A 52,191-nucleotide genomic window follows, 5' to 3' on the forward strand; every position below is an offset into this window, starting at 1 on the left:
ATCCTGTGTTGTGGTTCTTGTTGTCTTTGCAACCAACAAGTGGTCTTGGAGGCCTCAATTACGTTGCGGAAAATTTCTTCTACAACAGTTTGTAGATATTTGTGTATGTATAGGTATGTATATATTTGTGTATATATGTGTATATATATGTATATGTGTGTATATATGTGTGTGTATATATGTGTGTGTATATATGTGTGTGTATATATGTGTGTGTATATATGTATGTGTGTATATATGTATATATGTATGTGTGTATATATATGTGTATATATATGTGTATATATAAATAGATATTGTAAGTGCATATGTGAGAAAGAATAATGTAACATAGTATTCATGTCTGAAATAAATTAAGAAGACTGAATCAATATGTCAAGCTAGGCCAACATACATCTGCAAGCTTAAAATAATGAGAGCACTTTGTTTATTCAGTTTCTTGAACAACTGATGGGAGGAATTATGAATTGTGATTTATATTGAAGTGAAATTATATATTCAATTGTTACACTATAACAAACCAAATTATTTGTGCAATTTACTTTTTGTGCTTTACATTATGTTGTTTATATTCGGTGTCATCTATTTATTCTCTACATTATTATTATCATCTTCTTTTATCTCTGGTATTATACGGGAGCCAGAAGTTCACTGCTGTGTTTTTGTGCAATGACGATAAAGGACGTGAACTATCGATACTGCGCATGCGTAGATTGGCTGCCATATTGGAAAAATCTACGGCGTCGGTCACAAGACATTTTATGTGGATGGTCGATTAAGATTTGATTATTCGGGATTACCACTCAATTTATGTGTGATCGCTGGTTCCACTGTACATAAATAAGGAGTGGAACAAATCCGATTTTCCGGGTGTTTCCATTACAATGACGGATTCGCCGCACTGAGTGTGCTAAAGAAGAAATAATTTGGGAACTCGTCTCACTCTAGGAGTCGACCCTTCCAGCCGTCCCTTCTGCGCATGTCACATGACTGCTACAGAATGAAGGAAGACATCATCACACCGAGTCAAGACAAGTGTGACTATACCAGCTGTTACTGGTAAACACCACCTTGTTCACTTGGAACCAAGTGTTGTGTTTGTCATCTTCACATATGTTTAGCTCTAAATATAGACTGCATGGACGTATTCATGTACACTGAATCCGAAATATACCTCGGAGACTGTTACGTACTTTTAAAAAGATACTCGTTTCGCTAGACCTCTCACGTGCATCACTAAGTCTAATGGAGGAACGAGGCCATCAGCTACGTGTTGCCACACGGACCAATATTACATTGCTCTGCCAGTCTTTACACCACAGACACTCGGCAACGACATAATATTTGCAGAAAATGATGAACAAATGTTATTTCTTTTAAATGATATTGGATAATTGCTCACGGCACACCTGACACTGAGACTATGCGTTCATGTGGGACGTTCACGCACATACACAGATACGTATTTAGCTTGGGCCGCGCGGTGGACGATTGGTTGGCATGTCGGCCAGGGGATGGGAAGACCTGGGTTGGAATCTCCGCTTGGGCATCTCTGTGTGGAGTTTACATGTTTCCCCGTGCATGCGTGGCTTTTCTCCGCTTTCCTCCCACATTCCAAAAACATGCACGTTCGCGTGAATTGATGGATGGTATTTAGTTAGACGATGCGTTCATGTGCGATGTTCACGTACATTTGGTAAGAAATGTATTGCTGAGGTATATTTTAAAAATAGACCAATGTTGAGCCTGTTCTTGTATATTGTGTTTGCAGTGAAGAAAATGTTTGGAAACTTTGTGAGTTGATCGGGAAGGAAGGAAGTGCACCTCTAGAGGAAATCTTTGTGGTTTTCATCTCAAATGACAACAGAACGGTGAGAGTACACTACATATCAGGCCAGGCAACTTTCGGTTCAAACGGTTTATGGGGGGTTGGGACAGCGGTGATTTCTTCCTTTTTGCATGTTTGTCACACTTCAATGTTTCAGATCATCATCCAAATGTAGTTAGTAGTCCCCCACAACACAAATCAACACTTGATGCACTGAGTAAATGAAACTTTTATGCTGAAGGGAGGAACCAACGCAAAGCTCCATGTCCCTGCTAAATAAGTTGTTCGGCCCCCCTTAGCAGCAACAAGTGCAATCAAGCCTTGGTGATAACTTGCAATGAGTCTCATTGTTGTAATTCAGCCACATTGGAGGTTTTTCCAGCATGAAGGCATTTTGAAGGCCATGCCACAGCATCTCAGTAGGATTTAGGTCAGGACAAAGTCTTCATCTGCTTTGGTGGACTTGCTGCTGTGTTTTGGATCATGGTCCTGCTGCACAAGCAGAGTTGCTTTCAGCTTGAGGTCACCAACAGATGGCCCCACAATTCTCCTTCAGCACAATTCATGCTTCCATTGATCACAGCAGACCATCACACTACCACCACCGTCTTTGACACTTCTTTTTCTCAAATTCCAGATGGAAAGTTCAACCACAGAGTATTTCCCCAAAGGTCTTGGGGATCATCAAGATGTTTTAATGTTCTTTTTCTTCAGTGCTTTTTGCCCAGTTTCTTTCTTATGATGGAGTCATGAACACTGACCTTTACTGAGACCAGTGAGACCTGCACTTCTTTGGATGTTGTTGTGGGGTCTTTGTGACCTCTCGGATGAGTCGTGGCTGGGCTCGGAGTCATTTTGGTTGGCCGACCGCTCCCGAGAGGTTCACCACTCTTCCATCTTTTGGCTGTCACTGGTGCTGGGTGATGTATCCATATTTACTGTAAGCATGATATCCCTAACCATATTGTTTATCGGTATAGACTGGATTTGAGCTGTATCTCCCTCGTGCCATCATGCAGGAGGGAGAAGGGGCGGAGCAGAAGCCCGGAGGCATCAAGGCGTAAGCAGTAACTCAGTAATATGGAGGTACTTCCAATGCTGACCATTAAACATAATTTTCATCACCTTAAAACTCCAATATGAGGAAAAGGGAATGGCCCACTTTATATTAGCCGCTATTGTTATACAAGATCCTTTTTAATGTGCATCTTGCATGAAGCTTTAAAATGTAAAAACAACAGTAAGTATTTATTTGAATAAAGCAACTTGACATGCATATTTGGCTTTGATTTTGTCTAAACTCACTTTATGGAATAATATTGTACATCTATATTCAACCTGAATATATTGAGATATGAGTTTTTGGTCCATATCACCCAGCTTGAGCTCTCCCTGTGGTTGGCTGGAGTCCCAACGCGTTAGAGATGGGTTTAGAACCTTTTCCACGCTGATAGATGTCGGTTCCTCTCAGTTGTGGTTTGCACAGCTTTGCATCAAGGGTTGAGTTGTGTTGTCCTTGACCAACACGCCCATTTGTTGAGGTGAAACGGTGAAGGGTGACAAATGTGCCAAAAGAAGACACCGGGAAGGGGCAGAGTGTTGTTGAAGAGGAATGAGATGAGCAATAAGATGATGGCCATCCATCAGATTCCACTGTGGAAGCAGAAGTGCGCACGTGGAGACCAGCCTGTGGTTTGGGTAGGTGCCAACCTTCATGTGGTGATGTGGTCTCCAGGCCGGGTAGAAAGTGTCATGTCTATGTCATGTAGGATTACCACGTGCTTCTGCTTCACATCTGCGGCGGGTCTGGTTCTGTGGTGTACGATCTGGACTCGGCAATGCCCTTTCCCTGCAGCCTGGAGCTGTACGCCGAGCACGCCCTACGCACGGACCACGGCATTCAGGCCGCGTACCGCAGGTAGCCCCCACACCGCGGGTAGCCCCCGCAGCACGTGATCTTGTCACTATCGCTGTTGTTGCACAGGAAGTTGCGTGTGGTCCCCGCCAACTGCTTCCTGTTGAACTTCGCCTCGGATCGGTCACACATGAAGAATGACGACGGGTCCTGGAAGATGCCGCCTCCACCATACCCCGCCATCTGTACTGCAGGTCAGAGTTGATGAGTGGGAAAGGCCTGGTAGGCGAGTGATCCGTGTGCTGCTCCCCACAGACTCCCTCATGAACCTGGATGACTTCATCAGCATGGATCCCAGCGTGGGATGGGGGAAGGTTTTTACGTTGGACCACTTCCTGCAGCACTACGTCCAGGACTCTTCTTCTCCTTAGTTCACATTTGTCCACAAAATTTCCTGTGCTTTTTGGGCTTTTCTGTGGAAGGGCCGCGGTATTTTCTGACCCTGGTCACTGATGTGGCAGCAGATCCACACCCCAGTAGCACGTCTCCAGGGGCTACAAGTCATCCTCCAGTCCAGACACGCATACTCTATGATTGACAGGAACATGATTTCACAGACACACCAGTCACAGGTATGACTAGAATAAGATGACAATAAAAGTAGAATGGAATTACAGCATAAGCCTAGTATTTAATCCAATAGGATCAAGCACCCCGATGGGGGGTTAACACAGGGTGCCAAACGTGCTGTCCTCATTGCGTCCACTGGGTGGCGCAATAGCAATATTCATACTGGCCGCAGCAAGCAGGTCAGGATGAGCTCTTGATGATTTGATGCTGTTTAGTACAGCTTTTTCTTCTATTGGGTTCCCCTTGGAGATATAAAGTATCTACCCCCTCCTGTCTGTCAAAAGGAACAACCAGGGCGGGGGTTAAAGCTAGAAACTGAATAAAGTTTAATGAATAATAACATGACATGATAAAATGTGATCATCGCAAAGATTTATATTAAACCTACCTTAAGTTTTGCTAATAATTCATGGGGAAAAAGGCTGAAGTCAGGCTTAATAAAAAAGAGAAATATTTAGATTTTAGTCAAAATAAAAATCAATTAAACCAATCAATATGTTCAAAATAATATTTTTCAAGTGTTGCTGGAGAGGACGTTACAGATGTTGCTCAACTGGCCGTAGTCAATGAGCGCCCCCAAAGACTTGGTGCCCATGGCAGCTAAGACTTGCACTCCACTGGTCAGTTAAGGCTTGGCAACGTTATTTAGCTTAGTGGGCATCACCACAATAGAACAGCAAGTCCTATTATATGAAGGTATGTTCCAACATATTGGACTACATACTACTGGTATTACTACACATACTACTGGTATTACTACACATACCATAAGTGGTGTCAAAACATTCAGCTCTTTCCCAACGCTTGTCAAGATACACCACATGAAGTCGCTCCCCACTTCTCTCACTTCTGCTGCAGCAGGACTGCTTCGTCATGTCGTGTGAAGGAGCATCTGGCGTCACCATGGTTACTACAGCAGAAACTGGGCTGCATTTACAATGTAGAAATGTAGCTTGTAGGGGCTTCACGGCTGGCGAGTGGTTAGCGCGCAGGCCACACAGCTCGATTCCATCTCTGTGTAGAGTTTGCATGTTCTCCCTGTTCTCACCGGGAAGGTGACATTCTCAAGGTAGTCCGGTTTCCTCCCCCATCCCAAAAACATGTTAGCTTCATTGGCCACTCCAAATTGTCCATAGGTATGAATGTGGGTGGGAATGGTTGTTTGTCTATATGTGCCCTGGGATTGGCTGGCCACCAGTCCAGGGTGTACCCCGCCTCTCGGCTCTAGCATGCCTGCGACCCTCATGACGAGGTTATGGCGCTATTTGAACAGAACAATACCTTCACTGCTGACAAAATATTTGATGTGGGAAACAGCCACTTACCATCAATCAAACCCGAAATGTAGTTCAACTAGTAAGGGCGTTCAACAGTAGTGAGTATTGGAGCAAAGTCAGCAACACGTGTTTTGTTGACACAAATATGATCATCACCCAGCTAGCAGCCAAGGCTAAACCAACTCGTATCCACTCACTATTCCCTCCCTTTTGTTTCACATTTTCCAACTGAAATAGCATGAATATGATATCATGTTAACAATTGAATGGGTTTTATTTTTTTTTAGGAACTACTGTATATTGTATAATTAAGCTGAAGGCTGAAGTCCAGCCACCCATCCCTTTTTCATCCACAGCCAATTCCAGGGCACATATAGACAAACAACCATTCCCACCCACATTCATACCTATGGACAATTTGGAGTGACCAATGAAGCGAACATGTTTTTGGAATGTGGGTGGAAACCGGAGTACTCGGAGAAAAGCCACGCATGCACGGGGAGAACATGCAAACTCCACACAGACATGGCCAGTGGAGATTCCAACCCAGGTCTTCCCATCGTGTCGGAAAGCAAGTCTGTGGTATCGCGCATCACTTAGTGTCAGCAGAAGGGTTTTATTGCAGCTCACGTGGATGACGCCAAGTTGTCATGTGACGTCACTTTGAAGGAGGCGGGGCCTTGCTGTTGTGACAACTAGAATACAATAGAAATGTAGCGGGTTGTAGCTAAAAAAAGGCGACGTTCTCTGTGTTGCACGCCGCTTTTGAGACTTCCTCTGCGGACAAATCTGGCGGCCAACTGGGCCTTCATGCCTTTACTGAAGAGTTTGAGCGCGGCCAGGCTGCTTGCTTCGCCACATTAGCATGCAGCGGCTAGTCGGCCACTCGATGAGTCGATCTGCGCTTGCTTTTTGTACAAGTAGCCGCTTAGCATGTGAAATTGCACTCGTCTCAGGTTTGCTAGCGTGCAATTGGTATATTGTATATACAACACACATTCCGACTTGATTCCGTATAAGTGAGAGGAAAGCAGTTGCCGTCATGGATGGTCCTGGTTCATTGTGCTAAGTAGCTAACTGTAGCGTCTTTGTTAGCTTTAGCTTAGCATTCATCTCCATTGTCCAGTGCTTTGTGCTTTGCTAAGCTAACTGTCAGGTAGATTTGTGACCTTGGACTCATCGTTACCGTCATCTTCGTCATGGTCTGTTCAGGTGTCTACCTGCTCCTCTTTTCAGGTGAGTCTTCTGTCCGACATAGCATGACTTTTCTGAGCAGCACTAAAAGTCGGCACACATTTTCGACTAAGGACAGACCGGCTGTCCATTTGTGTCTTTTTTTACCGTCCTATCCTTGTGAGGAAACGTCCCTGCGATGTGAAAGTGTATTCTATGTATTTTGTACGTCACACTAGACGTGACACATCACATTGTGAGAATGCTGTGTTGCTGGTCCACCCCGTGCACCCCCGGGGTTCGAACCTGCGTCCATGGCATGAGAGCTCGCTAGGCATCGACTTAAAGGCGCAACCTATCAACTATGTCCGACACCACTCTTCAGGCGTCAGGGGGGTGATGTTTACATTGGCGCACACAGCTACATCAACACTGGCTTTGCTGGCTCATTCATAACGAGGCAGTATGGGGAATTCTACTTGAAAACAAACAGACATCCCAACATCTCATCCGTGTAGGAGAATCTAATGCTGCTAATGCCAACACAGCAAATATAGTTTCCATGGCAACGAGAGAACCGCAAGTATAGCTGCTAAAATGATTGTGTCATTTGCTTCAAGCTCAACCAGTACTTTCGTGTGTGTGTCTGCAGGATGCGTTGCTGCCTCCCAGAGGAACGAAAACCTTTTCATGTCTGGGATCTCCAATGGTGAGGTGATGAGTTGATGGGTACGTTCATGTGTCAATCAAAGCTCAATCTATATCACCCTCAGCATGCGGCGACTCGTCTGAGCTGTTACGTGCATCCAGCGGCATCATCACGAGCCCCGGTTGGCCCTTCCAGTACCCAACGCGCCTCAACTGTAGCTGGAACATCCGAGGCCGACCTGGAGACACCGTCACCATCAGGTACAATGTGGCCACGGCTCACATGTCACGAGTGGACTGACAAATTCCTCACTTGTAGCTTCCAGGATTTCGACCTGCAGGGTTCACACCGTTGCTCGTCAGACTGGATGTCAATCAGCAGCTACAAGAACCTGGATGGACTGCGAGTGTGTGGCTCGTCCCTGCCACCTCCTTACATCTCATCCCAGGACCACGTCTGGATTCACTTCCACTCTGACGACACTCTGACAGGAAAAGGTTTCCGACTGTCCTATGTCACAGGTGAGTGTGAAGAGGTGCTGCACAATGAACAGACATGGTCCTGTGTGACTGTGCCGTGTCTTTGTAGGGAAGCCTGATGTTTCCAGCTGTGATGTGGACCAGTTTCACTGCTCCAATGGGAAGTGCATCCCCGACTGGTGGCGTTGTAACTCCATGGACGAGTGTGGGGACAATTCCGATGAAGACCTGTGTGTAGACTCACCGTTTTCATTTCAACCCTGCGGCCTGAACCAGTTCCCCTGCTTGTCCCGCTACACCCGAATCTACACATGTCTGCCCCACAGCCTCCGCTGTGACGGCAGCATCGACTGCCAGGTCACTTAGTTCTATTTCCCTTAGCTTACTTTGGCTTCTTTGGCTTAACTGTTCACCCCCCCCCCTTTCTCAGGATCTGGGAGATGAAATTGACTGTGACGTACCAACATGCGGAGACTGGTTGAGGAACTTTTACGGCTCCTTCAGCTCTCCAAATTATCCTGACTTCTACCCTCCAGGGAGTAACTGCACATGGCTGATTGACACTGGCGACCACAGGAAGGTGTGGATTGGCTGAAAGCAAAGATTGCGTCTGCAGTGGAAATGCTGAAACAGCCGTTTGCTCCCGCAGGTCATTCTGCGCTTCACAGACTTCAAACTGGACGGAACAGGGTACGGTGACTATGTCAAGGTGTATGACGGCCTCAAGGAGAACCCTCGCCGCCTTCTCAGGGTGCTGACAGCCTTCGACTCCAGATCACCCGTGGTGGTGGTGTCGTCATCTGGCCAGCTGCGAGTCCATTTCTACGCCGACAAGATCAATGCCGCCAGAGGCTTCAATGTCACCTACCAGGTTCTTCTACACCAGATCTTATTGTGTTGTTCAAGGCCACATTGGGTTCTATTCTTCTGTGTTCTGTTCCTCAGGTGGATGGCTTCTGCCTGCCCTGGGAGGTTCCTTGTGGGGGGAACTGGGGCTGCTACACCGAGCAGCAACGCTGTGACGGCTACTGGCACTGTCCTAACGGCCGGGACGAATTGAACTGTTCCACATGTCAGGAGGACGAGTTCCCCTGTTCCAGAAACGGAGCCTGTTATCCTCGATCAGACCGTTGTAACTACCAGAACCGCTGCCCCAACGGTTCCGATGAGAAGAATTGCTTCTTCTGCCAACCCGGGAACTTCCACTGCAAGGTATTATACAAAAACAGCTAAGCGTGTGACCAGTGTGTGAATCTTGACCTTTGTCCAGAATAACCGATGTGTGTTCGAGTCCTGGGTGTGCGACGCCCAGGACGACTGCGGTGACGGCAGTGACGAAGAAAGTTGTCCCGTCGTCGTTCCCACCAGAGTGATCACAGCTGCAGTAATCGGCAGCCTCGTCTGCGGCCTCCTGCTAGTCATCGCCCTCGGGTGCACGTGTAAACTCTACTCGCTGCGCATGTTTGAACGCAGGTGAGCGTGCACAAGCCTACAACGTCCAATGCTTAGATTCCACTTTTCAGCTGATGACTGATTGCTCGCTCACAGGTCTTTCGAGACCCAGCTGTCCAGAGTTGAGGCGGAGCTGCTGAGGAGGGAAGCCCCGCCCTCATATGGCCAACTAATAGCTCAGGGTTTGATCCCGCCTGTGGAGGATTTCCCAGTGTGCTCTGGGAGCCAGGTAAAGATTTAATATGTCCACATGACCAAATAAGATGGTCGAATAACACTTCGGTCGGAAAGAACGATCATCTTCACCCTGTCATCCCTCAGGCGTCCGTTCTGGAAAACCTGCGTCTGGCAGTCCGGTCTCAGCTCGGCTTCACCACTTTGCGCCTCCCCTCTGCCGGTCGTCATAGCAACCTGTGGCGCAGCCTCTTCAATTTCTCCCACTCGCGACAGTCGGCATCTTTGGCCCTGGTCTCTGCTGACCTGGAGGACAGTGCTGGAACTGGAAGTTCCGGATCAGACCTGCTTTCCCCAGACTCTGATGACACTGACACCGAGAGTGAGAGAGGTAGGGAGCGTGCCGTTGGTGCGGTGGGTGGTCCTGTTGCCCCGCTTCCCCAGAAGACCCCGCCCTCTAGTTCAGTATCTATGATGCCCTCCACGGCCCCCATAAACCTACCAGCTGCCCCCAGCCAACTCCAAAACAATCCCAGGGAGGCTCAACCCCCTGCCAGCCCAGTCACCATGGTAACGGACAATCCAGGCATATGTCACAATGACTCCTTGTCGTTCCGATCCCCGGCCACTTCCACCCTGCAGCGTCTGGCCCAGAGCCTGCACCGACTCACCAGGAACCTGATGAGAACCGGTCAGAACCAGACTTGGACCGGTCGCAGTCCACTGCACCAAACGGACACAGGGAGGGCCAGGACTGAGTCCACGGAGCAGCGAGGCAGCGGGGAGGAAGAGGAGGACGTGGAGCTTCTGATCCCAGATTCGGACTCCTCGTCGTTCAGTGACGTTCGACAACCGCTGTTGGAGCCACCTCCCTCCTCCAACACAAGTTATGCACTACGACAACCCCGTGGGAACTGCACACAAGCAGGGTGGGATGGCCCATGCGAACACTGCGGAAAGGTTCACACCGCCCGGATCCCTGATGCATGTCTGGAGGTGGGGGGCAAGATGGAGAGCAGCGATGATGAGCTCCTGCAGCTGTGCTAACAGGCTCCAGGCTAAGATGCTGGCTAACATGCGAGCGGTACCGCTGTAGCTGCTAACTGATTAGCATGTTAGCTTGTGTTCTGTCTGGACCGGGAATTTTGTGTGCTGCAGCAGATGAGAAACCTATTTAAGCAATTTCTTTTTAAACTTGCTAAGTCCAATGCAACTTAAAGCCCTCAGAAAATGACTTAGCTCTTTCATGTTGACTGTGTCACATTTTCACCCCCCCTGGATCGAGACCATAGTGAGAATCTTTGAACCCTGTTTGGTGTTTAGTCACTCGCACTGCATTCTCCCAGGTCAGAAACTAAGAGTGTCCCGTCCCTGTCCCCTGGCTTTAGAAGTGATCCAGCACCAGGGTGATCCTTGGGATCCCTACAGCAAGAACCAAAAGTGCTCATTTTGCAAATTCTACATTTCCGTTCGACATGTGCTCACCATTGTGGTCTCTGATTCTAAAGGGAAAAAGTCCTATATATTCAGCCCAATGAGTTCACAAATGTTTGTGGACTTGTTGGCGTGATCTTGGTCGTGGCAGCAAGACGCAGAGAAGGACTGTTCAGTCCTGGATGTCATCTTCATCTTCCTGAAGCCATGGAAGGACCTGCCAGTATTTTTGTGTTGCCGTCTTTTGGTACTTGAGCTATTTATTCTTATTTCTCCTCATTGTTGTGTTCTCTGACCTGCATGCTTGTTTGCGCTTTTTCTTTTTGTTTGGACATTTCAAATGGAAAGATTAAAGTTTCAAACGTAAGTTCATTGGCTTCATTTATTTTGGAATATGACAAAAGCACTGGGAAGGATCTGAAGGCTCATGGATTCAGTTTTTAGACTTTTTATTTGGGTTTACAGTCACTAGAGTGGGGTTGTGATAAAAGCCACAGACCTTATATTTTCATTTGTCAACTGAATGTGCCTTTTTACCCTCCGCAGTTTGTCCACATACAGAAGCAGAACCTCCCGTTGGAAGCATGGATTGGTGTCCTGATGGATCAAGTTCTTCCTGAGTTCTTGCTCTGCCCATTTTGGCGAGGGATGCTTTTGGTGACTCGCTAGCACTGTAATGTCTGGTATAAAAGGACTGGTCCAGAAACAGCCATCACAGATGCTTCCTTTTGAGTACCAGAACATCAGGGGAGGATCGTAGGCGGTACTTTTCCAGATGTTCCTACTGTGCCCCGCCCTCTGTGTCTTTGTTGGTCAGAGGAGCCAAAGCAGGGTCCACCAGTGAGGTGGCAGGAAACAGTTTAAACCAGCCAATCACCATGTTGGAGAGGTCCAGGTCATCCAGTAGAACCTGAGCGGCGCCCATGAAGGATTTATGGTCCATCCTTCCATAGTCACCCCAAACGATGATCTGCGAGTTTGAGGAGTTAGTATGAACTAGTTAGTTAGTTGTATGAATACAACAGTTAGTATGAACGTTCGTGAGCACACTCATCCCAATCTTACCTGTAAAACTTTGCCCTCTGGATTTTCTTCAAATTGCAGCTGCTGTTGATAAAGCGGTTCCAGTGTCTTTCTGGCCAGGCGAGTTCTTCGCTTCAGCAAACATTTGCCGTTATCCATCAGGTAGACCTTCACGTATGCAGCTGCATCACAGCAGTCTGTGTCAGCTAATCACATCTTGACTTGGCTGTGCTGTCTGTTCTTCAGAGCTTTACTGGCATTTCTTTACATCCTGGCTTCCCAAAGTGGGCGACACCAATTGGAATAGGGGGTATGTGAATATGGATAAAAAAACCATTAGCTCCAAACACACAATTACGAGTGTATCTGAAGGCCTCACGGCGTGAGAAGAACAAAGCAGAAAGGAGACGGTGTATGCTCAGTGGTGAAAAGCCGTCCCTGGGGGTGAAGACTTTATGGTCGCTGGTATGTATTTTCCTACTTGGATCCTGCTTTTGCTGGTAAACACTCCCCTTCAATTTGGCACCAAATGACGATGCAGACTTTAAACCATAACTGTGGTCTGGGGTCATGGGGTCATGGCTTCAGGTCACTTGTTTGAAGGAGTACGCCACTGTAAAAAGTCTGGGAACCACTGATCTAGATCTTTGCTGTTTACTTTACTTACTCAAGATCAGTGATTACACAGTTGTGCACCCCTGCAGACATCCAGCTGCAAGTCATGTAGCCCCTACTCATGCTCAACATGCTCAAAAAACACAAACCGCACATTGAAACATCTTTGATATATGATGAAATATTTATGATGATAAAAAAATCATGTCATAAGATAAGACACACACCTGATCTTAAGACAAGCGTAAAAATAGGTAGAATATGTATTTAGCATGTTTGGACCTTAATGAGGTTTTATGTAGAGCTACAATAAGCATAAGTTTTTCTCCTCCGACCCCTCCCCAGTCACTACAGGTGTGCCCCAGGGCTCTGTCCTGGGGCCCCTTCTCTTCATAACCTACCTTCTCCCCCTCGGCCATATCTTCCGCAAATTTAACATTCACTTCCACTGCTTCGCGGATGACACCCAGCTCTACCTTTCTTCCAAACTTAACCCTACACTCCCACCCCCCTCCCTCACCTCCTGTCTCTCTGAAATAAAATCATGGCTCACCTACAACTTTCTGAAACTTAACAGCAATAAAGCTGAATTCTTACTCATTGGCACCAAATCCACCTTATCTAAAGTTGACCCCTTCTCTCTCTCCATCGACAGCTCCTTAGTCTCCCCCTCCCCTCAGGTCAAGAGTCTGGGTGTCATCCTCGACAGCACACTACCTTTCAATCCCACATCAAATAACGTCACCAGGTCAGCTTACTTCCATCTGCGCTCCATTAATCGTCTCCGTCCCTCCCTCACACCCCACACCACCGCCATCCTCGTCCATAGCCTTGTCACTTCCCGCCTTGACTACTGTAACGCTCTCCTCTTCGGCCTCCCTCAAAAATCCCTCCATAAGCTACAACTGGTTCAGAAATCTGCTGCCCGGATCATCACCAGGACCCCCTCATCCCACCACATCACCCCATCCTGCAGCAACTCCACTGGCTCCCAGTGACTCATAGAATCACCTTCAAAATCCTTCTGTTCACCTTCAAGTCCATCCACCACCTTGCCCCCCCCTTACCTCTCTGACCTCGTCCACATTGTCAATCCCTCCCGCTCCCTCAGATCTTCCTCCTCCATCCATCTCACTGTTCCCTCTGCACGCCTTAGCACTATGGGGAGCAGAGCTTTCAGCCGCTCTGCTCCCAAACTCTGGAATTGCCACCTGACCTCCGTAACTCTGCCACCCTTCCCATCTTCAACTCAAAACTCATCTGTTCAAACTAGCTTATTCCCTCACTGCATCACATGCCCCCCCCCCCTATTTTATTGTATGTTCTTATTTATTGTTTCTCTTTTATTTTGTATTTTATATTGGTGTTTTTATATCTTCTGTACAGCGACCTTGGGTGTCCTGAAAGGCGCTTTGAAATAAAATGTATGATTATTATTATTATAAGCATTTCGAACTTGTCATTAAGAATAAGAAAGTAAAATGGGTTGTTTTTGATCTGATCAAAAGTTTAAGACCATAGGCTATAAAAGTCAAACTCTGCTCCAAATGGTCATTTCCACATTGACACGGTCAGCCCCCTGATGGCTAAAGCTAAGAAGCTTTCTCTTCCTGAACATGGTGGGATGGTGGAGCTCCATCAGCCAGGCCTCTGGCAGCATGCCTTTGCTGCTGAGCTTGGACGCAGGAAGACAGTCATTCCACTTTTTGGAAAGATCCTCAGCATTACCGGAGAAAAAAGTAAAGGGCTAGACCTCCAAAAAAATGACACCTGCACCAAGCCGAAGGATCCGATGGACTGTCCGTCAACACGCGGGGCAGTCCTGGACCCAAAAGAAGGCCCTTACTAGTGCTGACTCCAGCCCAATAACCATCAGACGCCATCTACAGGATAAGGCTTCAAAAACCAAAATGTAATCAAAAGACCAGGTCTCCTTCAACGCCACTGCCTGTTTAGACTTTGCCAGGGAGCATCAAACATAGGACATTGGAAGGTGGAAAAAAGTCTGATGTAACCTTTACGGTCCAGATGACTTCCAATGTTCCTGGCATGACAAGGAGATCCACCTGAGATGTTTTCTACCCGGAACAGTGGAGGGGGTCCATCGTGAGCTGGCATGCTTTTTCAATCAGTGGAACACTGGAGCTTCGGGTGGTTCAGGGTCATCAAACAGCATCCCTCATGACTGAAGCCCTCTTCTGTGGGTAAACAGCTGGGTTCCTCAACATTTCGGGATTGATGGCAAGGGAAGGTTGCAAAACTGGTTCCAGACAGCTGATGCCTCTGGTGATATCATCTTCACCACTTGGACCAATGTTCCCAATAGCCTCCTGGAAACACTCTCATCAAGCATGCCTGAAGAACAAGAAAGCTGGCACTCCTCATTACTGAGTCCTTCTGAGACATGTTTATCATTTTTAGAGCCACAGTCTTCAACTTTTGATCAGCCCATAAATAGCCTATTTCACCTGAATTCTTCTTTTTAATAAATGACTTTTTTGTAAGTTTTTTTTTTGTCTCACTCCCCCTTGTTGCTTTTGCATATTGTACTCTACTTAAAACCTACTTAAGATCCAAATGTGCAAAAGCTACATTCTCACTATTTTGACACTGGTCTGAAAGGGGACCTATTATGCTCATTTGTCCACCCTTTGTATTCAGTTGTGGACTCCTATAGAGCAGCTACACACAAGAACTCACACAGAAAACTTAGATCTTCCAGAATCTGCACCTATTCCAGCTGGATTTCCTTGGATTTGTGCTTCCCACCAAAACAGTCTGTTTTAATTCATTCCACCCACGGCCCGCCTCTGGGCACGCCCACTCTGTTGTGATTGGTCACACACCCAAAGTGCTAACTAACTAGGAAGGAAGCCCACTTTCTAATAAAGTTGGTATAGGAGTTATAATAAATGAATAAAGTCTCTGGAGATTTAATTAAAAGGTGTTTAGGAGCTACTGGTAGCTCATGATCGACTGGCTGGAGACGCCTGACGAAACTTGTATGAACTCAAGAGAGGTGTAACGCAGCTGGTGCAGTAGAGCTCAGGAGAAGCCGAACGTGTAGCAAGCTGGCCTGCTATCGGACACACTGTCAGAGTAGCCGTTGGTGTGGTGGAGCTCAGAAGCCAGACATGAGGGTGCCGTGTGGACGAACAGGGTGTTCAAAATTAATGCACCTTTGCCGGCGCTGCTTCTGGCTCCAGGAACAGTTTGGCAGATATTTCATGTTCATGTTCACATAAACTGTCCCGTGTGAAATGTTGTTGACAGATGAAAATATTTTTATCTTGCTGGGGATCACCAAATACAATAACGTCTGCCTGAGCTTGTTTCGTAAACAGAGTAGCTGGTCAAAGAGTTTATCACGCCCATATTAGGAAGTCCGCCTCTCTGTGACATCACAAAGGGGCAGTTTTACCACACCTTTTCAAACCCAGTGTTTACAGCCATCCCAAACCTCTTTCAGGAATCACTTCCAAAATGCACAAACCTCATTTATCTGAACCTTTGGCATGGTTTAACACCAGAATACAACATTCTAACTACGTTTATAGGTCCCCTTTAAGATTTTGATCAGGGCTGTATCTCCTGGTACATTTTGGTACATTTCTAATAACACGCTGTGGTGAAGTGGGATCTTTTTGCTCCTTTGCTGTGCTTTGGTCTACAACAGCATGGAAATAGTACAATTCAATAAGGAAATAATGTCAATAGGAGGCTGAGCCAAATTGAAATACAGTGCATCCGGAAAGTATTCACAGCGCTTCACTTTTTCTACATTTTGTCATGTTACAGCCTCATTCCAAATTGTATTAAATTAATCTCTTACCTCGAAATTCTACACAAAATACTCCATTATGACAATGTGAAAAAGTTTGTCTTTTGACTTTTTTTAAATTTATTAAAAATAGAAAACAAAAAAATCACATTTACATAAGTATTCACAGCCTTTGCCATGAAGCTCAAAATTGAGCTCAGGTGCATCTTTTTTCCACTGATCATCCTTGAGATCTTTCTACAGCTTAATTGGAGTCCACCTGCAGTAAATTCAGTTGATTGGACATGATTTGGAAATATAATAACTGTCTATATAAGGTCCCACAGTTGACTGTGCATGCCAGAGCACAAACACCAAGGCCTGTATGGTAGAGTGGCCAGACGAAAGCCATCAGACCAGAGAATTTTGTTTCTCATGGTCTGAGAGTCATTCAGGTGCTTTTTGGCAAATTCCAGACGGGCTGCCATGTTCCTTTTACTAAGGAGTGGCTTTCGTCTGGCCACTCTACCATACAGGCCTGATTGGTGGATTGCTGCAGAGATGGTTGTCCTTCTGGAAGGCTCTCCTCTCTCCACAGAGGAACGCTGGAGCTCTGACAGAGTGACCATCGGGGCCTTGGTCACCTCCCTGACTAAGGCCATTCTTCCCCGATCGCTCAGTTTAGAAGGCCGGCCAGCTCTAGGAAGAGTCCTGGTGGTTCCAAACGTCTTCCATTTACGAATAATGGAGGCCACTGTGCTCATTGGGACCTTCAAAGCAGCAGAATTTTTTCTGTATCCTTCCCCAGATTTGTGCCTCAAGACAATCCTGTCTCGCAGGTCTACAGACAGTTCTTTTGACTTCATGCTTGGTGTTTGTGCTCTGACATGCACAGTCAACTGTGGGACCTTATATAGACAGTTATTATATTTCCAAATCATGTCCAATCAACTGAATTTACTGCAGGTGGACTCCAATTAAGCTGTAGAAAGATCTCAAGGATGATCAGTGGAAAAAAGATGCACCTGAGCTCAATTTTGAGCTTCATGGCAAAGGCTGTGAATACTTACAGTGAAGAAAATAAGTATTTGAACACCCTGCTATTTTGCTATTTCTCCCACTTAGAAATCATGGAGGGGTCTGAAATTTTCATCGTAGGTGCATGTCCACTGTGAGAGAGATAAACTAAAAAGAAAAATCCAGAAATCACAATGCATGATTTTTTAACAATTTATTTGTGTGATACAGCTGCAAATAAGTATTTGAACACCTGTGTATCATCTAGAATTCTGACCCTGAAAGACCTGTTAGTCTGCCCATTAGAAGTCCACCTGCACTCCATGTATCATCCTGAATCAGATGCACCTGTTTGAGGTCGTTAGCTGCATAAAGACACCTGTCCACCCCATACAATCAGTAAGACTTTAACTTGTAACATGGCGAAGACCAAAGAGCTGTCCAAAGACACCAGAGACAAAATTGTACACCTCCACAAGGCTGGAAAGGGCTACGGAGCAATTACCAAGCAGCTTGGTGAAAAAAGGTCCACTGTTGGAGCTATCATTAGAAAATGGAAGAAGCTAAACATGACGGTCAATCTCAATCGGAGTGGAGCCCCATGCAAGATATCACCTCGTGGGGTCTCAATGATTCTAAGAAAGGTGAGGAATCAGCCCAGAACTACACGACAGGACTTGGTCAATGACCTGAAAAGAGCTGGGACCACCGTTTCCAAGGTTACTGTAGGTAATACACTAAGACGTCATGATGTGAAATCATGCATGGCACGAAAGGTTCCCCTGCTTAAACCAGCACATGTCAAGGCCCGTCTTAAGTTTGCATATGACCATTTGGATGATACAGAGGAGTCATGGGAGAAAGTTTTATGGTCAGATGAGACCAAAATAGAACTTTTTGGTCATAATTCCAATAAGCGTGTTTGGAGGAAGAAGAATGAAGAGTACAATCCGAAGAACACCATCCCTACTGTGAAGCATGGGGGTGGTAGCATCATGCTTTGGGGGTGTTTTTCTGCACATGGGACAGGACGAGTGCACTGCATTAAAGAGAGGATGACTGGGGCCGTGTATTGTGAGATTTTGGGGAACAACCTCCTTCCCTCTGTCAGAGCATTGAAGATGGGTCGTGGCTGGGTCTTCCAACACGACAACGACCCGAAGCACACAGCCAGGAAAACCAAGGAGTGGCTCCGTAAGAAGCATATCAAGGTTCTAGCATGGCCCAGCCAGTCTCCAGACCTGAACCCAATCGAAAATCTTTGGAGGGAGCTCAAACTCCGTGTTTCTCAGCGACAGCCCAGAAACCTGACTGATCTAGAGAAGATCTGTGTGGAGGAGTGGGCCAAGATCCCTCCTGCAGTGTGTGCAAACCTGGTGAAAAACTACAGGAAACATTTGACCTCTGTAATAGCAAACAAAGGCTACTGTACCAAATATTAACATTCATTTTCTCAGGTGTTCAAATACTTATTAGCAGCTGTATCACACAAATAAATTGTTAAAAAATCATGCATTGTGATTTCTGGATTTTTCTTTTTAGTTTATCTCTCTCACAGTGGACATGCACCTACGATGAAAATTTCAGACCCCTCCATGATTTCTAAGTGGGAGAAATAGCAAAATAGCAGGGTGTTCAAATACTTATTTTCTTCACTGTATGTAAATGTCATTTTTTTGTTTTCTATTTTTAATAAATTCAAAACATGTCAAAAAAAACCTTTTTTCACATTGTCATAATGGAGTATTTTGTGTAGAATTTTGAGGTAAGAGATTAATTTAATTCAGTTTGGAATGAGGCTGTAACATGACAAAATGTAGAAAAAGTGAAGCGCTGTGAATACTTTCTGGATGCACTGTAGGAGGGCTCCCAAATGACGAAAGACTCCCCTGCATAGGAGCACATATAGCATTATGCACCGAGCAAAAATGCGCAACAGCGCACAGCTAACACGATTAAAACTCATCTCTGCATTTATGCACAGCATTAACATTTGTCAACAAGGACAAGGTGAAGGGTAGAATCGAATTTCCATGTCTGTCTGTGCAACAAATGTTGTATTCTATGACTACCCAACAAAGTGGCTGCAACGCCCAAAGAAGTGGGGGCTTCCTAACATAGTGCATCCAACCAACAAAGAAATGACGGACGCATACAGCTCAGCAAAGACACCCATTTTTTACAGCACCACGTCAGATGACCAGCTCTCAACATCAGTCATCTGGAAAGACCTTCATGATGCATAACGTCATCATCAAACGTCCTTACTAGATCTGTTCATCAAACCCACCACAATGTAGAACTTCTTGCTGTCACCTGTCTTCTGCACTTGCTTCAATCTCAACTTGGCTCGAATGTCTGTCATTTTTATTCACATACCCCTTATGGCAATCTGGAGATGTTGACTGTGCTGTCTGCAACTTTACTTTCTCTACAGTATCACTGTTCCCTCTAGAACAGTGAAGATCTGTTCTTTCCAGATCAATGGAGCGACCAACCTCTGCCCAGCCACAAATGGATGGTTGATACGATGACTGTACTTTTCCCTTGGCTTGGCTGCTGCTTTACAACTCTACACTGTGCTCAACAACCTTCTTTGGGGCTGTACATGGCGTTACCTGGCGTGTTCTTGTTGCCTTGTTTACCCACAAGCCCCCTGGCTCGGATCACCTCCACATCCAGGCGCTCTTTCCTGTAGACCATGCCGATCTGGATATCTCCTGACCAGTAGAGCACCAGAGCAGAACAATGTAGTGGATAGTTGTTGGATCATTGTTATTAAGGCATGATTGATCAGTACCCATGGCTGGTGTGGCCAAAGTCTGCCTCCCGGCCAACTGCGCAGGTCCTAGCCCTTCCAGGAAGCCGGTAAAGTGTTTGTCGGTAGCCAACTTGACTCCTGGAAAGATCAACCTGAAACACAGATTCAATGATGACTAAGGAACGGATCCAACGGAGCAAAATGGCAGCTGTGAAGAGGAAGGCTCATACGCGCCAGGCTTTGGGTCATCTGCATCTGGGTCACGGCTCGGCTGTCGAGTGAAGCGAGACTTAAACTCGATTGCCAATCCGGTTTCCATGCTCCTCTGAACAGGAAGTCTCACTACTTTTTTCTTCTTCTCTTCCTCTGGACAGACACAATATACAGTAAAAGCCACACACGACCGGTCTTCCAGTGGCTTTGTTACTGGTTCTAGGTGGAGCTACTGGTCCTGATATCTTTTTAGACCTTCACCTTTGACCACCACAGACCTCAAAGTGGGCCATGGTGATCCTGACACCGCTGGGGCTAAACTGGAACTCACCCTCTGGATTGAGCTGTGAGGCGCTCTGGCTCTTCTTTCCCAGTCCAACCATTCCCATCATCCGGGCGCCAAAACTGGAGCGCCGTTTCTTGTCATCATCATCATCATCGTTGCGCCCCAGTGAACAAATGTCTCCGCCCACACTGGAAGACTTGGCAGCAGGAGCAGCTGACGGCCTGCAAGAGAGGGAAGACACTTAAAAAGGGGGGGACACTAAAGTCCATCACATTGGTTGGTTCTTTTACTTTGCCGTCTCAGACTCCTCCTCCTCTCCTTCATCCACGGAGTCACTTTTCAGCAGTGTGGTCACTTCTCCTAATCCCTCCCCCAAGTCCACTGAGGGGCCCTCCAGATCTTCTGCATGACTGCGGCCACCGGTAAGCAGACAACATATTTCAGACATCAAATATGCAGAACATGACATTGCTGTGGTCGCCATGACAAGCCAGTCACCTGAGGCTTTGACCTGATTGGCTGCCAAGGAGGTTGGACTCAGCTGACATATCACTGATGTCACTGAGGGAGGACTTTACTGAGAGGCTGGTCTGTGGACACTAATGAGAAGCAGGATGTCATGAACGACACGATGACATTATGGATAACGGGTGTGCTCACCTTCTCCGGATCTTTCATCACACCTGTGGAGACACAAGACGCAGTGGTATTTCACAGCAGCGATGACACAGATCACATTTGAACACGAGTGCAGATGTTGCTTAACAGGCGCCACAATTATCAAGTCAGCAAGGTCCTAATTACAAGTGCTTTCCACGGGGATCACAAAGGACGACGCCATTGTCTTGTTTGGACTGTGCTATCAACTGTGTGTCTGTCCAAAGACCCACTTTCTCCTCCAGAACCTCCTGGTCAGCAAGTAGCCATAGAGTCCAGGACAGTGATGGTGATCTCTCTACGTTACTACCTCATCCTACCAGGACAGTGACAGGACAGCGCTGGAACACTGTTGATGCGTACCATTCGCTGTTTTCTTCTGCTGGTCCTCCCATGTGACCTCTGCAAGGTAGCAGAGACAAGCTGTTGAAGCTGTTGTTGGACGTGACCAGATGTTGAAAAACGTACCTTTCCTGGTACCACCAGGTGTTGCTGAGCGTCTGTCCGCCTCTGGCACACGTCATGTGATGTCCGATGTGATGTAAGCAAAACACACCAATGACGACAAAGCATGCAATGCTGTGAGATTTACTAAACGCCAACACATCCAAGTAGCTTGGTACAAACCTGGAGTTTGTGGGGGCGGGGCTGGGGAAATGCTGGGGGCCGGCAGAGCTTGATCAGAAGCTGGTGGCGATGGGAGTGGGGCTGGAGAACAGCTGGGGGCTGGCAGAGCTTGATCAGAAGCTGGTGGCGATGGGAGTGGGGCTCGAGAACAGCTGGGGGCTGGCAGAGCTTGATCAGAAGCTGGTGGAGATGGAAGGGGAGGGGCGGTTGGAGGGGGAGCTAGGCTAGGTGAGGGGGGCAAGGGTGGGTCTTGATGAAATTGTGGCATGTGGTTGGTCAAGCTGTTGGCCAAAGGTGGTTCTGTCTCAGGTGAAGCTAGGCGGGGCTGGGCAGGTGCTGGGGGAGGAGCTTGTATTCTTATAAGTGGAGCAGCTACGTTGTTGACATGGGGATGGGCCTGTTTTTGTGAGGGGGGAGGGGAAAGATGAGTAAGAGGAGCTCTGCCTCCATTTGGGACTACTTTGGTGGACGTGGCCCAAACTGATAGACAGAAGGTTGGAAAAGATAAAAAGACATATTAGAAGTCACAAACATCACATGATATCAAAGTCCTCTCTTGATTCGCTGTTGCTCCTCTGTGGCAAAGGTGACCTCAGCAATCACCATCTCCTGATGCTTTGACTGGCTGTGTTGACACCGGGATAATAGTTTTGGTTTCTTTTCTTTTTAATGTTTAATAGCAAAGGGGCCGCACGGTGGGGGAGTGGTTAGCATATAGGCCACACGGTCAGGAGATGGGAAGACCTGGGTTGGAATCTCCCCTCGGCCATCTCTGTGTGGAGTTTGCATGTTCTCCGGGTACTCCGGTTTCCTCCCCCATTCCAAAAACATGCTAGGTTAATTGGCCACTCCAAATTGTCCATAGGTATGAATGTGAGTGTGAATGGTTGTTTGTCTATATGTGCCCTGTGATTGGCTGGCCACCAGTCCAGCAAGGATATACGGCATAGGAAGTGGTTGGATGGATAACAGCAAAATGGATGTGTACTTACATCATGAATACTATGTAGTTTGACTGATATACTGTGGAATCTACTATGAACAGAACTACTGCTGATTTTGGTAAGACTGTATTGTTGCTTCCAAGATTTCTAGTTTGATGGAAACCCTGATTGTTATTTCCTGAGCAGTGAAGAATATTTAGGCTGAATGTTAATTGGATTTATGTTGTTTTTATTTATGATTGTCAACCTAACCTCATAAGCTACTGCAAATAGTCGAAGTCAAGAAGATCTACTGGAGTTGATTTGAAGTGCTACCAGTCTTACTTGTATCGGGGGCACCTTTGGGTGGGACGCTAGGCAACTGGCGCCCTCGCCGACTGCACAAGGGGGTTCCGATTGGACTCATGTGGACAGATTCGTCCTGTGGGCTAACCCTGTCAGAAAATGTCCTTCAATAAATCTTAGCTCTACAATTGTGAGGAACAGCACTGGTTACCTGAGCAACTCCTCATCGAAGGGTTCTGCTTCGGAGGGAAAGTTTGGGATGAAGTCCTGGCTGAAGAGCATAAGCGTGTCAGGATCTCTGATACTACAACAAATTCAACTGTCCCTGGACTCACCTGTAGTCCTCTACGATTCCATTTGTCATGTGACTCGGCCAGGACGTATTGCACAATCTTCCAGAGTAACTATACACAGAGATGAAGACTACTTGCTCATTTCATTACTACGAATACCTGCTGTACTGTTTGCACTACTGAGAGTCTGCGTGGTGTGTTTCAGGACCTGTCATGAGAATCAACAGAGTTGGCCCCAGACTTTCTCCTCAGTGACCTCCTGAACACACAGACAATCCCGAAATGGATCACAGCGAGTCCCAGTACTACAGGCACAACTGCAACAAAAGCTCAACTACTATGACTACATGTGGAGCAGAACATAGAAAACTGCTTCCAGGCAGTCCTCCGTCAGATGGTAAGGTTTACCTGTCCAGGCTGTTGTACTGGCCAACGTCAGAATAAGCTCGGCTGAGCTTGGTGCCTCGCAGCAGCCGCACAGCATCCTTACGGTTTAAAGGGTAAAGAGTGTTGGCACTGGAGGCCAGGTCAGATGTTAGAGGCCAGAAGGCAAGAATGGAGAAGTAACTAACGTTGATGTGGAAGGTGTCCTTCACCTGGGACCCAGCATGCATCACCTGGACTACAGAACACGTTCAGTAGCGGCCACCTACCTATGAGGAGCCAGCTGGCTTGGCGACTGGGACCTCATCAGAACCAGATCGGATTGTGAGCCATGATTCAATGGCACGTGCTCGCACAGAGAGTGGGTGGAGCTATGGAGGTTTCGGACCTTCTGCCAGGACTCTGGGAAGGATAAGAGAACAAGCCTGGAACAAGTGTTGAGCAACTGACTCACATGACCAAAGTATGAAGTGGAGGCCCTGCAGACCATTGTGTTTGAATGGGGGGCAGACATTGGGTGGCAGTAGACAGTGGTTGGTAGATTCATGCCAATAACAGTGTATGCTGTTGAAGTGATTTGCTCCAACTGAGTGAGTGTGCATGGTATGTTGCATGAAGACATGAAATTGTAGAAGTGGATGAATCAGCTATCTTCTGCGTCACACATGATGAATGCAGAAAATAAAAATGATGCTTCGAACACGTCTTACACCACGCCAGCCTGCTTGAGTACGTCATCCTTTGGCTGGCTTTTTCTATGCAGGTGATGGTGCAGGTGTATGGATAAGTCCTTTGTTGTAAACGATGCAGTGGCGCCCCTGTTAGCTTACTTGCCAGTGGCTTGCAGTTGACATGGACACTCCATATTCGCTAATTAGTACTTTATTTCTACACGCGTTTCTTTTCAAATGACAGCAGCTTTGTGGGTGTGACCTGATTACTTTTGCGTTGTGGGTTTTGATATCCAGTATGTCTGATGAATGTTCCTTTTTCATATGCCCGTCCTGTATCTTATATTCATGGTGGTTGTTGAATAATCAGCCACCTATACATTGGGAACATTTTGGAGTTTCAACATTCATTCATTCATTTTCTGACGCTTCTGATCCTCACGAGGGCCGCAGGGGTGCTGGAGCCTATCCCGGCTGTCTTCGGGCGAGAGGCGAGGTACACCCTGGACTGGTGGCCAGCCAATCACAGGGCACATATAGACAAACATCCATTCCCACCCACATTCATACCTATGGACAATTTGGAGTGGACGATTAACCTAGCATGTTTTTGGAACGGCGGAGGAAACCGGAGTCCCCGGAGAACATGCACAGAGAGAACATGCAAACTGCACACAGAGATGGCCGACGGTGGAATTGAACCCGGGTCTCCTAGCTGTGAGGTTTGTGCGCGAACCATCGTGCAGCCCTGGAGTTTCAACAATATTTCAGTACTTCGTGTGAGTATAACTGTAGCTTGGCAGTCAGGCTGGAGCGGGTTCATATGGGGTTCCACTGGGTTCCACTCTACAAGAGACACAGCTTCCTCAGCCACCTCTCTCTGCCTTTGATCTTCAACATGTTGTTCTTCAACATGTTTCCTTTATGATGGATTATCTTAGTAAGAACTTTTTCCCATTTGCGTACACGAGAACAATGCATGCAAGCATTTTTGCTCTGATTTCACGTGACGTTGAGCTGCAAGTACGCTTGTTTGACCCCCAAGTGTTTGAGCCGCTGGCGACTGCAACAGGATGTGACGTGGCAAAGCAACAATGAGGCATGACATGGAGATCACCTGATATCACCATCATACCATCCTCACAGTCGTAATCAGAAAAGTCTCCATCGCTGAACCTCTGAGAACCTGCAGAAACATGAAGATCTCATAAGCGACCTATTATGGTAACAGCGACGTTTCTGGCTGGTCCAATCATCAACGTTTGCTTGAAGAGAAGCACACGGTCTTCTGAAGAAGTGTTTTTGCACATTTGTTACTTCATCCATCCATTCATCCAACCCAGGTCTTCCTGACTGTGTGGCCAACACGCCAACCACTAGCCCACCGGAGGGCACCGATTTGTGATGTCATTGACTAATATTTCAATGTCTTTCATGATCTGGAACGTTGAAGTGTGACAGAAGCAGGAAGTGGGCCGAGACTTTCCCACCACTGTCCCACACCAGTCAGTGGACGGTTCTCACGATGTTTGAGGTAGGTTCATTGATCTGTTGTTGTTGATGATGTAGTTAACCAAATAAATCAATGGAGAAGACACAAGAAGTAGAGTAGCTTGTGTTGTGTCCAAACAAACTCATTCCTTCATCAAGACCAAAGACCAGAACTTGGACTTGAAACGTGTTTGCTCATATAACCAAACAAAGTGTCCTATGAGAGGTATGACATGGAATCTGGTTTGTGTCTGGCAGTCATGTCAAAATGGCCATCGGCCGTTTACTCACAGTGGAGTCTCCTGGCAGGTGGTTCATGCTGCTGTACTCTCCTCTGCAGGTAGGGGGAGGAGTTGGCTCGTGGCAGAGCGGCACTGCCAGGCCTCTGAAGCTTGTACCAGTGGGGCTCATCATCCAGGAGAGCGGTCTCCAGTCCAATCAGGACCTGAGGAACCACAGCACAATTAGACCTTCAAGAACATTAGGCAATCTCCCGTGTGCAAGGATATCCGTCCAGGTTGGCAAGCTTTGTGATGATGGCTACTGTTGAAGCTAGATGTTGTTCCCGTGGCTACTGGAGAACACGTGAGCTGTCAAACCAGTGCTGCCACTGGAGACCAGAATTTCTTCAGGATGAATAAAATATCTTGATTTTATGCAAACGGTGAAGCTTCAGATGCACGGCCTGTTCCCACCTCTCCAAGGAACTGACTGTCCTCCTCATGACCTCTCGCTTGATCCCAGACGGTCAGCTCCAACATCCGTTCTGAGATCTCCCGTTGGTGGACCGTAGAGTACACGAAGGTCTGATTCCACCGAGGTTCTGTCAACTTCTTCACTGTTTTCGTCCTGCGCTTACTCTGATCACTGATGTGAAGTTCCAGTTAGCAGGTGACAAGGAGGTATCTGCTGCAATTTCACCACCTCACCTTCTGTCAGGTAGGAAGTAGATTTTGACATAAAGGTTCCTGGGCCGCTCGTCTGCTCGAACAGGAAGTTCTTTAGCTCCAAGGACGGTAACGATCAGCTGATGGCCAACTTTATCGTACCACAGCTTCACCTGCAAGGAAAACACCTGGCATGGATGCTACAATAAGAGTGGTGTCCTCCTTCCAGCGTGAATGACGTGATCCAGCTAATAAGAATGATCAGACATTGGATGGATGACGCCACTCGGCCTGATGGATGCTTTAGTTCCGATACCACCATGCATCTGTTCCTGACAATGTTACTTATTTACAATACTTACTCACACATGCTTAGGGATACTGGGCTTTGCTGTGAGCTTCCAGGATGAAGGTCACCTTCATTTGACCTCCCATAAACCTTGGAAAGTTTCTCTGCTTCTTACACAACTTGCTCTTCTCAACATCGACAACGGTGTGTCATCCATGAATGGATCAATAAATGTGGTGCTTGGCTATTGAAACATCTTCTGCTCACAGTTCCACCAGGATGTTCTAACGGGCGTGGCCACTGAGCTTCGAGTGTCACCAGCAGCGTTTTTCAAAATGTCTTCACTTCCTGGTCCGAGAATGGCAAGTTGTGTCAAAAGTAGTGAAAATGTAACACTTGGACAGGCCCACTCAAAGAGAAGGTCAAATGAAGGTTGAACATACCTTTTCATGAGTAGGGCCAAAGAAGACAACCCCACCCCTAACCCAACCCACATAGTCCAGTACGCTAATCACAGTACTGCTATGGTTAAAAAGGATGAAGTACAAGTAGAAGTACCACCAGCAAGGACCAAGCCAATATAGAGGAACTACAGTCTCATTTCAAACACATATCACCTCCTTCTTCCAATTTCATCATAACCATAATCACATTCTTACCTCCTTCTTCCAATTTCATCATAACCATAATCACATTCTTACCTCCTTCTTCCACTTTTATCATAACCATAATCACATTCTTCTTCCACTTTTATCATAACCATAATCACATTCTTACCTCCTTCTTCCACTTTTATCATAACCATAATCACATTCTTCTTCCACTTTTATCATAACCATAATCACATTCTTACCTCCTTCTTCCACTTTTATCATAACCATTCAGCCTGTGTGCTAACAGCTATGCTATGCTAACAGCTATGTGCTGTGGACCAGGCAGGGATTGACCTTTTAGACTCCAGCACAGACCTTGAGAGTGGAGGAGATCACATACCTGAAGTCTGGGAACCAGAAGACGCTTGGTTTCAGTCTGCAAGTAGAAGAAAAGCAGGTGTTGTAAACTGTCAGCTGATTGGCTGACGGCCTTGAAACAAAGTACTTCCTGAGACCTGTCCCTCCACAGTGCTTGGGACTTACAGGACATTCAAAGGAATTTGAACTTGAATGCAAAGTGTCACTGGAGACAGGCTGGATGTGGGCGGAGCCTGCAGGTCTGCAAACATCGAAGCACTGACGTTAGGGCGGTTACCAGGAAGTCGTTCTCTCAACACCTCATCACCTCACCTGACTGGTCGGGACACCAACAGCTCCACCTGTGGTTCTGATTTGGACTCCAGGATGATGTTGTAAACTTGGTTGAAGGTGGCGCCTTGGAGAACATGGCCGTTCCACTCAAGAACCTGGTCGCCTTCATCAGAGAAGAAAAAGTCCATTCAAGACAGGAATCTCAAATACTAGCAAACCACTTTACCTGCCCTCAGGTGTCCCACAGTGTCTGCCAGACTTCCTCTTTTCACTTTGGTGATGAACGCACAGAGACGACCCGACTCGGTCATCTTCCCGCCGACCACCTGGAGGTACAGGGAAGGTTACACCAGGCTCTCCCAGAGGACCAAAGGCAGGAGAGGACACGTGTGGCACCTTCAGTCCGAGCAGTGCTCCGGTGTCAGTGGGAATCGAACTGTCTTTGGTCATCTTGTTGAGCAGAATCCGCCCAATGAGGCGCTCTCCATCCCTGGACGGACGCCACTGCTGAGAGGTCAGAGTGGGAAGAAATAAACAACACAAAAGTGGCGCTAGACAGAAGAGGCGGGGCTTACCGTGGACATCGGGGCGGGTTCACCATGATCCCACCAATGGCTGTCCATGTCTCCTTGGTGAAAGGTGTAAGGTCAGACATAATTAGGGAGCTCAAATGGATCACATAACGCAACACTCACTGGTCAATCAACACATGATAGCTGTCAATCACAGCAGGACGCACGCCATCGTATTCCTTTTAATCCAGTTGCTCAAAGTCGGCAAGATGGTGGCAGCGACACCACTTTGGCCCTCAACTTCTTCTTCTGCCTTCCATTCAGACCCGCCAATCCCACCCAATTCCAACAGGTCTGTATGAGATGTGTCAGGGAACTACCTGTTGCATTTCTATTCTGGCGTCTCCATGGTGATCTGCAGGCACGTTGGGTAATCCACCTCCCACTCGCTTAATCCAATTGAGTACCAGAACCGTGTTCTCTTGTAATCCACAACAAATAATCCTTCATGTTCACTTCTCCAAGGTTCTGTGGCATTTCCTCAGATGAGGGCCACATGAATGTTCTCCCTGGGCGCTTTGACCAGCATGTTCTTCAGAACGTCCTCAGCAGCTGAACCACACACTCACCTCCGGACAGCAGGAGTCCAGATCTCTCTCAGCCAATCAGGACTCATAAGCCCCTCCCCCTTGACTTGACTGTGTCCAATGACAGCCAGGCAGTAGGACTTGTTACTGTGACGTGAAACTTTACCTTTACATCATTACCAGCATTCACTTCATGATATCATTACCAGCATTTATCTTTTTTGTACCATTACCAGCATCTATCTTATTGTATATCATTTCCAGCATTCATCTTCTTTTATGTCATTACCAGCATTTATCTTCTTTATATCATTACCATCATCTATCTTCTTTTATATCATTACCAGCATTTATCTTATTTCTATCATTACCTGCATTTATCTTCTTTTATATCATTACCAGCATTTATCTTCTTTATATCATTACCAGCATCTATCTTCTTTTATATCATTACCAGCATTTATTTTCGTTCATATCAATTACCAGCATTTATCTTCTTTATATCATTACCAACATGTATCCTCTTTATATCATTACCAGCATTTATCTTTGTTTATATCAATTCTTCTTTATATCATTATCAGCATGTATCCTCTTTATATCATTACCAGCATTTGTCTTCTTTTCTATCATTGCCATCATTCACTTTTTATATCATTACCAGCATTCATTTTTTGTTTCATTACCAGCATTTATCTTTTTATATCATTACCAGCATCTCTCTTCTTTGATATCATTACCAGCATTTATCTTCTTTATATCATTACCAGCATGTATCCTCTTTGTATCACTACCAGGATTTATCTTTGTTTATATCAATTACCAGCATTTATCTTCTTTATATCATTACCAGCATGTGTCCTCTTTATATCATTACCAGCATTTATCTTCTTTTCTATCATTGCCGTCATTCACTTTTTATATATTTACCAGCATTCATTTTTTGTTTCATTACCAGCATTTATCTTTTTTATATCATTACCAGCATCTATCTTCTTTTATATCATTACCAGCATTTATCTTTGCTTATATCAATTACCAGCATTTATCTTCTTTATATCATTACCACCATTTATCTTCTTTGTATCATTACCAGCATTTATCTTCTTTTATAGCATTCACTTTTTATATTATGATTGTTATCTTCTTCTTCTTCTTTTCTATCATTGCCATCATTCACTTTCTGATATCATTACCAGCATTTATCTTCTTTTATATCGTGACCAGCATTGGCATTTTACATCATTTCAAGTGTTTCCTTTTTATATCACTACCATTTCCATTTGTCCACCTGTACCTCTCACCCAAAGACAGCTGGGATAGGCTCCAGCATAGCCTCCATGACCTTGTGAGGAGAAGCAGCATAGAAAATGGATGGATGGATTTTTTTATATCACGGCCAGCATTTAAGTTCTTTTACTATATCCTTTATAATAATTCATTAGAATACTATGATACTTAATACTTTACCTAACCCTATATTTATATATTAAGTATTATTGGTATTAATACTTAAGTATTAATACTATAATACCCAGTATTGCTTTTTATATCATTACCAGCATGTAACTACCTCACATTACCTGGAAGTGTTTCTCCATGGTGTCACGTGGATTTTGGGTGTTGTTAGCATTAGCTACATTTAGCAACGTTAAGCTTCTGTGAGCTGCAGTGAAAATCTGTTAATCCTATTCAAGTGTGCCGCGCGCATGCGTGTGTGTGTGTTTCTGAGTTTTTAGGTTTGGGTTTTTTGTTTTTATGAATATAGAAATAGTGTATGTGTGCAGGCTGAGTGGTTAGCACGCAGGTCACACAGCTCGGAGACCGAGTTTGATTCCACCCTCGGCCATCTCTGTGTGGAGTTTGCATGTTCTCCCTGTGCATGCGTGGGTTTTCTCCGGGTACTCCGGTTTCCTCCCACATTCCAAAAACATGCTAGGTTAATTGGTCTCTCCAAATTGTCCATAGGTATGAATATGAGTGTGAATGGTTGTTTGTCTATATGTGCCCTGGGATTGGCTGGCCACCAGTCCAGCTGGGAAAGGCTCCAGCACCCCCACCCTCGTGAGGATAAGCGGTAGAAAATGAATGAATGTGTGACCAAGTGAATGAATTAGAATTAATCCCTTGTCAATTATTATATACATAAATGATGTCATTGTTTATTGAAAGTTAGATCATTTATAATGGTACTTTGTTCATTCCAACTAAATCCAACAGCCGATTTGGAATTCATTAGGAACAGGTGTACAGAGTTCATCGTACCTGTGGACACTGACCAAGGGAGTCACCTGCAGGAATGTTTGGGAGGATGTCATCAGTGACATCATCAGACCATACCATGTACTGGGGATGAGGGAGGGGGTTACTTGTGTATGTGTTAATGTTTAATGGGAGTGGTAGCAGCATTGGGGTCACATAAGGTGGTGTTGTTGGAATCCAGTTTTGTGAAGTGACATGCTGGGACGTGTTTGCTAGACCAACCTATGGGCTACAGTGGAACATGCTGGGCAGAATAAGAGTCCTATAAAGGAGCAGCTGGGGCTTCCTTGGGGAGGGCAGTGATGTGTGGCTGTGTCCTACAGCCCCCCACAGTACGGTGGTTCATTGATGTGAGTGAATGCAATTTTTCTTCTTGATGTTTTTTTTTGATAATTCACATTTTTTTTTCAATTGCATTTTTTTGGTTTTAGTGTTTTTCATAAGTTAATCTTCCTGGGCCTGGGCCAACTGTAAATCTGCCTTGGGACACCCCATTACTACAGTATGGTTTAATATATGAAATGGAATGCACTGATAATAATATATAACATAATATAAAACATGTCGGTGAGTTGGAAAGATGTTGTTATAGCTATTTTGTTATGTTATGTTATTTTAAACCTAACCTAACCACAGAAGGAGTTGAAGTAAATAAAAAATACACGAAGGCTCGTAGTGACGTGTGAGAGGGCGTGCCTTCATCAGCTGACCTGCGGTCATGTGACATAAGAGGATCATTTTCTCCCTTTGTCAGCCTCCAAACCAGCGTGTTCGATCGCCCGATGAGGACGAGAGTGTGTGTGCTGTGTGCGCTCCTGCTAGTCGGAGTGTGTCGGCAGGAAGTGGAATGCATCCTGCTGCTGGAGGTAGGCCGGGTGCATGCTGGGTAGCGAGCTTGGCGCTGGCACGTCAATGGAATGTGAGTTTTGTTTTTTGTTGCTTTTATTTTGGGGGGTGCGGGGGTGCCAGGTGACCACTGAGGCGGCACCGCAGTCCTTGGGTACGACGCATCACCCCGGCGACTTGGCTCGACTTCCCGGATTGTGTCGCCGCCTGAGGAGACGTCGCCTGAGCTACGTGGTAAACTGCTCAGTCGCTTTGATGGCTTCTTTTCCCATCTCACAGCCTTCTTCCTGCTTGCAGTGTCACAAGAGGCAGTTCTGCTGGGGGGGGAGGAGCCAGGGGCAGCAGGCTGGTCAGGTGTGCCGATGTCCACGAGGTTCCAAGTGCTCACGTGTCTTCATCCGCAGCCTGTGACTGCCATCTCACTCATGTATGTATCCAGCATGTGACGATAAAAACACCATTTCATTACGGACACTCGATCAGTGGCAACTCTTGACGTCATCAACACGACGTAAAGGGGGTGTTCCCAATGCTTTGGTCGTTGACGCAGGACCACAACTGTCCTGTCCTCGTGAGAACTTCCGGTTTCATACTCATAAAGGAAAACTCAACCTTAGCTTTCAAAATAATCGACTATGAAAAAATGCTTCAAATTGTGGAACGATAATATATGAACACGTGTAACCATTATGATACCTATATTTCTATTGGTGGTGTTTCTGGCTTTTTTGATTGACTTCGTGAAACGTTTATTGTGAAGGGTTTGAGGCGGATATGACTCCTTTGTACTTTAAAGAACGTGTGTGTCCGCATGTAGCTAGGCTAAACGTCGACACGTCCAATAAGTTGGAGTTTAAAAGGCTGAAGTGACCATTGGAATGTTGTAAAATGACGAGAGCGTCAATGAATGACGGTGAGTGAGCGCATGCGCTATCAAAGCTGATGGTGGCTCGTATCTGCTAGCATGCTAACTCTTAGCATCATTAGCATTAGCAAAGCTCATATTTGTCCTCAACGTATGACGTCATCTAGCTAATTCGAAAAGATGACACAAAACGTTCATTTGATAAGACGTTGATTACGTTTTTAACACACGAATGAAGAATAAATACCAGATCACTTTGTCACCAGAAGGGGGCGTCAACTTGACCACCCATTTTCAATGAGGAAAAACGGTCACAAAGTCTGAAATGGCCTCCAAAGGGAGAAGTCCTGATGGTTAGCCAACGTGTCCTCTCAGTTGAGTAATGTGGGCGATATCAGACAAGAAAACGACGTGGAGGAATAATGAATACAAGACAAATGGTGTCCAATTGTATTGTGTGGTTGCTGTTTCAGCCTCGTGAAGTCCTCTGCGGCTCCGTTTCAGCCTCATGGAGTCGCAACTGTAGGACCTCGTCAGCCTGATGGAAAGCTCCTGGCGCGTCCCAGTGGCGTGTTGTCGGCCTCGAGTTCTGGTCCTGCACGCAGTGTTCTGGGGTCTAGTGGCCCTGAGGTGGGTCCAAGAACACGGTACTTTCCGGGTTTAGTTCTGGGGTTGATGAGTCGTGTCTGTTTTGCAGGGTGTTTGGGGCGGCATTGCTGGCTGAAGACAAAACTGCGGGTAAAAGACACCATTGTTAATCTCTTTCATTGTCGCGTTCTTTATGGTTCTTGTCCTTCCACAGTGGTCAAGGCTGTCGTCGACCCCTGCTGGCTGCTGGAGGAGTTTGTGGTCACGGTGGAGTGTTCTCAGTGTAGCGCTTTCCAGACGGTAAGGCTAGGTAGCTTAGCTTAGCGGTTAGCATGCTGAGGTGATGACATGTTTGTGTTCAGAAGACGAGGCTGGCCTGCAGCCACACGGGTTACGTGGAGCGGGTCAACTGTACCAAGTCCAACAAAGACGAGTACAAGAGGTGAGGACAAAGTCACATGGACAGGAAGCTGCAGACTCGGTCTCAGTCATGTCGTCCTTGCAGCTGCCGCTCCGTTGTCATGGAAGAGCATCTCTTCTGGAAGTTTGAGGCGGCCATGATGGCCCTGACAGCGCTCTCCGCCATCATTGTGGTCATGCGCCAGCGTTGGCTAGATCGACTTGCCTCTGAGAAAGTCCGCCGACAGATTGAGTCCATCTAGGAGGGCTGTAAAACCCGGTGTGGCCATGAACTCATCTTGGAATGTTGAAATTTCCCAGCATCTCTGAAGGCAGCATCAGGTTGTTTTTCAATAAAGTCCACCATGAGGTGGAAGATGTTAAGTCTTTATTTAGTGTGGTGAAATAAAAAGAGGAATGAAGAGGAAGCCATGCTGTGACGTTCTAAAAGACTCCTCTTGGTCCATCTTCATCATGGTGACATTTCTGATTGGAGGCGTGGCCAGGAAGATGATGACATAAATACTAAAAGCAACTTTAAAAAGAGTGCAACCTGATTGGCTGCCACTCTGCTGTCAGTTGATTGGCTCGTAACTTGGCGCCAAGGGTGCCAATCTCTTTCGCGTGCAGACGAAGACCCCGCCTGCCGTGAGGATGAGAAGCGGCGCACCGAGACCCACGGCCATGATGGCGAGGACCAGTGGGGAGAAGGTGTCGGCAGGCGGAAGGCCGACGCCCACCAGCGCCGTCCTGCAGGAGAGGAGTGAGGCGTTGGAAAACAAAGCGGCGACAAAAGTGGAGCGACAGAACCAACCAGCTGAGGAACTTGGTGCTGTTGTAGAACGGCTGCCCCGCCAGGCCGAAGCTCACGTTCAGTCCGTATGCTTCCTCCGTCGTGAAAAACGCCTGCACCAGGCTGGACACCGCCGCCACCGCCACGCCTGCCAGTGGGCGCGGGTCGGAGTGACGACACGGTGTCACGTCCTCCAGCGTGGGCGGCGAGTGCCGATATGCCACCGGCTTCCACTGGATGAAGCCCCGCTCACGGGCGCTGTCGATGGCAGACATCCACTGAGACACCTGAAAGGTCAAAGGTCAACACCCATTTCCTCCACCCCGATGAAATAAACGTTGAGATGACCTTAAATATGGACGGCGTGAACTCGTCGTCGATGGATCGATGCACCTCCACCCTATTCGGGGGATAGGCTCCGCCCACTGCTTGCAGCTCCAAAAGGAAACGTGATTGTGGCATCCTTGGGGACAGGCCGTCAAGCCACACCTCTACCTGGGAGGAGTTAGCTGTATGGCGTAGGCGGGGCCACATCTCAGCACGCCCCTCCGACTCAAACACAGAAAGCTGCAGGAAAAAAGTCACGTTAGGTTCTATGTGCTGTAGATCTAAAATCTACCAAGATGTGTGTGTGTGCGTGGACCCACATGCACACAAACAGAACCTCCAGCCACGGCGCCGCACAGCCTAGCCGATGCTCCTGACAGCTGCATGCCAGACCAGCTGACGTTGTGCAGCTCATATGGCGGGAAAAGGTCAGAGGTCACTTCTGCTGTGTTGTTGATGTCGTCATATTCCAACAGCTGACACACACACACACACACACACACACACACTGAGTGAGTGAGCATGAACAATACTTCCACAGGGAGACAGAGGGAGACAACTGCGGTAGGCTCCAGCATGGACGGATGGAACATACCCGGCTGAAGACCAGCGCCCCGCTGGACAGGATGCTGCTGGCCGGCTCCACCTGCAGGCTCCCGCTAGCGTTGCGGCTCAAGAAAAGGGGCCAGTTGACCTGAGAGGAAGTTTGAACTTTTAGAAATATGTGTAAGGTCAAGTGTGGGGGAGGAGCTTATCAGACCGAGACAGAAGAATAATGCACGTCGGTGTGAACCAGCAGCAGAGTTGGCGCCCCCTGGCTGCAAAAAAGGAAGTGAAGCGTGTCGTTGTCTCCTTCAGCTCTCACGTGCAGGAGGTCTCCACCGGGAGGCGGGGCCACAGCGCCAGGATTCAACTGCACAGAAAGCTGAAGATACCACTCATCAATAACCACCCATCAATAACCACTGATGGCTATGTTGACCAAGTAAAGTAACTTGAGTTCCTTTGTCGTCCAGGTGCTGGTGTGCCCAGGTGTGATGGTGAGGAGGTAGTAAAGGTAATACGAGTATGCAGTTCTAGCAGTACTTCTGTACATGTATACATAAAGCAGTAATTGTACTGTTTCATGGGGTGGAGGTTTACACAAGAATCTAGTATGACATGTCTATGCTCCAATGACAGTCCTGATGTTTTAACAAAGAAAGTGAAACTCAAATGCAAGAGGAAGGACGCAAATGAAACGTATGTATGTTCCTAAGTGGGATTGATTGATCTAGCAGTCTTATTATTTATGTTATTATTTATCACTCCATCTTCTTCTGGGGGCAGCAGCCTAAGCAGGAAAACCCAGACTTCCCGGCCAGTTTGACCAGCTCCGTCCCTGAGGTCTGAACACCTCCCTACGGGGGCATCCTGGAGTCCTGACCAGGTGCCCGAGACCCCTCTGTTTCTGTGTATACTGTATGCTCTTGCTGCAGTGTCTGAAATAAATACTAAGATGAACAGGGATGGATATTATTGCCATTACTTCCGTTACAGCTTTTGTCTACAAGAAAACAATATTTGCAATCAATTCAATGGTAAAACAAAGACCTAATAAAAGTTGCAAATTTCCCCACTGAGGGACGAATAACGGCATATCTTATCTTGATAATCACGTGAATGTAAAAGTAAAAGTAATCAGTACATTGATTCAATTAAATGGAAGTTCACGGCTAAACAATACAATATTATATGTGGCTATAAAAGTAAAAGCTAGCGGAGTTGCTTTGTGTTTGTTGATTATTATCATAATAGGAAATGTATGCTACGACAGCACATAAATACTTGAATGTGTAACTTTGGATTTGAAGTAATATTACCTTTCTGGTCAAAGCGTCGCTGACCGAACCCGCAGAAAAAAGTAGAAAGATCCAAACGCCGCACATCAGCAGGGCGGCCGCCATCTTTCTTGTGACTACAGGTCACATGATTGCCTCATATGTCAGCTGGCTCGTGGTGGGTCATACGCCAACGATCCGACTGCCGGGCACAAGTCGTCCTGTGTCTTCCCTGACCGGTGAACGGAAATTGCCAAGAGACTTTATTTTGGGGCAAAAAACACATGAGAAATTAGTGTTGCTGTTTTACTAATTTGGCGAAAGATGATTGCTCATGCCTGTAAAGTAGGCGCACGGATGATGTCATGAGAATGCGACTGTAGTTGAGACACCTGTTGAGTTGAACAAACGGAGCCCACACGTCCTCTCCAAAGAGTACAAGTTCGTGAGGTTGGGTCCTGAAAAGAGTCACTCTATACGCCTTACACCTCGCCTCCTTAAAAAGAAAAAGCGTAGTTCTTCACCCTCACAAAAGGTGACTCAAAAATGTCTGTGATGTGAGTCTGAGGCTGGGGATGTGATCATCCTTCAGACAGCGGCTATAGACACCACCACCCCCGCCGTACTTGCAAGCGTAGGCCTCAGTGCGGATTGGGAGCATGCAGACACTATATAGGACTTTCAGTGCAGGAGGAACTTTCCTTGCGTGGGGGGGCTGCCTGGGGGTACGGATGATGTGTGAGCGTTCGCACCGTGCTTGAAACAAGCTTGCGTACATGCACACCGATATCAGTGATATCACATCCCCTCTCCAGGCACTAAGGAAGGAGGTAAGCATTTACACTGCATCTATGCCATCTGGTATCAGTATCAGACCATTTCACTCATGGAAATTCACTCATTTCACCCTGATTCATTAGAAGTGTATTTTATTTTGGTAAGAAGATGAGAGGTGTTTTATTCTGGCAAGGTGGAGATAAGGTGTATTTTATTTTATTTTTAAGACAGAGGATGAAGGAGCGGCCATGTGATGACGTTATTGGTCGCCAGGGCCTCCCATGGGCTCGTCCTTGTCTTTCTTTTTGTGCCCCGACACGATGTCGTCAATGCGCAGCAACAAGATGGCGGTCTGCGGCGAGAGCAGAGAGAGCGGGTCAGAAGTGAGCAACTGAGAGTGAAGTAATCAAGCATCTCACCTCCACCGCCGTCTTGTACGTCTGTGCTTTGACAGCCAGCGGCTCCCAGATGCCTGCGGCCGCCATGTCGGTCAGGGAGCCCGTCTCGCCGTCCACGCCCCACACAGCGGCGTCCTGCTGGGTGTGCTTGGCCTGTTGGGGGCGAGAGGCGGTCATACGGCCAAGTACTGGAGCGGCTAAAACCATCCTACCCTCAGTGAGGTCAGCACGCGAATGGTGGAGGCACCGCAGTTCTGGATGAGTGTTCGGGGGATGACCTCCAGTGCCTGCGCCACAGCCCGATAGGGCCACTGCTCCACGCCCACCAGGGCACGAGAACGCTCCATCAGACACTTGGACACCGCCATCTCCACAGCACCGCCGCCAGGCAGCAGGAAGGGCTCCAGCATGACATTCCGACACACCTGCATGGCATCCTGCAGGTTCCTCTCCACCTCCTGCAGAGAGGGGGGCGGAGTTAGACAGTGAGAGGTGGGGTGAGGTCACAGGAAGCGAGGAGCTCACGGCGAGGATCTCCTTGCTGGCGCCTCTCAGGAGGATGGTGCAGGCTTTGGGGTCTTTGCACTCTGTGATGAAGGTGAAGTACTCGTCTCCAATCTTCTTCACCTCAAACAGCCCCGCCCCCATCCCGACGTCTTCCTCACGCAGCTCATCGGTGCGGCTGACGATGCGAGCGCCGCACGCCCTGCAGGAAGACACGGCGTCCTGCTGATTGGCCACATCCTTTTATGCAGATGAGCTGCCTTTACCTGGCGATGCGGTTGTTGTCCGTCTTCCTGACACGACGAATGGCGGTGATGTTGGCCTTCATCAGGTAGTGCTGAGCCAGGTCTGGTGGGGCGGAGCCACAACATCAAGATGGCGTCCATCAAACATGACGTGACTTGACCTACCTGAGACACCCTTCTCAGTGAAGACGAGGTCGGGTTTGACGCGGATGATGTCCTCACACATCTGCTGGATGTATTCTTCCTCCATCTGCAGGATCCTGGCAAAGTCTTCCTCCTTGCTGATCTCGATGTCCGTCTAAACACGGTACCTTCTGTCAGGACCAGCATGATGATTGACAGCATGTGTGAAGGTCACCTGGCTCTCGCCCTTCTTGTACTCCAGCGAGCAGTCCAAGAGGACGATGCGAGGATCTTTGATGGCACGTCTCATGCGTGCATGCGTCACGTCCTTGTTGACCATCACACCTCTCAGCACGCACGAGTCCTCGATGATCCCTCCTGGAACCTGGAAAATGTTCCACAAGAGCACTCAGCATACGAGAGTGCAGGTGGTGGGCCCTGTGGCCTACCTTCTCCACTTTGGCGTACTTCTTGATATCAATCTCCTTTCGGCCATTGTCCTCCATCTCCACGGTGACCACGGCGTCCAACGCCATGCCGCACGCCAGCTGCGACCAGCGGCTCAGAGCTTTTGTGTTGATGGCCGAGTGCACGATTTTCAGCATCATGGAGCGATCCGCCGTGTCCACAGGGATGCTGGCCACCATCAAAACGTTCAATCACACAAGTTTGGCAGGAAGCTCATGCATCGTTTGGCTACCTGATCTCCTTCAAAGTCTCCAACATGTCCTCCAACGCTCGCCTGTAAGCACTGATGATGACAGTCGGATGCATCTGCTGCTCCAGGAACTGCTCCGCTACCGCTAGCATCTCTCCAGCTAACACGCACACGCACAGTAAAAAATAAAAGCATTGTCCACATGACACACTTGTGTTAGCTTCCTCACCCAGGATGATGACAGACGTGGTTCCATCTCCGACCTCCTCATCTTGCGTCCGGCTGATCTCAATCATCGATTTAGCCGCGGGATGCTGCACCTGGATCTGTCACCATGGAGACATGGAAGCAGTCAAACACACTGATAGATCTTTGCATTGCAAAAACTTAGCAAGGCTCACCTCCCGCAGAATGGCATTTCCATCATTGGTCATGACAATGCCTCCCGTGGGGTCAAGCAGCATCTGGAAACGCATCATTAGCACCGCTAGCCACCCTGCTAACATTAGCACCGCTAGCCACCTTGTAACATTAGCGCCGCGAGCTAACTACATAAATATTAACACTGCTAGCCCCCTGCTAACATTAGCGCTGCTAGCCACCTACAAAAATATTCGGTCTTCGAGTCACAAGGTGTGCTACAACATGCTAGCCATCCACATATATTAGCATTGCTAGCCACCCAGCTAACATTAGCACTACTAGCCTAGTATCTATTAAGGCTGGAAGAGTCGCCAGTACACAAGGCATTATGAGTACTGTAAATACAACACGTGGGTAAAACAGTGTGTTGTAAATGTGAAGATGACTCACCTTCATCATGGCACGTGGTCCCAGACATGTCCTGATGACATCAGCAATGGTCTGTGATACACATGGCGTTTGACAGTCATCAGCATGTCGGGGGGTGTGGTTGGGCGCTGGGCGGACACTCACCTTGGCAGCATTGATGTTTCCCGTCTGGACTTTACGCCCCGACTCTCTCTTCACGTTCTGGTCTGCACACAGGAAGTGCGTTTTGAAATAGCAATACGGCCATTTCACATTCCATCCATGCGCCTAACCCTAACCACCAGGCTGGATCCCCAGGGTCTAGACCAGTGCTTCCCACACCTTTTACAGTCACATACCCCTTCAGACATTTGACCTGAAGCCACGTACCCCTACTCCTGCACACCACACTTCCATCCATTTCATCTTCATCTAAGCCTGACTCAGGATGGCTCTGGTTGAAGTCAGCATATTAATGTCATAGCAAATAGAAGGGGAAGGCTGACCAATCATGGTAAAGCACTTTCTGTCCAAAGCTTTGTTTAACATGGATGTCTGTTAGAAGTAGACTAACATTGTCTCACTGTTGCTTTTGGAGATATCACCTACTTTGGGCTGCATGCGCATGTGGGGCTGTGTTTGCTGTTATTCACAAGTGTCCCTGAATGCAGCGGCAACTTGTGTCCCAGGGGTTAGGTGATGCACCTGAGTGCGCCATTTTAGAAAAAGCTGGAGCAGCACTGACAGGAGTTTGCTAGTTTGGATCCTGCTTGTTGAGTATGAAGTGTCCATAATCTGCCTGGAATCTTTCCATGGTGTCTCAACTCTTTAAGAACCACTAGCTCCTTGTAATAAATAGTACCTGAAACACAACAATACATGCAAGCATTGTGGGGTGAATCTCCATCATAGTGCCAGGTTGTGGGATCAATTGGAACACCAATAGAAATGGTTAACCCTAACCCTAAAACACAAAGTCATCACTCACACTTACTCATCTGATGTGATGCACATAGGGACAACTTGGGACAACTATTGTCCCATAGGGACAACTTGCAGCTTGGTCTCCTCGCACTGTGAGGCGTTCAGGTGCACTCGTAATTTTGAGTGTTAGGCACAAATTGTTTTCCTTTTTATTCCTGTACCCCCTGTGGACCCCTTCGGGAACCACTGATCTCAACATCAGAAAAACAAACGACATGCACATACTAGCATTTGTAAATTGATAGTTATGGCATCAAACCTTTTTTTAAATATCTATATATATCTATATATATCTATATAAATAATCTTTACATGACTAGAGCTCTTTAGACGTGATATAACACCCCTGTGGTCACCTTTACACTCCGATTGGCCAATATAGTAGACATAAGTAAATAAATAAGCCATTTAAAATGGCTTTCATTTCAATACTGACCTACCAACATGCACAAATTTAGAGTACTCAACATGCAAATTGACTCTTGAATATGCTTGTATGCTCTACATTTTGTTGTATTTTCCTGGTTTCATTTTTAAGTTCAGCCTGTACAGTTGAGATGCATTAATACATATTAGCAGTTTCTCTAGTACTTCAAATTGGGGGTGCATGATAAAAATTCTAATGGCTTGAATGTGAATGGTTGTTTGTCTATATGTGCCCTGTGATTGGCTGGCCACCAGTCCAGGGTGTACCCCGCCTCTCGCCCCAAGACAGCTGGGATAGGCTCCAGCACGCCGCCGCCCTCGTGAGGATAAGCTGTAGGAAATGAATTAATGTCCAACAGTGGAGTAGCATGTCTTACGTCATTCCAGCTGCTCGTTTACGGGAATCAAGCATGACTGGGCATGAAAATGTAAGAAGCTAACAGGCTACCTAGCATGTGGGCTGCCTTTGTCGGCACGCTAACACGGCTAACAGCTAGCACGTGCAGCCGTGGGCCGCTGCCTTTTAAGGCGTCTTCGAGCTGGTGGTCAATCGCGGTAGATTTCGGTAGATTTGTGACAACAACAAGCGGTGACTTTGAACAAAACCTTACTACTTACTTAATACGAGCACCTGCTGGCCGAGCATGTTGTAGGAACAGCGGGACAACGCAGCTTCCAGATCAGAGAGGAACTAGCGACGGTTTGGGCGGTAGCATGGGCGGGGCCAATAAAGGAGGGCATGAGGACGACCTACATCGAAGCCCCGCCTACTCGGCGCCTCCGCGACAATGCATTTATACAGTAATCATAATATATCTATGTGTGTGCGCAGCCATCCATACAGGTATACGTATATAAAATATGTGTCCACGTAAACATATTTATACAGCCATGTAAACAGTATATACTTATGGTGGATACATACTGTGTATGTAGGGCCGGTTCTGTAGGTATTGTGCTCCAAAAAACACGTTTTAGCACCCAGAAATTATTTAATTGTGCAGCGGGACTGCCTCAACAATACATGACAAATAAATACACCGTGAATGAATAAATAAAAACATCGATAAGAATGGTGTCTTTCAAAGCCATGTGACACACATGATCAGAGTTCCTGCTTGGATGCGCTGTGATTGGCCTCCCGCCGCAGGAAACGCAGGAAGTCTCCAAGTTCTCGTCCCCCCTGCAACATAGGATGACGGTTGTACAACCTTTCTGGAGCAGGCAGGAAATGAACAAAATAAAGCATTTTCTTCACCTCATATCGAACGGGCTGGTCCTTGCTGCCAGCGGCGGCCAAGTAGAAGGTAGGGTAGCTGGGGAGGAGACATGGATTATTCGTCACCACGCCACACACCAACACGTGTGTCACATCTTCTCACCCCTTGACGTCATATCCGGGGGGGACATCGTTAGCGATGGCGTTCATCTTGGCGATGACGACGGTAGGATCTGTAGACAACTGGCAGAACAGGAGGAAGACTCAACCAATGGGTCTGGATTTTCAAAATAAAACTACAAGAACGACACACTTGTCCATTTTATATTTATACTATCATATATGGTATGTCTATGATGTATTTATACTATCATACAGTATATGGTGTATTTATATGGTAATGGTTTTATTTCATTTGAACATGCATCAGATCAGATCAGAGTGCATCCCATACTCAGTTCCCAGTTCCACATGTCCAAAAGGAGTAGGAAGAAGCAAAGCTTATTAAATCCTACCCCTCCATCTGGTACCTATCAGTAACTGTTACATTTGTTCACTTCATGCCTTCCTAATATAATTTAAGTTTATTTATTTATTTTGTCACATGCCGACGTACCAGGTGATATGACTATACGTATAGATACGGATCTCAATAGTGCATGAGTGAAATGGGTTAATACCCATACCAACAGGGATCACATAGATGCAGTGTAAGTGTTTAAAGTGTGGACGAGTGGTTAGCATTTAGGCCACATAGTCAGGAGATAAGAACACATGGGTTGGAATCCACTGGGCATCTCTGTGTGGAGTTTGCATGTTCTCCCCGTGCATGCATGGGTTTTCTCTGGGTTTTACTCTGGTATCCTCCCACATTCCAAAAACATGCTAGGTTAATTGGCCACTCCAAATTGTCCATAGGTATGAATGTGGGTGGGAATGGTTGTTTGTCTATATGTGCCCTGTGATTGGCTGTCCACCAGTCCAGGGTGTACCCCGCCTCTCGCCCAGACAGCTGGGATAGGCTGCAGCATGCCCCCACCCTAGTGAGGATAAACGGTATAGAAGATGGATGTTTAAATGTACAATGCGCCTTTCAAGCGCGGCGCAAATGCTCACTCGTCACGGTCCACTCATTGGACAGCTGAACTGGGCAAGTGCTGAGACTGACGTGCACCCACCACGCAACCACCATGCTCATCAACCAATACCAATCGGTGGACACAGGTACCGTTCCGACTTCCACTCAATGTTGAAGAGACATGTCAGTCAAGACAGTCCCTCAACATCCAGAGCCTTGAGGAATTTAGGGCGGAACCCCCGGGGCTTTGCCACTGGGCAGCATTTTGACGACCCCAGATACCTCAGCCATGGTGATGTAACTGTCCTCAGGCTCTGCTTCCTCTATGGAAGGTATGTCAGTGGGATTGAGAAGGGCCTCAAAGTATTCCTCCCACCGTTTGACTGTATCCTCAGTCCAGGTCAGCAGGCCCTGGGCACTGCTTCCACTTTCTGGCGCGTCAGATGGTTTGCCAGAACCTCTTTGAGTCCGACGAAAGTCATGCGGCAGTGCCTCGCAGAGCTCACGTTTTTGCCTAGACCACCGCCAAAGCAGCGTGTCGCTTGGCCTGACAGTACCTGTCAGCCGTTTCAGGAGTCCCACAAGCCATTCATGCTTGATAGGACCGATTCTTCAGCTTGACAGCACCCCTGATCTCTGGTGTCTACCATAGGGTTTGGGGCACCATTCACACTCGATATCCTCGTCAACCCCCGGGATGCAGCCGAAGGTCTGCCAGATGTGAGATTGAAGACTTGAGAAAAGGGAGACACTGCCAGCACACCCTCATTACACGTGGGTCTCCCAGGTCTGTTCAGGTGTTGATCAGTTGAGCGTTCAGCCCCTCTCTTCACCCGTGTGTCCAGAACATGTACTAGACGCAGGTCTGATGATACGACTACAAAGTCGATCATAGACCTGCGGCCTTGGGTGTCCTGGTGCCTCGTGCACATGTGGACATCCTTATGTTGGAACATGTTAGTTATGGACAAACTGTGGTTTGCAAAGAAGTCCAATAACATCACAATGCAGGGGTTCAGATTGGGGAGGTCATTCCTCCCAATCACCCCCCACCCCCCCCCCAGGGAACACTGTAATTGCCCACATGGGCGTTGAAGTCACCAGTTGGGGTGCTCTCCAGCACCTCTTTGATGGACTCCAAGTAGGCCGGGTATCCCGCACTGCTATTTGGCATGTACGCAAACTACATCCCACGAGTTATAGTGTTATGTATTACATTGTTCCATATGTGTTGTGTATTTATATAGTGTATTTCTAGAGTTGTGTATTTGTATAGTGTTGTGTGTTTATACTGTTGGATGAGAGAAATGCAGTAGGAGAGAGCGAATGGTGAGATGAAGGTGTACCATCTGGGCCAGCTGGGTATAAACAGGTTGGAGTTTCTTGCAGTGAGGACAGGATGGAGAATAGAACTGGATGAAGACATCTTTGGTAGGGTCGTTAACGATGGCGTCAAACAACTCAGCTACCACCACCTGCAACACATAAACACCATGTACACCATCACATACAGTGGTATGAAAACGTTTGGGCACCCTGATAATGTTCAAGATGTTCCTTTCTAAATGACTGCTTGGGATCAGCCATTCCAGGTAAATATATCATATATAGCAGACCAACACCGTGATAGATGAGAAGTCAAATGAAGTTTATTTACAGAAAGTGTGAAATAATCATTTAAACTAAAGTAGGCAGGTGCATAAATTTGGGCACCCCAACAAAAAAATCAATATTTAGTAAATCCTCCTTTTGCAGAAATAAATGCTTCCTATAGCTTCCAATCAGGGTCTGGATTCTGGTTGAAGGTATTTTTGACCATTCCTCTTTCCAAAACATCTCCAGTTGAGTCAGGTTTGATCGTTTCCCAACATGGACACCCCGTTTTAAATCACACCACAGATTTTAATCACATTTAGGTCTGGGGACTGAGATGGCCATTCAGATGCCTCAGGAATGGAGGAGAAGTGTGTTGGTGGCCATTTTTAAGAGCAAGAGTGCTGTGCAGAGCTGTGGCAACTACAGCGGTATAAAGCTAATGACCCATACCATGAAGTTATGGGAAAGAGTAGTTGAGCAGCAGTATGGTTTCATGCCAAAAAAAAAAAAAGAGTACTACAGATGCAGTATTTGCTTTAAGAATGTTCATAGAGAAGTACAGAGAAGGCCAGAGGGAGCTGCATTGTGTCTTTGTAGATCTGGAGAATGCCGATGACGGTGCCTAGAGAGGAACTGTGGTATTGTATGAGGAAGTCTAGAGTGAAAGAGAAGTATGTTCAAGTGGTGCAGGACATGTATGTGGACTGGAAGACAGTTAAGTGGGACAGAAGAGATCAGGGATCAGCTCTGAGACCCTTCTTGTTTGCTATGGTGATGGACAGGCTGACAGATGAGCTTAGACAAGAATCTCCATTCCACAGTCAACTGTCAGCTTTAATATAAGAAATGGAAGAGTTTGGGAAGAACAGCAACTCAGCCACCAAGTGGTAGGCCGTGTAAACTGATGGATGGGGGTCAGCAGATGCTGAGGCGCATAGTGCAAAGAGGTTGTCCACTTCCTGCACAGTCAATTGCTACAGAGCTTCAAACTTCATGTGGCCCTGCATTGTGCCGAGTGTGAAATTTGGTGAAGGAGGAATTATGCTGTGGGGTTGTTTTTCAGGATTGGGGCTTGGCCCCTTAGTTCCAGTGAAAGGAACTTTAAATGCTCCAGGATACCAATTCCATGCTCCCAACCGTGTGGGAACAGTTTGGAGCCGACCCATATTCTTCCAACATGACTATGCACCAGGGCACAAAGCAAGGTCCATAAAGACCTGGATGACAGAGTCTGGTGTGGATGAACTTGACTGGCCTGCACAGAGACCTGACCTGAACCCCATAGAACCCCTATGGGATGAATTGGAGTGGAGACTTAGAGACAGGCCTTCTCCACCAACATCAGTGTGTGACCTCACCAACATGCTTTTGGAAGAATGGTCCAAGACTCCAATAAACACTCCTCAACCTTGTGGACAGCCTTCCATGAAGAGTTGACGCCGTAATAGCTGCAAAAGGTGGACCGGCATCATACTTAGGATGGGATGGCACTTAAGTTCATAGGTGGGTCACGGCAGGTGAGCAAATACTTTTGGTCATAATAGTGTATTTTCGACTTCAGCTGCATATATTTCTATAAAGTCTTCTTTCAGGAGACAGTCGGGGTTGTATATTTCAGTGTTTCTAATTCTGCTGATCTTCTTTAGCTTAATTTGAGTTTTGCAAATGACAGGGTTGTGGTCTGAGCCAATGTTTGCCCCGATACCATTTTACATAATAGTTAGATATAATTTTACGTAATATTTCGTTCATTTATCCTAATATATCTGACTTCTGCATGTATACAGTTCTTGTTTCGGGTGCTGAAACCAAGTGTTCGAGATAGTTAGGTTATGCTATTCAGCAAACCCAATCCACCTTTCTCCTAGGTGGTTGTACCTATGCTGAACCTTCTTGGGATGTTGCTTCCTATCTTTGCATTGAAGTCACCTTGGACGATGATCATTTCATCCGAGTTTGCATATTGTCGGCATTAGTTTATGTCTTCATAGATTTATCATGACTATGGGCTATAGTTGGAATGTGAACTTCCATTAAGATGTTCAAAGGTTTTGCCTTCATTTTAATCATTAGAATTGGATAGTGGCCAAATCCAGTTCCTGATTTAGATCATTGTTTTTCCACCATAATTGCAACGCCAACGCCATTGAAATGTTGATTTCCTCCTGAAAAGTACAGCATATCTTCATCGGGTTGGCAGGTACCATTCTCTGTCCATCTTGCTTCACATATTCCCATAATGTTAGCATGAAGTCTCCTCATTTCATTGGCTAGATTTTCTTGTTTATGTAATGTTTGTACATTCCAGGTTCCAAGGTTTAAGATTTTTCTCCTGGTATTGAGATGGGATGCATCAGCAAAAGGGCCTCCAGTTCTGGTTTGAGCCTCCAGTATCATTAGATCTTTCCAGGTCAGCCAGGAATTCCTCTTCTTCCCTGGCGCTATTTACAGAGGGCCATGCTGTAGGGATCCCAGCACGGTACTTTTTACTCGGTGCTTTCCTGGTTGCTCTCATGACTAGCTAAAGCTGAAGGGGAAGCTACTCATTTGTCCATTTGTCAATCTCTGAGCTAGCTTTTGTATCCTTCCATGATGTTAAACAATCTTTGCACCTGCCTACTTTTGTTGAAATAATGATTGCAGACTTTCTGTAAATCCTATACAGTTCATCTGACCTCTCATCTATCTCTGTGTTGGTCTGCGATATGATATATTTGACTCAAATGGATGATCCCAACAACTAGTCAATTAGAAAGGAACATCTTGAAAATGACCAGGTGTGCCCAATAGTTTTCATACCACTGTACAATACTGTATCCCTATGGCTTTGTTGAACATGCACCTCAGCGCCACCTGCTGCCTGTCTTGTGATATTCAGTCTACGCACCTGAACAGCACCACTATGCCTTTCTGGGACTGACTCGGACTTGATATAACGCTTCAGTCGGTTTGTGAAGTAATCGTTGATAAACCTGTCCAGAGACTGACCGTCCCTCCTGGAAGACACAGTCATGTGACCTGTGGAACCATATCAACCCCACCTTGTGTCCTTGTAGGACCGGTACCTACGTGAACTCTTCCCTCATGGTGTACTTGTGACCCACTTTGGTCCGGATGGTGACAAGCGGCAGATCTCCACTCTCTGAAGTCCCCAGGCCAAAGTCCTCCTCCAGCTCAGACTGGAAATCTTTCTTGTTGGCTACTGAGAAGGTCAGACCCCGCCCCACATACTTGGACACCACCTTCATCACTCTGGTGAAGAGACACACATGCTCGATATTCCTAAAATCTCTATGGTTGGTGTGTGCGTGTGTTACCGGTTCCTCCAGTAGTTGGAACCTCTCAGGTTGTGTTTGTAGTCAAGCTGGAAAAACGCTGTTAGGAGGTCACGAACCCGCAAACGATCTTTGTTCTCCAAAGTCATGTGTGGACAAAGTCCAAATCTAGAATCACATGGATAAGGTGAAGGCTGTCCTCCCAAGACACACACACACATATGTACATATACTTGCATGTGATCTCTGATGAAGCGTCTCAGAGATGAGATGGTCAGAAAATCTTGAAAAATTACAACGCTGTCCTCAAACTGATTGGACAATCTGGGAGGTCTGAACAACATCACACCTCTGAAACACACAACACATGGTGTAGTTACACCAGCGCGTCTCACTTACAACACAACACATGAGCTAGTTCAGGGGTCAGCAACCCATGGCTCCAGAGCCGCATATGGTTCCTCAGCCGCTTTGCTGTGGCTCCCAATGCTCAAATATTTGGAGTGATTGGATGAGCTGGAGGCATGGAGTGTAAGCAGGTGTTGGCTGCTCTGGCTCTGGTTGGAACGTTACAGGTCTTCCCCCTACGTGGTAAACTAACCATGAATAGGTGCATTGGAGTTTTTAATTCTGCATGGACAGATGCCTTGGTCCTCTCTGCTTCTCTGGCTTACATGTATGCTTCACTAGTGGTGAGAAACAACAATTTGTTGTATTCTGCTGTTAAAACTGGTAGACTTAAGAAAGATTCAAACTTTAGAAGAAGTTTATAAGATATTGTTTTTATATTATGTTTTGCGCCCCTAGAAGGGGCTCAGAGCTGATCCCTGATGCAGTCCCACCTCCACCTTGAACTCTTCAGTCACACCTCCAGCACATCTTACCCCTGTGTAACAGTCCTCATACATGCCCTGTGTTGTCATTGACTAATATTTACATTTGTTTGGTGAGCTGCAACATTGAAGTGTGGACAGATAGAGTTAAAACGTTAGGTTAGGTGTTGGTAGTTAAACTGGGGGTCTGAAGACTCACTCTGAGTGGAGTCCATATGGTGAAGAGAGGTTCATTTGGGTGGTGTGGGCAAATCGAAACTGATCCCTCAGAAGTCCTGCAGCCTTTAGGAACTCAGACATACGAGGACTTTCTTCACCAGAGAACACACCTGAGAGAAAAACACAATCCAGCAAACAAGAAGTTGACACATCAGACGTGTTTTAGTCATACCTACGATTGAAGCATCGTAGTGATTGACGAAGGTCTGCAGGTCTTCTTCAGTCAACACGGTGACCGAGTCCGGACCTGTCTGCTTCTTCATGTAATGATAGATCCCCTCTAACACACACACACAAAGAGGGAATGAATGTGTGTAAGCTTATGTTGCGTGTGCGTGTCTTTTACCTGCAGAGCGAGGACCGTCATAGGAGGCAGAGTCTCTCCCATTCCTGAAGATCTTCAGTGTTGGATACCCAGTCACGCCAAAACGAGTACATGTGTCAACATGAGCTGTACAGTCCACCTGAGACACACACACACACACACAGTTAAGACATAGGCAAAACACACACACAAAAACACACACAATAATGACGTCACCTTTGCTAATTGGACAGTCCCCTTTAGCTTAGTCGCTGCTTTGTCAAATTCTGGAGCTAATTTCTTACAGTGACCGCACCTGAAGGAAAGAGGAGAGGAACAAGGAAAGAGAGGTAGGGAATGAAATGGCACTGAAAGCATGCTAACAGTCAAATGTTGCATGCTAGCTGTTGGCTATCGCTAAGGGGTCGTTACCATGGAGCGTAGAATTTGACAAGCATCGTGTCGTGCTCGGTTGCTAGGTAATCAAAGTCTGCGTCCCCGAGCTGGAGCACATCTCTGCGAGACGACACAATGACCGGCAAAGCAAGAGCCCACGCCAGTGTAACGGCAGGAAGGAGCCGACCGGCAGCCGCCATGATGAGAAGACGCAGGATTCAGGACACAATTCAGAGAAAACGATTTAATGCGAAGGGGGATGCTCCTCATGCTTCTGCTGCAAAGTAAAAATAATAATAAACTAGTTTCCGTGAAAGACATTCAGAATAAAAACTTTACCTAAGTTTTTATTAGTTCACGGTAATTTTACATCCAAAGAAAATAGACTCGGGTGAAAATAAAGTAGAAGTATATTAATTAACATATATGAATAGAATGTGAATAATTTAAACGTGTTATTGACTTTGACTCAGTCATCCCGCACTTTTATTATGAAGGCAGGCGGGGTTTTTACGTCAGTAGATCATGTAAAGTAACACAACAATGAGAACGAGCGTCTCATTGGTGGAGGCCATGTCATTTAAGCCGACTAGTCCAGTCGTCGACTCGATCTACGAAGGCCAGCCGTTCGGAGGCCCTTCCGCCAATCGCGAACCAGCCTGGTGAATTCAGATGGTCGAGCTCAGGGGTGGCCAACCAGTCAGAGACTAAGAGCCACTTTTTGCTGTGTTACTGCAAAGAGCCACATCATACACTTGGGCACACATGAACATCATCCCATGCCTTAACCACGTATGCACGCACACACAAAGAAGCCTGCTCAGCCAGATTTATTGAAAACATCCCACACCAACATGATAATATCAGTTACAGTAAAGTCTCGTTATATCGATATCGGTTAAAACAAATTACTACTTATTACGATACTATTTTCATTTCCCGGCAAATTTCTAGTCTTTTATGATATAATTAGCTCCGTTAGTACGAT

The 52,191-nt window shown here is 46.7% G+C and overlaps 7 protein-coding genes across 19 annotated transcripts; 3 read left to right on the plus strand and 4 right to left on the minus strand.

The window, feature by feature from the left end:
• Positions 1-712: 712 nt before the first annotated feature.
• Positions 713-4,359, plus strand: ntaq1 (N-terminal glutamine amidase 1). Of its 2 annotated transcripts, none has more exons than XM_058047445.2 (6): positions 713-1,059; positions 1,772-1,871; positions 3,476-3,526; positions 3,598-3,746; positions 3,813-3,937; positions 3,999-4,359. In XM_058047445.2, the coding sequence occupies exons 1-6, from the start codon at positions 980-982 to the stop codon at positions 4,112-4,114; spliced, it is 621 nt and encodes a 206-aa protein (XP_057903428.2). In that variant the 5' UTR covers positions 713-979; the 3' UTR covers positions 4,115-4,359. The 2 variants fall into 2 exon arrangements, with proteins under 2 accessions (XP_057903428.2, XP_057903429.2); XM_058047446.2 differs by lacking the exon at positions 713-1,059 and adding an exon at positions 1,089-1,696.
• A 1,725-nt stretch (positions 4,360-6,084) lies between these two features.
• lrp12 (low density lipoprotein receptor-related protein 12) lies at positions 6,085-11,318 on the plus strand. The gene is made up of 11 exons (XM_058046972.2): positions 6,085-6,826; positions 7,416-7,472; positions 7,537-7,672; positions 7,731-7,933; positions 8,001-8,248; positions 8,322-8,471; positions 8,541-8,762; positions 8,837-9,103; positions 9,162-9,364; positions 9,440-9,572; positions 9,665-11,318. The coding sequence occupies exons 1-11, from the start codon at positions 6,790-6,792 to the stop codon at positions 10,562-10,564; spliced, it is 2,556 nt and encodes an 851-aa protein (XP_057902955.2). The 5' UTR covers positions 6,085-6,789; the 3' UTR covers positions 10,565-11,318.
• LOC131101969 (regulating synaptic membrane exocytosis protein 2-like) lies at positions 11,307-29,568 on the minus strand. 6 transcript variants are annotated; one of them, XM_058047396.2, is made up of 29 exons: positions 29,291-29,565; positions 28,974-29,023; positions 28,795-28,905; positions 28,625-28,724; positions 28,438-28,561; positions 28,291-28,366; positions 28,148-28,183; positions 26,908-27,038; positions 26,674-26,845; positions 26,270-26,423; positions 25,605-25,673; positions 24,086-24,218; positions 23,841-23,948; positions 23,641-23,691; positions 23,475-23,543; positions 23,351-23,410; positions 23,179-23,288; positions 21,911-22,390; positions 21,752-21,793; positions 21,647-21,685; positions 21,287-21,309; positions 21,125-21,225; positions 20,917-21,036; positions 20,672-20,847; positions 20,358-20,493; positions 20,167-20,279; positions 19,985-20,086; positions 12,017-12,156; positions 11,307-11,921 (listed from the first exon to the last, which is right to left on the minus strand). In XM_058047396.2, exons 2-29 carry the CDS (start codon positions 29,019-29,021, stop codon positions 11,733-11,735), a joined length of 3,213 nt encoding a protein of 1,070 aa, XP_057903379.2. In that variant the 5' UTR covers positions 29,022-29,023; positions 29,291-29,565; the 3' UTR covers positions 11,307-11,732. The 6 variants fall into 6 exon arrangements, 5 of the variants coding, with proteins under 5 accessions (XP_057903379.2, XP_057903378.2, XP_057903377.2 ...); XM_058047395.2 differs by having other exon boundaries at positions 28,974-29,026; XM_058047394.2 differs by having other exon boundaries at positions 11,308-11,921; positions 29,094-29,565.
• Positions 29,569-31,901: 2,333 nt separating this feature from the next.
• jtb (jumping translocation breakpoint) lies at positions 31,902-34,846 on the plus strand. Of its 5 annotated transcripts, none has more exons than XM_058047453.2 (9): positions 31,902-32,109; positions 32,514-32,625; positions 32,729-32,839; positions 32,903-33,032; positions 33,975-34,100; positions 34,168-34,208; positions 34,273-34,358; positions 34,421-34,500; positions 34,564-34,846. In XM_058047453.2, exons 5-9 carry the CDS (start codon positions 34,012-34,014, stop codon positions 34,718-34,720), a joined length of 453 nt encoding a protein of 150 aa, XP_057903436.2. In that variant the 5' UTR covers positions 31,902-32,109; positions 32,514-32,625; positions 32,729-32,839; positions 32,903-33,032; positions 33,975-34,011; the 3' UTR covers positions 34,721-34,846. The 5 variants fall into 5 exon arrangements, with proteins under 5 accessions (XP_057903436.2, XP_057903434.2, XP_057903433.2 ...); XM_058047451.2 differs by having other exon boundaries at positions 31,903-32,109; positions 33,944-34,100; XM_058047450.2 differs by lacking the exons at positions 31,902-32,109; positions 32,514-32,625; positions 32,729-32,839; positions 32,903-33,032 and adding an exon at positions 33,361-33,518 and having other exon boundaries at positions 33,944-34,100.
• On the minus strand, positions 34,829-37,618 carry glmp (glycosylated lysosomal membrane protein). 2 transcript variants are annotated; one of them, XM_058047428.2, is made up of 7 exons: positions 37,440-37,595; positions 36,338-36,502; positions 36,173-36,271; positions 35,898-36,053; positions 35,599-35,817; positions 35,272-35,537; positions 34,829-35,207 (listed from the first exon to the last, which is right to left on the minus strand). In XM_058047428.2, exons 1-7 carry the CDS (start codon positions 37,521-37,523, stop codon positions 35,033-35,035), a joined length of 1,164 nt encoding a protein of 387 aa, XP_057903411.2. In that variant the 5' UTR covers positions 37,524-37,595; the 3' UTR covers positions 34,829-35,032. The 2 variants fall into 2 exon arrangements, with proteins under 2 accessions (XP_057903411.2, XP_078648315.1); XM_078792189.1 differs by having other exon boundaries at positions 34,829-35,537; positions 37,440-37,618.
• Positions 37,619-38,309: 691 nt separating this feature from the next.
• On the minus strand, positions 38,310-43,044 carry cct3 (chaperonin containing TCP1, subunit 3 (gamma)). 2 transcript variants are annotated; one of them, XM_078792190.1, is made up of 15 exons: positions 42,902-43,044; positions 41,039-41,100; positions 40,916-40,966; positions 40,504-40,566; positions 40,332-40,428; positions 40,145-40,262; positions 39,894-40,080; positions 39,680-39,829; positions 39,487-39,619; positions 39,343-39,424; positions 39,098-39,278; positions 38,785-39,030; positions 38,594-38,725; positions 38,398-38,526; positions 38,310-38,335 (listed from the first exon to the last, which is right to left on the minus strand). In XM_078792190.1, exons 1-14 carry the CDS (start codon positions 42,927-42,929, stop codon positions 38,434-38,436), a joined length of 1,623 nt encoding a protein of 540 aa, XP_078648316.1. In that variant the 5' UTR covers positions 42,930-43,044; the 3' UTR covers positions 38,310-38,335; positions 38,398-38,433. The 2 variants fall into 2 exon arrangements, with proteins under 2 accessions (XP_078648316.1, XP_057903400.1); XM_058047417.2 differs by having other exon boundaries at positions 38,310-38,526.
• A 211-nt stretch (positions 43,045-43,255) lies between these two features.
• On the minus strand, positions 43,256-51,497 carry LOC131101984 (protein disulfide-isomerase A3-like). Its single transcript, XM_078792191.1, has 13 exons — positions 51,240-51,497; positions 51,045-51,123; positions 50,850-50,967; positions 50,676-50,783; positions 50,484-50,613; positions 49,689-49,802; positions 49,494-49,619; positions 49,246-49,428; positions 49,064-49,172; positions 45,927-46,055; positions 43,666-43,745; positions 43,542-43,599; positions 43,256-43,466 (listed from the first exon to the last, which is right to left on the minus strand). The coding sequence occupies exons 1-13, from the start codon at positions 51,401-51,403 to the stop codon at positions 43,389-43,391; spliced, it is 1,476 nt and encodes a 491-aa protein (XP_078648317.1). The 5' UTR covers positions 51,404-51,497; the 3' UTR covers positions 43,256-43,388.
• Between the last annotated feature and the right edge of the window lie 694 nt (positions 51,498-52,191).

This window comes from Doryrhamphus excisus, linkage group LG7 (assembly GCF_037039965.1).
Source record: "Doryrhamphus excisus strain RoL-2023G ecotype Guam linkage group LG7, RoL_Dexc_Guam_v1.1, whole genome shotgun sequence".
Taxonomy (NCBI): Eukaryota; Metazoa; Chordata; class Actinopteri; order Syngnathiformes; family Syngnathidae; genus Doryrhamphus; species Doryrhamphus excisus.

What these genes read in the sequence shown, in the direction of transcription:
- ntaq1 (XM_058047445.2), top strand. Translation starts at nt 980, where the DNA reads ATGTCACATGACTGCTACAGAATGAAGGAAGACATCATCACACCGAGT. An exon ending in GAGACCAGCCTGTGGTTTGG is followed by an intron (nt 3,527 to 3,597) that starts GTAGGTGCCAAC and finishes TATGTCATGTAG; the next exon opens with GATTACCACGTGCTTCTGCT. An exon ending in CCCCGCCATCTGTACTGCAG is followed by an intron (nt 3,938 to 3,998) that starts GTCAGAGTTGAT and finishes TGCTCCCCACAG; the next exon opens with ACTCCCTCATGAACCTGGAT.
- lrp12 (XM_058046972.2), top strand. Translation starts at nt 6,790, where the DNA reads ATGGTCTGTTCAGGTGTCTACCTGCTCCTCTTTTCAG. An exon ending in ACGGCAGCATCGACTGCCAG is followed by an intron (nt 8,249 to 8,321) that starts GTCACTTAGTTC and finishes CCCCTTTCTCAG; the next exon opens with GATCTGGGAGATGAAATTGA. An exon ending in GCTTCAATGTCACCTACCAG is followed by an intron (nt 8,763 to 8,836) that starts GTTCTTCTACAC and finishes TCTGTTCCTCAG; the next exon opens with GTGGATGGCTTCTGCCTGCC.
- LOC131101969 (XM_058047396.2), bottom strand. Translation starts at nt 29,021, where the DNA reads ATGGACAGCCATTGGTGGGATCATGGTGAACCCGCCCCGATGTCCACG. An exon ending in TTGGTGTCCCGACCAGTCAG is followed by an intron (nt 28,367 to 28,437) that starts GTGAGGTGATGA and finishes CGATGTTTGCAG; the next exon opens with ACCTGCAGGCTCCGCCCACA. An exon ending in CAAAGGTGCCCCCGATACAA is followed by an intron (nt 22,391 to 23,178) that starts GTAAGACTGGTA and finishes TCTGTCTATCAG; the next exon opens with TTTGGGCCACGTCCACCAAA.
- jtb (XM_058047453.2), top strand. Translation starts at nt 34,012, where the DNA reads ATGGAAAGCTCCTGGCGCGTCCCAGTGGCGTGTTGTCGGCCTCGAGTT. An exon ending in AGTGTAGCGCTTTCCAGACG is followed by an intron (nt 34,359 to 34,420) that starts GTAAGGCTAGGT and finishes GTTTGTGTTCAG; the next exon opens with AAGACGAGGCTGGCCTGCAG. An exon ending in AACAAAGACGAGTACAAGAG is followed by an intron (nt 34,501 to 34,563) that starts GTGAGGACAAAG and finishes TCGTCCTTGCAG; the next exon opens with CTGCCGCTCCGTTGTCATGG.
- glmp (XM_078792189.1), bottom strand. Translation starts at nt 37,523, where the DNA reads ATGGCGGCCGCCCTGCTGATGTGCGGCGTTTGGATCTTTCTACTTTTT. An exon ending in TGCATTATTCTTCTGTCTCG is followed by an intron (nt 36,272 to 36,337) that starts GTCTGATAAGCT and finishes ACTTCCTCTCAG; the next exon opens with GTCAACTGGCCCCTTTTCTT. An exon ending in GGGCGCTGGTCTTCAGCCGG is followed by an intron (nt 36,054 to 36,172) that starts GTATGTTCCATC and finishes TGTGTGTGTCAG; the next exon opens with CTGTTGGAATATGACGACAT.
- cct3 (XM_078792190.1), bottom strand. Translation starts at nt 42,929, where the DNA reads ATGCTCGGCCAGCAGGTGCTCGTATTAA. An exon ending in GAAACATCAATGCTGCCAAG is followed by an intron (nt 40,967 to 41,038) that starts GTGAGTGTCCGC and finishes TGTGTATCACAG; the next exon opens with ACCATTGCTGATGTCATCAG. An exon ending in ACAAGAAGGGCGAGAGCCAG is followed by an intron (nt 39,620 to 39,679) that starts GTGACCTTCACA and finishes TACCGTGTTTAG; the next exon opens with ACGGACATCGAGATCAGCAA.
- LOC131101984 (XM_078792191.1), bottom strand. Translation starts at nt 51,403, where the DNA reads ATGGCGGCTGCCGGTCGGCTCCTTCCTGCCGTTACACTGGCGTGGGCT. An exon ending in GTCAAATTCTACGCTCCATG is followed by an intron (nt 51,124 to 51,239) that starts GTAACGACCCCT and finishes TCTTTCCTTCAG; the next exon opens with GTGCGGTCACTGTAAGAAAT. An exon ending in CTACGATGCTTCAATCGTAG is followed by an intron (nt 50,614 to 50,675) that starts GTATGACTAAAA and finishes TTTTTCTCTCAG; the next exon opens with GTGTGTTCTCTGGTGAAGAA.